The following is a 72,089-nucleotide window of genomic DNA, read 5'->3' on the forward strand; positions in this document are numbered from 1 at the left end:
CCTGGCATATAGATCGATCCCAAACCCGTTGCCGAAAGTTGCGTTTAATTGTGATAATTGGTGTTGTCTTTGCGTATTCCACAGCACAAAAGCATTCTGATGTAGCGTGGGCGTCATCTTGAAAAGATTGTGGTCTTGGGTATGGCGGGTATTTCAACCAAAATTTGCAGTATCTAATACGAGGGTGAACTTAAAAGTAATGCTTCTGCATTTTTTAATGTGAAAACTCTTAAAATTTTTAAGTAACATAAAAGTTGTTAACATTCTACACTCATGCTCATAAATTAAGGGTAATTGCAGAATGTGGTGCCACACAAAGTGGAACTACACAAAACTGGTGCTAATAGCATAGGCACATAGGGAACACACACGACACAGATCTGTAAGTTCACGGTATTGGTGATAAGTTGAGGAAACCGTCCCGAAACACGTGTGCTACAAAACTCAACTGTTTTCTGCCCCTGTGCCCCGACATCGATATGGGATATGATCACCATGCACACGTGCACAGGCCGCACAACGGGTTGGCATACTCTGGATCAGGTGGTCGAGCAGCTGCTGGGGTATAGCCTCCCATTCTTGCACCAGTGCCTGTCGGAGCTCCTAATGTGACCTACGGGTTTGAAGACGTGCAGCTATACGTCGACCGAAAGCATCCCAGACGTGCTCGATGCGGTTTAGGTCTGGAGAACAGGCGGGCTACTCCATTCACCTGATATCTTCTGTGTCAAGGTACTCAAGGTACTCCTCCACGATGGCAGCTCAGTGGGGCCGTGTGTTATCATCCATCAGGAGGAAGGTGGGACCCACCACACCCCTGAAAAGGCGGACATATTGGTGCAAAATGTCGCGATACACCTGAATTGTTACAGTTCCTCTGTCAAAGATATGCAGGAACGTACGTACACCAATCATAATCCCACCACACACCATCAAACCACGACTTCCAGGATATTGAGGGGTTGATATTGGTTCCTGGTTAACGCCAGATGAAAACCCGGAGAGAATCACTGTTCAGACTATACCTGGACTCGTCTGTGAACATAACCTGGGACCACTGTTCCAATGACCATGTACTGTGTTCTTTACATCAGTCTTTACGGGCTCTCCTGTGACCAGGGGTCAGTAGAATGCACCTTGCAGGTCTCCGGACGAATGAACCATCTGTTCAGTCGTCTGTAGACTGTGCGTTTGGAGACAACTGTTCCAGTGGCTGCGGTAAGGTCCCGAGCAAGGCTACCTGCAGTACTCCGTAGCCGTTTGTGGGTACTGATGGTGAGATATCGGTCTTCTTGTGGTGTTGTTCACTGTGGACGTCCCGTACCGTAGCGCCTGGACACGTTTCCTGTCTGCTGGAATCATTGCCACAATCTTGAGATCACACTTTGTAGCACACAAAGGGCCCGTGCTACGACCTGCTATGTTTGACCAGCCTCCAGTCGCCCTAGTATTCTACCCCTCATAACGTCATCAATATGTGTTATTTGATCCATTTTCAACACACAGTCACCATTAGCACGTCTGAAAACGTCTGCAAACTTACTCGCTGCACCGTACTCTGACATGCACCAACACACCTCTGCGTATGTGGACTGCTGCCAGCGCCACCGTGCGACGACAGCTGGTCAAATGCACCGCAGGGTCATACCCCGAGGTGATTTAAGCCCGCAAACCGCCCACCAGAGCGTTGTTTTACCATAAATCAGCATCCTTAATTTATGAGCATGAGTGTACATATTTATTCTTAATGTTTACCTATTTATTCCTCAACATAGTCATCCTGGTGGCGAACACATTTCTCCCAACAAGGGAACAGTTTGCTGACACCGCTGTGTAAAATGTTTGACTTTGTTGACGGAGCCACAGCTTCACCTCTCCTCACTGCCGTAGTGAAGTTGTCGAAGATGTTCTTTCAGTTTGTAAACAGATGAAACTTGGATGTGTCGAGTTGGGAGTATGCGGAGGACGATCGATGACAGTCATCCCAAGGCGTCGGATTGTGCCAGATGTCACAGTGATCGTACTTGGTCTGGCACCGTCATGCTGAAGGAGACGGTGCTTCATGTGTGGACAAACTCTAAGAATTCGGAACTCGATTACAGCTCGCTGTTTCTCACGCAACGACGTAGTCACGTTCCAAACCACCATGTTACCCGTTACAATTCGGAGCCCTCTAGCGGCAGGGGGCTGTAAATGTGTAGACATAAAGACCAAAGATGTTGATGTTAATAACATTTGTTTTGTTTAAAAAGCTTTAAGAGTTTTCAGATAAATAAATCGCAGGCATTTCTTTTCAGCACGCGCTCATAGCAACTCTTGTCGTTGACACTTTTCTCCATACACTGGGCACCTAGAAATAAATAAATAAATAACAGGGTACAATCTCTTTTGGACAAACTGTAGAAGTTTAGCGTAGATACTGTGACGAGTGTCCGTGGAATTTAGAGTATAATGTACAGTGTCGGATTCTCGTTCTCTGCAGTGGTGGGAGGTGGGAAGGGATGAAACATAATCACACGCTGATTTCTGTTCTTCTCGAATAAAACTAAGTGCCCGCAGAGCTTAATGTGTCTACATAATGCGCAAAACATGAAATGGGACGAACACTCAAAATAAGTTGTAGGAAAGGCGAATGGAAGGCTTCGAATTGTAGCACAGGACCTGACAAAGTGCAATGGTTCTGTCAAGGAAATCGAATTCATGATTTCAGTGCGACGAACTCTAGATTTTGGAGCCCTTATCAAGAAGGCAATACAGCCGATCTCAAGAGAAATCAAATACGCGTTCCTAGGATCGTAACAGGTCAATATACCTCATACGAAATTGTGACTGGAAATACCCGGTATGGTAAAATATGAGTATTTGGAAAAAAGGTGACATTCTTCTCGTGAAACTCCATTAGCTTACTTTAGAAAATCTGTATTCGTAGGGATAAGAGAGATTAGGGCGCATATAAAAGCATATAGTTTATTGTTCCTCGCTCAATGCGCAAAATGGAATAGTACATAAGATCGCTAACTTTAGCATGAACTACCCTCTGCTATTCACTGTACAGTGACTTCCAGGATATATGTGTAGATTTGGACATTATTGAACAGTAAGATATTTGCTATATTTGTACCATGTTATGCAGACAGAAACATGCATGACTTTAAAGAGAACGTGGAATCAAATTATGCAACTGACAGATAGTTTACAAATATAAGAAGGGAAAGCACTGAATGACGGTCACCGCGGCTGGCTACGCAAGTTCAGAACCGCAAGAGACAAGCTTAAGAGAAAGCGTATACTTGCTGGCAAGGGCAGTAATTTAGGTAATTACAGTTTTGGAATCAGAAAATGTGAAATTGCGAACGGAGGAAAGAATGCTGAAAGAAGATTGTGTTCTGAAGTACACAGGCATCACTTCATTTTAAAAACCGGACATAGAGCTTTACTCATAGTGGCATATCGCAGAATTAATTTTAACCATTACGAAAGTCTTCCGTGACTTAGTTCCCGTTCGCCCAACGCAGAAAACACTACCACAGATAATAAGACATTTCCGGTTCCCCTTTTTCTTTCTCTCTCTCTCTCTCTCTCTCTCTCTCTCTCTCTCCTAGTGACTCTCCCGCCTCAAGATACCCGCTGTTTTAATGGTCTGGCAAATTGATTTTTATTTAATTTTGTGGCGGAATGCCTTTTCTGACGTGACTGTCATCAAACCTACGGACGAAAGTCGTGTTCACCATCTGTCTGTGAACGGCATCAACTTTCTACTGTGTTTCACAGTGTTCTAATTGTGTATCCTATTTTCTGAGGAGGAGACTGAGCACCAACCCATCATTTCTCTATACGCACAGAAATGCAATGACCGGGAAAATATCAGTTCGTAAGAATGTACGACAATAAGTGAAAAGTAGCGGTGTTGCATAAGGACTAACATGGAGAGGAAAAACTCGACAACAAGGCTTGGTCGCTATAAACGATCTTCAAAACTATTCATCATCACTGTGAGCAACCGTTCGGCATCTGGTGCTAGATACAAGCCTCCATTAGATTTTCCTTGCAGTACAAATGGTTCAAATGGCTCTGAGCACAATGGCATTAAATTCTGAGGTCATCAGTCCCCTGGAACTTAGAACTACTTAAACCTAACTAACCTAATGACATCACACACATCCATGCCCGAGGCAGGATTCGAACCTGCGACCGTAGCGGTCGCGCGGTTCCGGACTGTAGATCCTAGAACAGCTCGGCCACCTCGGCCGGCCTAGCAGTACAGTCTTCAGCTTTACGTGTCCTCACCGCTGCTCTTGCGTCTTCTCTTACGTTACCTAGTTACCTTTTATTACGTCGCAGTTTCGGCCTTACCTATCTCTAGAAATATAGCAGAGATTTTACTTAATCCTTCTACCACCCATTCATCCAGCTCTATGCCCACTCACCTCCATTTCATCTTCACTGTGGTCATAATTACATCTTTCACTCCACTCTGTTTCTTTGTCCGTTTCACTGGAAGTATGAGCTAAAAAACGCCTTCAGTCACAAATTTTCGTGTTTTATTAAATAAATAAATTTAATAATCTAATTTAATAATTAGATCTAGGTCTCAGCACTATGAATAAATTCATCTTTGATCACACCACGTACAAAAACGTCCGTGAAGTGTTTGTAAGCATGCGCATGCAAATATGCCTCTTGAGTGAAGTGATATGTACGAATAGGCCAGAGAAAAGAATTTATATACGATGGTGCTAAAAAGTTAAAAACGCTTTTCTTGGATTATGTGGTAAGTTTACACTGTTCATTTTTTCCACTGTTTCACACATATTTTGAGAGTTTGACTTACGAAATTCATAACCTAATATCAGACCTTTTCATAACAGGAAAATACGTTTCACCTCATTCAAGAGAAAAAAAAAATACATCATAAGACAAATACACCTGATGATGGATCCACAGGGTCTGAAATGCATCATGTACTTAATCATCATCATTTTCTGTGGGCTTTCATCCCACTTCAACTTGGGGTCGGCCTTGTTACTAGGGATTTGGCGATGTTAGTGCCAGAGGGTGGCCAGATGCCACTCCTGTCGCCACCCTGTACCCCCCTCCCCCCCCCCCCCCCCCCCCCCGGGACGGAATTAGTGTACCCCAGCTGTCTGCATCTAATGTAGGCCATGAATTAGTGCGAACGTTTTTCAAAGCTTTGCGAGTCCTGTAACTGAGGCGGAACTTGGGAACCAGCCCGGTATTCACCTGGTGAGATGTGGGATACCGCCTGAAAACCACATCCAGGCTGGCCGGCACACCGACCCTCGGTCGTTGATGCGCCGGGAGGATTCGATCCGGTGCCAGCGCGTGTACCCGAGTCGAGGAAGCAGCGCGTTAGCGCCCTCGGCTAACCTGGCAGGTCTCATCGTGTACTTAATAGAACACGAAAGTTTGTGATTGAAGGCGTTTCTTAATTCATACGAGTGTATTGAATAAAGTCGCGTTTGAAGCTGCAAAATATGTATAAAATTACTTTGTCCATTTGGTTTTCTTCTTGTCCATCCCACCAATTCTCAAAGCGCATCTCACCATTGGTCCTCTAGATTTCGCTTTGATATTTCGTGTCCGTCTGCCCTAAGTCAAAACTTGTAGCATTAATTGACTGTGAATTTTCTTTCCAGGAAAATTGTGATTTCCCTTTTGAAAAAATTGCATACTTTACAAACCATTCCTGGTCATTTGACTCTTTCATTCACTTGTTTTACTCTTTCATTTACTTGTTTCGTGCTCCGTACAGTCCCTTTCAATGGCCTAAATACAAAAACTCTTGATCTTCTTCTATGTCTTTTTTATTAATTTGTATTATTTCACTTTCCATGTACTGATTATATTTTATTTGAATTACTGTAATTGACTTCTAATCGTCTTACAAACTTGCTGTGTTGATTTTAACAAAAGCCATCATTACGAAATACTCAAACAACGCAAAACAGTTTAGCTGCCCGGAAGAAAACCCCTGCAAAGATGATAGAAACGTCAATGTTATAACTGTTTCAGTTGTTTCACAAAAAGAGCATTTGCAAATCGACACTGTGATACTAAAACAGAAACCAACGCCCTCTTGATTAAATAATCATAGAGACTGATACGCAAATTGCATCAGATCAAAAAAGACCTGTTACTTGTTCATCCTAAGAAGAGTTGTATCACGGTGGCCGACGGGTGTAGCCCTTTCGATAGAAGGCGAATGACTCGGCCCGCAATCACTTGTTTCCGGTTAGCATCAACCTTAGCTTTCAATAATGTGTGTGAAGGTTAGCTTCATGGAACATATCAGCAAATTTAAACAAATCATATTCGATTACATATAATATAATCGCCGATGACATTGTAATTCTGTCAGAGACAGCAAAGGACTTGGAAGAGCTGTTGAACGGAATGGACAGTGTCTTGAAAGGAGGATATAAGATGAACATCAACAAAAGCAAAACGAGGGTAATGGAATATAGTCAAAATAAATCGGGTGATGCTGAGGGGATTAGATTAGGATATGAGACACTTAAAGTAGTAAAGGAGTTTTGCTATTTAGGGAGCAAAATAACTGATTATGGTCGAAGTAGAGAGGATATAAAATGTAGACTGGCAGTGGCAAGGAAATCGTTTCTGAAGAACAGAAATTCGTTAACATCGAGTATAGATTTAAGTGTCAGGAAGTCGTTTCTGAAAGTATTTGTATGGAGTGTAGCCATGTATGGAAGTGAAACATGGACGATAACCAGTTTGGACAAGAAGAGAATAGAAACTTTCGAAATGTGGTGCTACAGAAGAATGCTGAAGATAAGGTGGGTAGATCACGTAACTAATGAGGAGGTATTGAATAGGATTGGGGAGAAGAGAAGTTTGTGGCACAACTTGACTAGAAGAAGGGATCGGTTGGTTGGACATGTTCTGAGGCATCAAGGGATCACCAATTTAGCACTGGAGGGCAGCGTGGAGGGTAAAAATCGTAGAGGGAGACCAAGAGATCAATACACTAAGCAGATTCAGAAGGATGTAGGTTGCAGTAGGTACTGGGAGATGAAGAAGCTTGCACAGGATAGAATAGCATGGAGAGCTGCATCAAACCAGTCTCAGGACTGAAGGCCACAACAACAACAACAACATAATATTTCTGTCATCTCTAACTCCGTGTGTTATGTTAACTTTTGTTTGTTAGTACTTAAACGCGCTGAACACAATGCCATGTGATAACTGGAACTGACTAGCTGACTAGGCTGGCAGCGCCGAAAATGCCTTCATCACCGACCGAGACCGTTCGCAACAACTACTTTCGTCAGCCACTGGCGGCACCGCTTGTTACGATTTAACAGTTTGTACCCTAGACTAGAAGCGAAACAATTTTGAGCTACCAAGGCAGTGAGTGGAGGTTTGTTTACTGTGGACGAGATCCCCGTAGAAAAGGCATAGCCACTGTCATTCTGAGCTGAGAATAATTCTCATAACCGCCAACACTGGTGATGAGTTTCGCTTCACCCCTCCAGTCCAGCATCGGCGGTATCTTATGACTATCGACGATACCTTAGTCCTTCTCTAGGTAGCTTACTGCACATATACTCAGATTTTAACCTGTAGAATTACGAATAATTGGCTGGTTACAAAGTAACGCCGCTACACCTCTACCTCTGAGCGAAAATCTTGAAAGTGCTAATTTCAGCAATTCTCAGAATGCGAATATGGTATCTCGAAGTGGAACCATACTGCACCTTACGCACTGCGATTTCTTTGCCCAGCTCATAACTGATCAGCCAAGTAGTTATGCATGACATGGTAGACGCCACATATTGAGTTGGCGTACGAAACGTAGCAAAGAGCGAATTGAGCGCTGTTTCTCCTGTATGATTTTTGCTGACTGTGGAAAGTGTCAATGCCAAAGTGATATTGGGGGGGAGGGGGGCGGGGGGGGCGGGAGGGGGGTGACACTGCAGTGAACTTCATATTTCTTCGAAAAATTAAAAGTTATTGTCCATGCGAGAACCAAAGAGACAGTGACAAAGAAAAGAAATTTTCTGAGGACAGTTTACCACAAGGAATACTCAAAAGTAAACGAATCACTTGGATGTAAAGCAGCATCACACGAGGAAGCGTTATAGCAGACAGTGTCTTGAAAGTCTAGAATGTGTACCGCGTCTCAAACGATCAGTTTGTATGTTTTATTTTCTATAAGGTAAATACCAAATACAGTCCAAAGTAGCACACCGTCCGTTATGAAGTAAGGTTATGAGTGGATGCACAGGTTAGCTTAGTGTTAGATTAAATGCCAAAAGGTGGTAGCAGACTAGAAGACTGAATCGTTTGGACACACGAAAACTACGGCGATTTGTGTCTGCGCATATAATATTTGCACAAACGTAGCGTAACGTGTGGGTCCGCCTTTAGAAGGCACTAATACGACACACCAACCGTTAGTTAAGATAACACAGCGATCGCCCCCTCGGCTGCAAGCTGACCGGCTGTTGCAGTAAGTGAGTCATTCTCCAAAGAACACCGGTCGCATAGCAGAAAACTGGAACTCGTTTCTTCGCCGGCGTGAACTTTCTGAGCACGCTGTGAGGCAGGAAGGCGATAGCTGCACGTGACCGACACACCTGCAAGAGCCGTGGTTGTATGCGTCATCTTGTCAGCTTACAGCAGACACGTCGCGGCAGGAGTGAGAGAGAAAAAGAGAGGGAGAGAAAGAGAGAGAGAGAGAGAGAGAGACCGAGGGAAGGGGGGGGGCGTCTGGGGGAAGGGGAGTATTGGCTGTGGAACAGCGAAGAAAGCGGCAATGTGCGCCGCTGAAAAAGAAAGTGAAGACGGCTGAGCTGTCGCCAGCTGACCAGTCGTGGCTATCCGAGTAGAAAAGCCACGTGACACCACATCAGGCCATCCAGGTTCACCTTTCTAATGACCAGGACTTGGCTGTTAAAAACAACAATCAGGAAGTCTTTCTGTTACGAGTCTAGGGGAGATGGAGAGTGGTAGGGAGCGTAGTGGAGGGAGAAAGGGAGAGTTCTTGTAACCTTTTCCTATTGGCGCTACGAACCTCTTTGGCTGACTTCAGTGTGTGGACGGACTAGTGTTGCCCTGTGGCAAAATTGCGGTTCGGTAGTTTTGGTACAGTACAAAGATGAAGTACACTACTGGCCATTAAAATTGCTACACCAAGAAGAAATGCAGATGAAAAACAGGTATTCATTGGACAAATATATTATACTAGAACTGACATGTGATTACGTTTTCACGCAATTTGGGTGCATACATCCTGAGAAATCAATGCCCAAATCCACCACCGCTGGCCGTAATAACGGCCTTGATACGCCTGGGCATTGAGTCAAACAGAGCTCGCATGGCGTGTACAGGTACAGCTGCCCATGCAGCTTCAACACGATACCACAGTTCATCAAGAGTAGTGACTGACGTATTGTGACGAGCCAGTTGCTCGGCCACCATTGACCAGACGCTTTCAATTGGTGAGAGATCTGGAGAATGTGCTGGACAGGGCAGCAGTCGAACATTTTCGGTATCCAGAAAGGCCTGTACAGGACCAGTAACATGCGGTCGTGCATTATCCTGCTGAAATGTAGGGTTTCACAGGGATTGAATGAAGGGTAGAGCCACGGGTCACAGGTTCGTCGTTGAGTACACCATCGCAGGCCCTCCCGTCTGTGATGCAGCGTCAAGGGTAACTGCACCCATGGTCTCTGAGCTGACAGTCCATGCTGCTGCAGACGTCGTCGAACTGTTCGTGCAGATGGTTGTTGTCTTGCAAACGTCCCCATCTGTTGACTCATGGATCGAGACGTGGCTGCACGATCCGTTACAGCCATGCGGATAAGATGCCTGTCATCTCGACTGCTTGTGATAAGAGGCCATTGGGATCCAGCACGGCGTTCCGTATTACCCTCCTGAACCACCGATTCCATATTCTTCTAACAGTCATTGGATCTCGACCAACGCGAGCAGCAATGTCGCGATACGATAAACCGCAATCACGATAGGTTACAATCCGACCTTTATCAAAGTCGGAAACGTGATGGTACGCATTTCTCCTCCTTAAATGAGGCATCACAACAACGTTTCACCAGGCAACACCGGTCAACTTCTGTTTGTCTATGAGAAATCAATTAGAAACTTTCCTCCTGTCAGCACGTTGTAGGTGTCGCCACCGGCGCCAACCTTGTGTGAATAGTCTGAAAAGCTAATCATTTGCATATGACAGCATCTTCTTCCTGTCGGTTAAATTTCGCGTCTGTAGCACGTCATCTTCGTTGTGTAGCAATTTTAATGACCAGTAGTGTAGTAAATGGTAGAATTACCGGTAGTACCGGAAGCATTGGCAGGGAAACAAACATAAGTGAATGTGTGAGAGAAGAACTAACATCCGACAACTTCTCTTTGTTCTTTGTGTTTATTTTGCATATGATTAGAACCGCACATCCTTCAATATTATTCCAGAGTGTATTTTATATCCTTACAAAATATAATTGCAATTTTTAAGTAATAAAAATTAGCTGCTCGCTTAACTCCTGCACTTTTATGTGACTAAAGCAATTACTTTTGATGCAAGTTTAGTTTACATGCACAAACATAAAAAATGCTGTATAATTATTGTTGTTATTTTGTATTCAGTAGTATGTTCTTCATCTTGACCAAATGCAAGAGTTTCCTGTTATTATTGATAAGTGTAGAAGTTATTCAGGAATAGTAGAAAAATGTTCTACATAAGCTCGACAAAATATTGAATCAATGTTTGATAGTTCTTGTTTTGCATTCTTCTACTTTTTTTAAGTTTACCTTTTTCAAGGACATAGGGTTTTCCACCGATACATGATTGTCCTTCTTTAAGGACATAGGGTTTTCCACCGATACATAATCGTACTTTTTTCATTTTTACAACGATTTCCCTCTGATTCACATTAAAAATCAACAATTTTTGAATAAAACCGGAATTAAATATTGAGAGTTTCAGTTTTGCTATAAATACAGTTTAATTTTAAGTAACAGATAGGAGAATATGTAGGACGAAAGTGTTCCGTAGGTTACATATCCTCACTCCGTTTTTAGATGGTTCAGCGCTTCCTGTTCCTAGAGGAATCTTGCATGTAGCTGATAGCATTCACCAACGAAGCCTGATAAGTATGTAACATGCCCAACATACAGGTAATGCGGTTATTATCTTAAATGACCAAAGCTAACAGAAAAACTACTGCAGTGTAACTTATTTACGATTGTCGATGGTAGCCTGTAGTAGTTTTACAATGCTTGGAAGGAGAAACTGGAGCACTTGTTGAACATTCCCATAAGGACAGACTGGCTGTGCTTATAACTGGCACTTTAAACTTGCATATTAATGGCCATTAAAACTGCTACGCCATGAAGGCGATATAAAACTGACATAAAGCTTTAATTACATTCTAAATGATTGGATATGCAAATTATTAGAATTTTAACGTAGGAATTATGCCATCTACATTCCCGACATGTTGTTGTTCTGGTCTTCAGCCCCGAGACTGGTTTGATGCAGCTCTCCATGCTACTCTATCCTGTGCAAGCTTTTTCATCTCCCAGTAGTACTGCAACATACATCCTTCTGAATCTGCTTAGTGTATTCATCTCTTCGTCTACCTCTACGATTTTTACCCTCCACGCTGCCCTCCAATACTAAATTGGTGATCCCTTGATGCTTCAGAACATGTCCTATGAACCGATCCCTTCTTCTAGTCAAGTTGTGCCACAAACTCCTCTTCTCCCCAATCCTATTCAATACCTCCTCATTAGTTATGTGATCTACCCATCTAATCTTCAGCATTATTCTGTAGCACCACATTTCGTAAGCTTCTAGTCTCTTCTTGTCCAAGCTATTTATCGTCCACGTTTCACTTCCATACATGGCTACACTCCATACAAATACTTTCAGAAACGACTTCCTTAGTGTCCGTATATAAACACACTCTAAGGAGTAAATGTTCATATGTGAGTGAATTCCCAGGGGACCAAACTGCTGAGGTCATCGGTCCCTAGATTTACACACTACCTAAACCAAATTAAAGTAACTTAACGCTAAGGACAACACTCACATCCATGCCTGAGGGAGGACTCGAACCTCCAGCGGGAGGGTCTAAGGAGAAAAGTGAAAAACGACGCACACCAAAGAAATTATCCAAATGGGACGGAAGTTACATGTGCAGACAAAAAATGATCACAGTTTCAGAAAAAATGGATCACTGAAAGAGAAAAAGCTTCACAAATTGAGCTTTGGTGCATCTCTGGCCCTTATTCAAGCAGTTATTTGGCCCTGCACTGATTGACAGAGTTTTCGGATGTCCTCCTGAGGGATGCCGTTCGAAATACTGTCCGATAGGCGCGGTGGATCCTAAAAATCCCGAATTAGATCAAAGATCCTGCCCATAATTCTCCAAACGTTCTCAGTGACGGAGAGATCCGGTGACCTGGCTGGCCAAAGTAGGTTTTGGCAAGCACAAAGACAATCAGTACAAACTCTCGACGTACATCGTCGGCCTGGAATCTCATTGACTAGAGTAGAACTGTCTTCATTGACGAGTTCTACTTTCAACTGAGCTCTGATGACTGGCGGAGACGTGTCTCGAGACGCCTCGGACAGTGGTGGGATAGCAAACTGCCTCTCGCCCTCCATACGACCCGATAAAAAATGTCGTGTGACGAGGGCCTCCCGACGGGTAGACCGCTCGCCTGGTGCAAGTCTTTCGATTTGACACCACTTCGGCGACCTGCGCGTCGATGGGGATGAAATGATGATGATTAGGGCAACACAACACCCAGTCCCTGAGCGGAGAAAATCTCCGACCCAGCCAGGAATCGAACCCGGGCCTTTAGGATTGATAGTCTGTCGCGCTGACCACTCAGCTACCGGGGGCGGACATACGACCCCATAACCAGGAGTGTTGACCAGGGGAGCAACTTGTTTTCACAGCAGGACGCCTTTGGTTGTCATCAGCGGCAACATTGCAGTACAGCGGTTAGTCGACGATACTCTACGCCCCGTCTTGTTGTTTTTCATGGCAACCCATCCTGGACTTACATTTCAGCACGATAATGCCCGCTCGCACACTGCGAGAGTTTCTTCACCTTATTTTCGAACTTGCAAACCACTACCTTGGCCAGCAAGATCGCTGGATGGCTCCCAAACTGAGAATGTTTGGAGCACTATGGACAAAGTCCTCCGTGCAGCTCGGGATTTTGACGATCCAACGCACCAGTGGACAGAATTTGGCAGAATATCCCTCTGGAGGACATCCGACAACTCTTCAATCAATGTCAAGCCAAATAACTACTTGCATAAGGGCTACAGCTGGACTGACACGTTACTGACTTTCTCAATTTGTGAAGCTCTTTCTTTTGAATAAACCATCCAGGTTTTCAAAAATGGCTCTGAGCACTATGGGACTCAACTGCTGAGGTCATTAGTCCCCTAGAACTTAGAACTAGTTAAACCTAACTAACCTAAGGACATCACAAACATCCATGCCCGAGGCAGGATTCGAACCTGCGACCGTAGCGGTCTCGCGGTTCCAGACTGCAGCGCCTTTAACCGCACGGCCACTTCGGCCGGCCCATCCAGGTTTTCTGAAATTGTTTGCCTGTACATGTACATCGCATCTAGCGATTTCCATCCCATTCCGATAATTCTTTCGTCGTGAGTCAGTTTTTTTTTCTTTAGACTGTGTTTATCAAACCTGCACGTGATTGGGGATAAGCCCGTTATCGACAGTCAAACGCGTAAAACTGTAGAATTAACAGTGTTTACCTATAGATGTCTCGGTACAATTTTCCACATGTTAAACGGTGCATATGCGTCCAGTAAATTGCATTGTGGGAGAAGTAAAGTACAAATAAACGAAGTTATCCTCCACGGAAGACCACGTGCCGATCAACACACTTCAGAACGAACTGACGTCATAAAATACTGGCCCAGCTGTAAGTTGTTTGTGAAGATGGTGCCACTCAAGAAACAACTTCAAGACGTAGGGAAAATATCGGGACTAATTAAAGCTGGTTCCTTCAGCGGAGAAAAGACCTGACGTTCACATTCTGCTGTGACAAACAGTTCTAACCTTTCGAAAAGATTTACTTCATTACACACTCCGCTGCAGACTGACAGTTTAATCCTAAAACTGACAGTTTGAAATATGCTTCCTCTCCTACTATTCCTTCTAGCGCGCAAAGTGACTTCCCCCGCTGGCAATAATTTCTGAACATGTGTCCCCTAGGGGACTCAGAATTAATGTTAAATTGTGAAATTCACGACTAGCGAACTCGACTAGCTTTTTCATTCTTTCTCTAAAAAGCGTTAAAGGAATGTCAGAAATTTAAAAAAAGATTAATAACAGTAAATTCGTTCTCCAACTGGCCTATTATTCATTTCTTAATGTCCTCGAAGAGGTCACGATGTCAAACTTTCTTCCTTCCAGTAGTGTCACGACCAGCAACGGACAATGATTGTCAAACTAGTCTACAGTTAATAATGTTGGCTACTTAAAGGGTCCACAGACGCTTCTTTCGTGCCTCTTTGATAGTTGCGCTAATGCCCTGTGTTCAAGGACCTTTACATCGACGGAACTTTCTGTCTATCCCCAGCAGTTGCCACAAACTGCTTGTACGGACAACAGTAGCTTCTGCTTCAGCGAAATTATGAATGTCCAAATCAATCCCTTGTCACTATAATCCTCTGCTACATTGCAACAGTGCTGTATTGAACCCATGGTATTGATAATATTAACGTCTTTTTCAAAGAGAATTAGCAAAAGTGTTTTTTCTTAACCTGCCCACTGACTAGACGAGTCACCAGCTGAACAGGTAGACTATGGCTTTCAGGTGCATCGTGAGCTGTTTTTCAGTTCTCCTTAAAGGCAAGGGGCTGCAGAAACGAATCGAAGCAAGCTTCCACACAGTACCTTAGGGTTCCGCAAAACCCTCTCTAATTCAGTGTTGTCACTTGTAGAAACCCTTACTTCAGTTCATAGATACTTCAAAGACTGTCAGCGATGTTTCAATAATTTGTTCAGAAATTGGAACTGTTTTCTGCAAAACGTCTCTGTAATTTGGAAGTAAGAAAAAGTCAGTGAAACTCGCTGGCTTGTGGAGATGTGCAGCGTTGGCGAATCAAAAAGACGCTGCTTTCGGATTCATCATCGACATCTAAACATCAGTGGCCGATAATAATCAACCACAAAACATCAATGTTAAAATAACGTAAAAAACAACAACTCACAAATATTAATCAATAAATACAGGAAAAGTTAAAGTTATATGAACAACAACTTTTTTCATACAGAACGTAAAAATAACATTTTTGAGAGACTTTTCCTGTCACTTGATTGTGTTGCTGACAAAGAATGTATCCTGCTTTCGAGAACAATCTTTTAGAAACCGACGATGTGGCTATAGAGCTAAAATACTTCACTTCAGTGATTGTAGCTTTGGAAAGAAAGTAACGATGATGTGGTTCCATACTTATAATGGATCTTACTTAACATCTAAAAGGCGATATTTTAGCTAATGACTGAACTGAGATGGTAGGTCCGTGTCTGCTCCAGTTAGCAAATTGTTGTTTTTTCCTTGTGCTACTTCATAATATTCACTTCATAAATTAAATGTTGTTTCTCTGTTTTCCTGTAATGTACCAACGTGTGGGCCATCCCTACTGACAGATGTTTCAACGAGTACATCTTTGATAGTTTTGTTAGCTTTCAAACATGGTATAACATCTTGAATGTGTATGTTCTTGAATCTAGGATCGAGCAACGTTGATATGGTTAATATATTCATATGTTCAGTTGGTAGTAACCACTTTCTGATTTATGTTATGATACTCTCTCCAGTAGTTTGTGTTTGTTGTATGCCAGATATTTTGATATTCACATACTGACTATTATTTGCAACGTACTTTTTTCCACAAATTTCACTAGTACCCACTTGTATAGGCTGAAGAATGTCACAACCAACTGCCACGTATACAATATCTGCGGATATTGGCACGAGTGGTGCAGTAGCATGAAAAAAAACGATGTTCTTAATTAGTAGACGCAACTGCAAAATTCTTTTGCTCATACAGAACGCTGAATTCCATCAAGTGGATACTTATTGAACTAGTTTGAGATCTAATTCTTTTCTTAGCTTATCACTTTCCACCAGAATTTGTTTGAATCTCTTTACTATCCTTTTCACAGCAGTAATTAGCTGAGGCAATTTGTCGCTCTTTTCAATAGATTGTTTTGCTACCAAATGGAGCATGTGGGCAAAATACGACATACGATATCCTTTTTCTTTCATGCACTATTGCCACTTCTTTAATCACTGTACGGATATCCTTAGTAGAAGGTTCTTTTAAATGATGAAAATTATAGACAGTGGAACAAGTAGCCAAGTTTTTCTGCCAGCATCGAAAGTCGATTTTTTTGTCTTCTATATTCATGGATTTCCAGCATGCTGGGATGATAACAGGACAGCAACTTGTGTTAAGCGGTTTGATGTAGAACACAGTCAAAATTGCGAAATTCAGTTCTTTTTATTTAATCGATGACCGGTTTCTGTTATCAGAACCTAATCTCAAAGCATCCAAACAGAAAAAAATTGTCCGTTCCGTGACAGCATGCAAACCACGTTAATACTGCACATATTTCCGTCTAAGTCAAGTTTTCAGTGACCATTAGCAGTAAAAAAAAAAACTCCTGCCATTAATCACTGAAAAACGTGTCAATATGAACATTGTTTACGAGCTATCACGGAATATACCTATTTTGAGTTTAGATGATTTGAGACTGCATTCTGATATCCGAAAACGGTAAACAGTTAAATAAAAAGAACTGAATTTCTCAACTTTGGCTGTTTTATACATCAAACTGTTCAACATCCAAGTTACGATGTTCCAAATGGTTCAGTATCGATATCTAAACATCGCTGTTTAAACTCCTAAAATCGATGTTATGTAAATATCGATAATCATAGGTAATACCTATTGGCATTATATGTACATGCCTGGCTTACAAATGTCATATACAATCCACTGTGGATTTCACCATGTCGATAGGAAAATCGACCTTCACTCTCGGTTATCTACTGTACACAAAATTTGTCCTACTTTCGAAATGCATTCAGGATTGTATACGGTCCGTAAGTAAAAAGTAGCTTTTATAAATAGTCATTAAGATGAAGGTGGTAAACTGAAGCAAATCTAACGCCTAAAAATGTCAGTGTCGTCCTTTAAAATGGAGCTGCAGCTCCGAAAAGCGTTGGACTAAAATTAGAATCTAAAATTTTCGGACTGATGACGCGCATTACTAACAAAAATATTTCTAATTTCTGAATTAAGTCAGAGACAGCTTTGGCGAAGTGTCTGTTAGTGGCGACTTGGGACATTACTGTTGTATAGTGTCCAGGTGCACGTAGGGAGGGTGATGAATGCCGTCCTGTTTGCACACAGTTTTTGGTTTTCGCCAGCGTCTGTCCCACATGAGAATCTAGCTCGGTTCAGTGACTGTGTTCAAATACAAGAGGAAGATCCGCTCACATATTGCAGAACGTTTATAGAGTTTCTCCCGCTGCCATCCTGTACTGAGATGGTAACTTACTGCATAGCTAACTGTGATTTACTTCGAGCAGTTTCCAAAGAGCATCGTCGACATCACGATTAGTGGTGGCCGACATGGTACACGGTGAGGCTTACAGACTCCCAGCGTCGATTCGCTTTACGTGGTACGGAGTAGAGCGTGATCGGCCGTCTAAATGCGTCTGCGGTACGCTCCCATGTTCGTCGCCCAACGTTCCGCCCATGAATATTCTCGCCGCTCCTATAGTTTGTTACAACGGACAGACAGCTACAAAATCGCAGCCGATAAGCCCCGCATGCGCAATGAAACGCGTAAAGATGGAAGGGCGATGCGTCTCGCATGCGTGCTAAGACGAGGCGCCGGCAGAGAACTTCAGCGAAGCCTGAAGACATTTCACCCACGAAGGCCTTGCGTACCAATATTCGTGTGCATCAACAGCACGGGACAACTCAGCAGATACTGTAGAGATAAGGGGGGGGGGGGGGGGGGGCTAAACGGGAGACCCACTTGAAAAAAGGCGAAGAAATTAGAACCTAAAACCTTCTGAATGCTCAGGCGATATATTTCAATGACAAAACTCGTAAAGCGTGCTACTTTAAGCCTGGATTAAAACGAATGTTAGGATTACTGATTATGAAAAGGTTATATAATATTAACATTTAAATTTATCGACAGTGTGTGTATGATTTTTATGTTGTAAACAAGGGTAACTCCAGCACTGGTAGTATGAATTTGAAAAAGTTTTTTATTATTACATATCGATTTTAGTGGCAGAGTGATCATCTTCGGTGCAAGACTAAGTCCTGTGAACTCATGCAATCATGCACAAAATACAACTTGAAATATGGGCGTTTATCGTGAAGAGCACGTTTTACTGGAAATATAAATAAATGACTTACTACTACACGATTTTATTTAGGCTATTTATAAAACATTAAAAGACATTTAAAAACACCAACGGAAAACTGTGAGAGCTAGGAATAAAATCATAAGTAGTTAAAAAGTCAGAAATGATAATTAAATGCAGATTCAAGAGCATAACTTAAAATAATCTTACAACGTTCATTCTATGCGATCCAAATACGTTTCTTCTGTTGTCAAAATTGGCTATAAACATTCTAGCAAAACCAAGTAGATTTATGCTTATCTACCCTGCTCCTTCATCACTCATAGGCGTAGCAATATAGTTTATTAAGACTTGAAATATCGTCTTTTTAGTAAATAATATAAATATCCTGGATTTGATTTGCGGTACGTTACTAAACCCTGCCAAAGAACTTTTAGTGTGTGTAATTGGTTTAGCTAGGATATATTAATCCAACAATCATTCTTTGTCAACTAAGACTAAAAAAAATTAGAATTACTTTTCAAAAAATTTGGGAGGAAGGGGGCAAGTCCCTGTTTCCCCTCCCCTCAGCGGCGACGCACATGCCGGTATTGATTATCCGTTTTGTAGCAATGACTACGAACACCATTCTGTTATTCTTAAAGAGTTAAATACTTGCTGAAAAACTGAACACCAGCAATTGTATATTGAAATACACGTTTGTCGTAAGGTTCAAAAATGGTTCAAATGGCTCTGAGCACTATAGGACTCAACCGCTGTGGTCATAAGTCCCCTAGAACGTAGAACTACTTAAACCTAACTAACCTAAGGACAGCACACACATCCATGCCCGAGGCAGGATTCGAACCTGCGACCGTAGCAGTCGCACGGTTCCAGACCGCGCGCCTAGAACCACGAGATTGTCGTAAGGGCTGGCGAAGTGTTGAGAGCATTTCTTTACGATGTCAAGACGATGGGAAGACTTGTCTTTAGGAGGTTAAGATAAATTTAAATGGAGAGATGTCTGCAAAACCAATTAGAATGTTATGAAACTTTCATTTTTAACTTACCTGTATACTGGTTTTTCGTGTATGTTACGGCACCGTTGTTTCTTCCACGAAAACAAAGATGGTACGACAACTCCAAAGAATATCGCGTTCTAAATTAACTTTCTGGTTACTCCTAAGATTAAAACGCATATTCTCTATCACAGATTTCACAAATGTATGTCTGCAAATCTAAATTTGCAGCCATTTTTACTTAACGGCAATATGACTGATGTGAAAGGAGATCTAGACTTCACTACAGTAAGTTGATTGAAATGGATATAGGTTTTAGTAGTTGTGCAGACATGAAGAGCCTTGTACAGGATAGACTAGCATGAAAGGCTATCAGTTTTGTATCTGAAGACCACAACAGCAACATGCGGCATAAACGCGGAAACATTAAAATGTCTTTTACAGAAAACTAAACTAAATATTCGTAAGTTTAATTTCCTGTAAGAGATTAATTTGAAATTTAATTTCGTTCATACCGCAAGACCGTTAAGTGTAAACAGCTGGAAACTTCATTTACAAAAAGTATTTGTGTAGTGTACAGTACAATATAGTATGCAATACACTGCGTTGAGATCATTAAGAAAAAAAGAAAATATCATGTACGATAAGTTGAATTTCATTTAGGGTTAAATTACAAGTTGAAGTAATCCTATACGCTTTCACACAATTCTGAAGAAAATTCAATTTCGTCTCCGACAGACAAGAATTTTCATCACTTTTACATCGCAGTGAAATTCACTCCATTGTAAGCTGAAGCCCTGACAGTGAAGATTTGTTTGGCTGTCAATAAAAATATGATTTGAAGACAGTTGACAGAATTAAACTTTTCCTTTTACTTCTATTACTTGGGTTGCGAATTATCCGGAAAATTCCTTCTTGTGACATCGGATGATCTTGATTGGTCCCAAGGATTCAGAAAACTTGCTCCCTATTTATAACAAAGGCGTCGCAACAAAGTGAATGCTGTGCAAGAATAATGACAAGACAAACATACTGTATTGTTGAACAAACGTCTCAGTGTTTCCAGCGTTATTCTGCAGTAAAATCTTATTTTGAGGATAGTGTGACACAATCTCCCCAAGTTAAAACAGCCTATTAGAGCGCTGACTGAATATGAAGTGTGTGGTAACTGGCCGATTCAAGTTTGGCGATAATAGATTTAATATTAAACTGAACTTTCCTGTTCCTTAAGATTTATTCACTAAGTTCGTCTTTCTTTCTGTTCCAGGTGAGTGTTATCAGAGCTGCCTTTCTCTTGGTGATGGTAAGTCTCTTAACTACTAAAAATGGCTCTGAGCACTATGGGACTTAACATCTGTGGTCATCAGTCCCCTAGAACTTAGAACTACTTAAACCTAACTAACCTAAGGACATCACACACATTCATGCCCGAGGCAGGATTGGAACCTGAGACCGTAGCGGTCACGCGGTTCCAGACTGATGCGCCTAGAACCGCACGGCCACACCGGCCGGCTTCTTAACTACTAAGGCTATAGCTGTTTCATCATCAAACAGTAGGCCATAACGCTACTCTGAAGCACTATTTGTCACAAACAGTTCCACAATGTACTCTTAACATCTGTCTCAAGTGAAATATAGTTCAGTTGCAACATGAATGCACCACAAAACACCAAATATGTGAAAAGGTTGTTCCACCTGGCGTAACCATAAAAATAGCATGAGCTGAAAACGGAATTTATTGGTGAAGAATCTCCAACGATAACGATCGCTTGAAGCACAGATTTTACTCTAAATTAGAAAGAATTTTTGATGCCACTTTCAAAATATATTTCATTTGTCTGCTTCCACTTGTAAGTCGTGTATTGGCAAAAACAATGTTATCCCGATACGACTATAGCATTGTTATTCACTTGTTGCTATTAATATATTTGTTATGTTTCAACGTTCATAGCGATAATATTGAACGCTCGTTCAGGGTTGTCTATTGAAATTTTTGAACGCACTGCTCGATAAGAACACAAATTAAAATAATTAATTTGTCGGTCAGTTTCTTCCTATATTGTATCTTCTGGACGACTATAAACGAGTTGTATGCTAGGTGTTCTTTTCGTTATTAAAGGGAGACAGAGAAAACAAGGATTGCAAATCTTCCTCATACATTATGGTAAATATTTAATGTATAGAGGTGATGAGATATGAGAGGACTGGAGGAAGGAAAACAAGTGAGCGCCATTTTTATTCTCCTTTTTTTTAAAAAAAAAGTGTGTGAATTTGGAACATTAAAACAACTGTTTTGCACTGCGCTATAGTTGCTCTTCAATTTATCCGATTGAGGATACCTACAATGATAGAACTTCTCATTTAAATAAATTCTGATTTACGTTTTGCGCTTTTTTAAACTCACCGAGGATTTTTAAATGTCTTTGTAACCATTTTCATATTGTAACTAGCTCAAGATAAGAAGACAGAAAATTACAGAAAATGTAAGAAAGTTGTTAATAGTGGAATAGATAGTTATGTTTCCATTTTTTTTTAGCCCCAGCTAATTACTACATGAATAGCTACACTGTAACAAAAGTTTCTTGTTATGTCAAGAAAACACATCCCAACATTAAACTTTCCAGTGCCAATATGTCCTTACAGAAGTGGATCGAAAAGGTACATGACGATACTCTTAATCATTTTCAGTGCCATCCTTAAGAAAAAGCTGACCTGCACAAAATCCAAACTTAGCACCAGTAGGTTAGGTCATACATTTGCTTCATTCTGAACAGATCGGAAAATAGACGGCTCAGAAGACTTCATTGTCTTTGTCCAAAGCGACAGATAAAACCTGCCAAACATACTGTGTGCTAGACAGTGTTTCTATCTGCTGACACAAGCACGAATGCACTGTTAAGCGTTGTGTTGTTGTTCCATTGCTAATTAAGAGGTATATACAGTAGTTTGAGTGTATTCTTCAAATTGCCTTGCAAATTTACGATGAAATTACTGCCTCTTCTCGCTTGGATGCTAGTTGACACAGAAATTACAAGATCTTGAGGGAGTACTACTTACTTATATCATGGTTTGTCGAAAATAAAGACCTTATGAGCTGTTACAACACTGCATTACTTTGACGGAGTTGGAGAGAGAAGATCCAAGACAGCTACACTGAGAGCGACTGCTTCCAGCATCTACCTCAACCTATCATGTAACTCATTTTGTAGGCTATACATGTCTATGGCAATAGAGATCAGAAACGGAGCGAGTGGGAGTGTAATGTTGAGGTTTGCACACGCTAGAAGTGAAGGCGTCGCTGATACACCATGGCTATACTGGCTTCCTTTCTTCCCGCTGTACTTCCGCGAATAGCCCTATGGTGAGTCTGAAAACGGTGGCGCTGAGGTCGCGTTCTAGTTGTTGACTCGTATTGGACCGTGCTGGAATAAGGCGTGTCGTAAAGTAATACGGAAGTTGAGCGAACTATGTTCAAATGTGTGTGAATTCCTAAGGGACCAAACTGCTGAGGTCGTCGGTCCCTAGACTTACACACTACTTAAACTCACTTATGCTAAGAACAACACACACACCCATGCCCGAAGGAGGACTCGAAACTCCGGCGGTAGGGGCCGCACGATTAGTGACATGCGGCTCTAACCGCGCGACCACTCCGCACGGGGAGCGAACTATCATCCTATTGTAAAATAACACTGACAGGACGAAATGACATTGTCAGGATCAGATGGCTGATAACAAATCTGTGTTTAGTAAGACAGGGGGGGGGGGGGGGGGAGGGGGGGATGAGACGCAAATTAAATGACGCAGTGTGAGCAGCTGCAAATGTGCTCCACTAGAGGAAGAACTTCGATGATACAGTCCACGCATCAGACATAAAACAAACTAATTTCGTCCATGCAAACGATGTGGTTGTAATTTTTTGTTTATTCCACCTCCACCGTGATAACACATATGTGCTCTGAAGAACGAAAACTGGGCGCAAAGCAGCGTCATTGTATATGTCCCTGCGACCAAAAAGAGCGCTATTTGTGTGTTGTTTTGGCCGTAGAAGTTTACTTTATGAGCTAAAAGCGTGTTGTTTAGCGTACCGTTCATTTCTGTAACTTATTCAAATACTTCTGAAAATTTATTTTAATAATCTGTCTTTGCTACATCCTAGTGTCATGTTTTCGTGTACTGTCGTCAGACTCGGTAGCCTGTCGAAAATGTGTATATGTCAACATAATTTTTAGACATTGTCTGAAAAGACGTTAAATATTAAAATAAATTTACAGCAAGCTTCGAGAAAGTTTTATACATACACATCCATACGAACACATATACATATACATACAAATATATCCTTTATACATATTTTCATATATACATGCAAGATACTCATACACACATAGATACAAATACATATTTATAAACAGAACAATATTCCCTGCCACCCAATAAGTCATGTATTGGTGTATGATAATTACAATGTGCAACAGTGAGCTAATCATCGCTTATGCATGCGAAATCGTGAACCCGCTCTCCTTTCTACACTAGTAAAATCGACTTGTAACCATAAACACACTCAAGTGATGAGTTTTCAGCTAAAATGGCAGCGGCGTAGATTCATGAGTCGAGTTCCCAAGCGTATGGGGACGACGAGTGCTTCGGTAACGTCATAGGACCTGCTGCCGAGTTTAAAGCGAGCAAACAGAGCTCATTTCTGACCTCTGTATGGTAACGCGTCAGTGTTGTCGCATATCTATATAATGCGGTTAAAAAAAACTTTGTGATTGACGTTTCGACGAGTCGAAAGGTAGGGACCAGCCGCCAACGAGTCCCAATTTCTTCTCGAGTGCCATGTGCTCTCTGCGTCGCCTGTTTTGTACACGTATAGCCTTATGGAACGCAGCTGGCTCACTCCGGCAACACTGGCCCCCGCCACAGCAAGCTGTCAATCACGCCGTCATTTCAATCATAGAATACACGTCTATTGTTTTTGGTTGCAACCGTTTGCCCTTCTCATTTGAAAGCCGCCAGCTGTCAGGGGTCACCTCCCGCCGACTGCGCTAGGATAGACAAGAAAACAAACTAATACATAATGAAAGACCGTGGTGGAGGTTGCAATTACTAGCGTCATAAGAATGATACGGGGGTATACGGGAGGGTGATACATGTAAGCCGGCTAATGAATGATGTAGGTGGACCGGGGAAATTCTTCACTTGGTTCCAAAACGGGAGGAAAGACCAAGACACTGAGTCAGTAGGATATGAGTAGATGATGTTACAAAATATACAGGACCAGCACGATTCTGTACAGCAAAACACAGTAACGTACGGAGAAATCTGGAGGAGATCGATTTGTTAAAAAAAATAGCGTAGTTCCGTGAGTAAACCACAATCGAACCGCGTTACAATTTAGCTGCTCAGAAAATTTCTTTTCATCCATCAGATGGTAATTATCGTCGATGGGAAGCACTGCTGCAAGCAGTAGCATCTCTACGTGTAGCTGCAGACAGCAGCATGGCGGTTCATGTTCCGAGCACATAAATTGCGAAGTTGATCTGCAGCGCGTGAACGATATTAGCCATAATAGAGGCTCTTGCGGGCCCTTACAAGGGGACCACGTCTGCTGGTCATCGCTGATTTCGTACATATTTACCATACATGCAGGGCTTGGCCAGAAACGAAAGTGACAGAATTGGAAGCTCCAGATGGCAAAGCGTTTACAAAAAAATAGCATTTTTGGCGCGGATCGGAGGAAGCATGAGCAATTTACGAGAGTGTATTTTCCAGGCGGTAGTTGGCGCAGCGAAAGCAGTACAGAACACTAATGCGACGGACGTGGGCTCGAAGTCCTATATGGAAAGATTTTTATCTCTGTAATTGCATCCGATTTTTAGGTTACTGAAACTGTAAAGAAACTATAATATTGCTCATTTTATTGTACTTATTAATATTTTTATAAAAGTTGTGGAAGAGAAAAGGCAAAGGAAAATTTGAGAAAGCGAATAAATTTGCAGCAAAGGAAAGTATTTGCAGCGTCCACGAGGACTCTGCAAATGACTTTCCCAGAAGGGATTGTAATTAAAGCGTACAGGGCTTCGTATTCCGTTATTTCATTTTGACCTTCGAGCAGCTGTTGGCAGCTGCATGCGAACAATAGGTTCCCGGCGTAGGTAAAATCAAACCATCGGCTATTGGGGAGAAAGCTCGAACGTGTAAATCATTAACTGTAAAATAACACAAGTACCTACAGGGTGTTTCAAAAATGACCAGTATATTTGAAACGGCAATAAAAACTAAACGAGCAGCGATAGAAATACACCGTTTGTTGCAATATGCTTGGGACAACAGTACATTTTCAGGCAGACAAACTTTCGAAATTACAGTAGTTACAATTTTCAACAACAGATGGCGCTGCGGTCTGGGAAACTCTATAGTATGATATTTTCCACACATCCACCATGCGTAGCAATAATATGGCGTAGTCTCTGAATGAAATTACCCGAAACCTTTGACAACGTGTCTGGCGGAATGGCTTCACATGCAGATGAGATGTACTGCTTCAGCTGTTCAATTGTTTCTGGATTCTGGCGGTACACCTGGTCTTTCAAGTGTCCCCACAGAAAGAAGTCACAGGGGTTCATGTCTGGCGAATAGGGAGGCCAATCCACGCCGCCTCCTGTATGTTTCGGATAGCCCAAAGCAATCACACGATCATCGAAATATTCACTCAGGAAATTAAAGACGACGGCCGTGCGATGTGGCCGGGTACCATCTTGCATAAACCACGACGTGTTCGCAGTGTCGTCTAAGGCAGTTTGTACCGCCACAAATTCACGAAGAATGTCCAGATAGCGTGATGCAGTAATCGTTTCGGATCTGAAAAATGGGCCAATGATTCCTTTGGAAGAAATGGCGGCCCAGACCAGTACTTTTTGAGGATGCAGGGACGATGGGACTGCAACATGGGGCTTTTCTGTTCCCCATATGCGCCAGTTCTGTTTATTGACGAAGCCGTCCAGGTAAAAATAAGCTTCGTCAGTAAACCAAATGCTGCCCACATGTATATCGCCGTCATCAATCCTGTGCAACCGGCCGAAGTGGCCGTGCGGTTAAAGGCGCTGCAGTCTGGAACCGCAAGACCGCTACGGTCGCAGGTTCGAATCTTGCCTCGGGCATGGATATTTGTGATGTCCTTAGGTTAGTTAGGTTTAACTAGTTCTAAGTTCTAGGGGACTAATGACCTCAGCAGTTGAGTCCCATAGTGCTCAGAGCCATTTGAACCATTTGAATCCTGTGCACTATATCGTTAGCGAATGTCTCTCGTGCAGCAATGGTAGCGGCGCTGAGGGGTTGCCGCGTTTGAATTTTGTATGGATAGAGGTGTAAACTCTGGCGCATGAGACGATACGTGGACGTTGGCGTCATTTGGACCGCAGCTGCAACACGGCGAACGGAAACCCGAGGCCGCTGTTGGATCACCTGCTGCACTAGCTGCGCATTGCCCTCTGTGGTTGCCGTACGCGGTCGCCCTACCTTTCCAGCACGTTCATCCGTCACGTTCCCAGTCCGTTGAAATTTTTCAAACAGATCCTTTATTGTATCGCTTTTCGGTCCTTTGGTTACATTAAACCTCCGTTGAAAACTTCATCTTGTTGCAACAACACTGTGTTCTAGGCGGTGGAATTCCAACACCAGAAAAATCCTCTGTTCTAAGGAATAAACCATGTTGTCTACAGCACACTTGCACGTTGTGAACAGCACACGCTTACAGCAGAAAGACGACGTACAGAATGGCGCACCCACAGACTGCGTTGTCTTCTATATGTTTCACATCACTTGCAGCGCCATCTGTTGTTGAAAATTGTAACTACTGTAATTTCGAAAGTTTGTCCGCCTGAAAATGTACTGTTGTCTCAAGCATATTGCAACAAACGGTGTATTTCTATCGCTGCTCGTTTAGTTTTTATTGCCGTTTCAAATATACCGGTCATTTTTGAAACACCCTGTAATTTTATACATGAAGTTCTAGTGTATGCCTCACCATCTTTTCCTCGATATTTGTTTGTACTCCCAAATTTTCCTTTTCGTGCAGTATTTTGAGCATTATTTTGGTTTATTTGCAAAGTAAGTAATGTAAAAACTGAAAATAAAGAAGTTTCCTCATAGCGCTTCGAGCCCACGACCTTGGATTACCATTCTCTACTCGTACCGCTCGGCCAAATGCTGCCTGGAAACTATCATAAGAAGGGGAAACCGCCATAGGTCCCTCTTTGACGCAGTATAAACTTCGCTGGGCGAAAGAAGGCTGAAAATAAAGGGACGCCTGTTACAGCTTATGTGCTAACACTCAATAGTTTTTGCGAAAATGACGGTCAAAGTTGCGACCCGACTTCATCAATCCAGTCGCGCATCCTAAAACCAAATAAGGTTATAGAAAAGTGGCCATCGTTCAAATATAATGTTATGTTTCGTTTTTCTTTTGGTGCCACGGAACTACGTCACATCAATATTTTTTCATACGTCTTAACATACAGTGGAATTATTGACAAAGAAATAAGCATTTCAAATGTTCTTGAAAAGAGGTAGTGTCATTACAAATCTTGTATGGTGTTATATATCTGTTTTTGCTTTGATTTTTTACTTTTATGCTTCAAGAGAAGAAATGCATTCATAAAAACACTCATGGCATAAATATTCCGAGCACCTCGAGCAACGTGCAGAGGCACATGTACCACAGTCACATTTTCTTGTGTGAATGTCATCAGGAAAACAAACCCGCCGTCAGACAATAATTTCGCGATAAGCCACGCATATCGAAACATTTTCTGGAAAGTTGTATACGTTTCTTTGGTGAGCTTTCCAGATTTTGTGACCGTTACGTGCACTTTCTGATGTCGTTGTATTAATTGGTTTCCGGTTTGATGGTTTCGAAGACGAAATTTGTCACTGACCTCTCGGACGCAAATGAAAACTGTTGGTAGGAATTTTCTGGAAGGGGTTAACATGTGTTAAATGTGTTGATAAAATCTATTTTTAATAAGATTTGAGCCGCGTGGGATTAGCCGAGCGGTCTCGGGCGCTGCAGTCATGGACTGTGCGGCTGGTACCGGCGGAGGTTCGAGTCCTCCCTCGGGTATGTGTGTGTGTGTTTGTCCTTAGGCTAATTTAGCTTAAGTAGTGTGTAAGCTTAGCAGTTAAGTCCCATAAGATTTCACACACATTTGAACAATAAGATTTGAAATATTTATTTCTTTTCCCATTAATTCGATTGTATTTCACGTGTCATAAAAATACAGATGTCACAAACTTCGGCGAAAAAACAATAAATAAATAAAAATAAAGAATAAAATTTGAAAAATCACGGGAAACCTAAATTTTTTTTATCGTAATAAATTTTTATTTACAAGTTAACAAATACATAGGTGCAGATGTGGATACGTTTAAGTTTCAAGGGTGCAATTTCAATATTCTTTGTCAAAAGGCTTTTTTCTTTAGACTGTGGTTTGCTTTGTTTTCAGAAAATTGGTTTTTCAAATATCCTCGTTATTTGCTGCCCTCCGTCGGCTTGCGAATGAATTTATAATGGTATTGTAAGATTTTTTAGTCTTTTAGGTGATTGTAGCAAAGGACTATTTTTTTGCAGCAATTTGTGTTTTTGAGATTGAAATATTTATTTGTATGAATCAAGTAATATTGCCATTTCGGGGTTGCTAAGTTGTGGAAAAGAAAGTCATTTTAATTTGATGCCATTTGAAAATTGTTTGTAACTTTTTCATACTGATTATGATACACATGTTACAAAAAAAATAACAAATATATAAAAAGTACCATATTGGATTTAACTAAAGGAGATTTGAAAGTTTGGTTGAGAGCGAGAGAGAGCGAACGAGCGAGCGAGAGTGAGTGTGTGTATGTGTATGTGTGAGTGTGTGTGTGTGTGTGTGTGTGTGTGTGTGTGTGTGTGTGTGTGTGACTGAGTGAGTGAGAGAGAGAGAGAGAGAGAGATTGGGGGAGTAAATACATTTTACGTGAATCAGGGTGGCTGGCCGGCCGGTGTGGCCGAGCGGTTCTAGGCGCTACAGTCTGGAACCGCGCAACCTCTACGGTCGCAAGTTCGAATCCTGCCTCGGGCATGGATGTGTATGATGTCCTTAGGTTAGTTAGGTTTAAGTAGTTCTAAGTGCTAGGGGACTGATGACCTCAGAAATTAAGTCCCATAGTGCTCAGAGCCATTTGAACCATTTTCAGGATGGCTGGGTGTGGGTTTGAACCGTTGCTCTTCCGGATGTGAGTCCAGGGTGACAACCACTGCGCTACCCCGCTCGGTGAAACTGTACTGTAATAGCCACTGTGCTATCAACGCACCGTTTTACCCCGCGGGAGTAACCTGATGAAGCCACGTCGAAACTGTGGCTATTGCGTGTTGGCACCTAAGCCAAAGTAAGTGTTCCTTTATTTTCTGCGACCCTGCAAAATTTCAGCTGTATCAGAGAACGACCTATGATGGGTTCCCGTTGTAAGTCAGATGGCTCATGCCTCAAATCACTTAAGAAAGGCAAGTCTAAGAACCTTCAACATCGCAGCGCGTCAGCAATCGTTGGGTAATATATTAAAAAACTAGAAACCCGCCACGATTGCGAATCGCAATCGAGGCGGGTTTCTAGTTTTTTAAAGGCAAGTCTTCCGGTCGAGATGGTATACCAATCAGGTTCCTTTCAGACACAATAGCTCCTTTCTTAGCAGTCATATACTACCGCTCACTTGACGAAAGGACTGTTCCTAAAGATTGGAAATTAGCACAGGTCACACCAATATTCAAGAAAGGAAATAGGAGTAACCCATTGAATTAAAGACCCATATCAATGACCTCAATTTGCAGTAGGATTTTGGAGCATATACTGTACTCGAACATTATGAATCATCTTGAAGAAAATGACTTATTGATACATAACCAACACGGATTCAGAAAATATTGCTCTTGTGCAACACAGCTAGTTCTTTATTCTCATGAAGTAATGAGTGCTGTCGACAAGGGATCTCAGATGGATTCCATATTCCTAGATTTCCAGAAGGCTATTGATACCGTTCCTCAGAAGTGACTATTAATCAAATTGCGTGCATATGGCATATCCTCTCAGTTGTGTGACTGGATTCGTGATTTCCTCTCAGAGAGGTCGCAGTTACAAGTGATAGACTGTAAATCATTGAATAGGACAGAAGTGATATCTGGCGTTCCGCAAGGTAGTGTCATAGGCCCTCTGCCGTTCCTGATTTACATAAATGATCTTGTTGATAATCGGAACAGCCCCCTTAGATTGTTTGCAGATGACGCTGTAATTTACCGTCTAGTAAAATCATCAGACGATCAGTTCCAATTAAAAAATGATCTAGCGAGAATTTCTGTATGGTGCGAGAAGTAGCAATTGGCACTAAACAAAGAAAAGTGCGAGGTCATCCACATGAGTACTAAAAGAAATTCGATAAATTTTGGGTATACGATCAATCGCACAAGTCTAAGGGCTGTCAATTCGATTAAACACCTAGGAATTACAATTACGAGCAATTTAAATTGGAAAGACCACATAGATAATGTTGTGGGGAAGGCGAAACAAAGACTGCGCTCTTTGGCAGAACACTTAGAAAATGCGACAAACCCACTAAAGAGACAGCCTACATTACACTTGTCGGTCCTCTGCTGACTTGTCCGTCCTCTGCTGGAATATTGATGCGCAGTGTGGGATCCTTACCAGATAGGATTGACGGAGGACATCGAAAGAGTGCAAAGAACGACAGCTCGTTTTGTGTTATCGCGCAATATGGACGAGAGTGTCACTGATATGATACGCGTGTTGGGGTGGTAGTCACTGAAACAAAGGTGGTTTTCTTTGCAGCGAGATGTATTTAAGAAATTTCAATCACCAGCTTCCTCTTCCGAATGCGAAAATATTTTGTTGACACCCACCTACGTAGGGAGGAATCATCATCATAATAAAATAAGAGAAATCAGAGCTCGTACGGAAATATTTAGGTGTTCCTTTTTCCCACACGCCACTGGAGAGCGGAATGGTAGAGAAGTAGTATGAAAATGGCTCGATGAATCCACTGCCACGCACTTAAGTGTGAATTGCAGAGTAACCATGTAGATGTACACCCGCGCCGAAAACGCTATTTTTTCTAAAGTTTAGCCATCTGGAGCTCAAACTTCTGTCACTTTCATTTCTGGCTAAGACTTGGATATATCATAAATTTGACCCTAATCTGTGGTAATGAGTAGGCACGCGTCACTTGTTAGTGCAAGATTCTCACCATTATGGTTCAACGGCCAGGTACGGGTCTTTTGATTGGACGCCACTTCGGCGACTTGTGTGTCCCTAACACACCCCAGTTATCCTAACACGGACAGAGGACCTACAGACTAACGTGGATTCCAGAACACGTGTCGTCCCTGGCAGGTCCTCTGATCATTGTGAGCTGAAGGCTTGTTTAAGGGCAGATCTCCAACTGGGATACGATCGCGCCCCCTTTCGGTTTCCATGTACGCACTTCCCCACTAGATCACCAGGCCTGACTGGATAGCTGTTTTTATTTTGTATTGCGCATCCTGCAGACGTAATTCTCAGCCGTATAAGTTGGTCCCTGTAGGATAACATCGGCACTGGCGTGCCACTACAGAGTCGTTCTCTCAGCGGTCACCTACGTGACTGGAGTCGCTTACGAAGGAGTTGCCACGGGTGCCCGCTGTCTCTGGAGGAGAAGAGACGCGTTGCACAGCGGCGGCGCCGATGTAGGACTGTTAATATTTTTAAAAATATCTGTAGTCCGATATATCGGAAATTTAAAAGAATATCATATCGCTCCGTCATACCGAAGAAAATAATCGATATACGGGCGGAAAATATATCGACGTAACTGCCTATAACAATATCGGCTGCACATTGACATATACTACCGGTTTTAGAGCTGTAGCCGGCCGGTGTGGCCGTGCGGTTCTAGGTGCTTCAGTCTGGAACCGCGTGACCGCTACGGTCGCAGGTTCGAATCCTGCCTCGGGCATCGATGTCTGTGATGTCTTTAGGTTAGTTAGGTTTAAGTAGTTCTAAGTTCTAGGAGACTGATGACCACAGATGTTAAGTCCCATAGTGCTCAGACCCATTTTTTTAGAGCTGTACATTTAGGTATTGATTTATTATTAAATATTCTGTACATCAACAAGCTAGCACCTTGCGTATCCCCCTTAGAGCAATAACTGAAAAGAAAACGATGTACGTTCACTCTTGGCGTTGACCACTTTGCTAACAATGGTAACTGTATATTAGTGGCACAATAAGAAGTGTCCAATGGGTCCGTCTTCGGTTTCATAACATATCGGATTTGTACGGAACACTTCATGCCGACTTCCCCGGTTTTTTTTTTTTTTCATTTCTGCCAACGTCAGCGACCTAGCAGTTGTAGATCGAAATTGCTAAACGTTGCAGTTTCTGTTGGTAGCGCCGAGCGCCGACTATGCCAGCATTTCCTCTCACACGTCTCCACCCACCGCATAGACCAATCTTGTCATTTACGTTTTTGTTCATAATTTTCAGAAATAGTTTTTGAAAAATGCCGATGTGGATACATAGCACACTAGATGCGTTAAAAATTGTTTTTTGACGCAGTTGGTGTGCTGTTTCTTCACATCGGTAATCTTTTTATTCCATTCGCACCGGCACACACCAGTGCAGTGGCAGTTCTTCTTTTGTGCCACATATACTTGCTTCACACCGTCAAAGAGAAACACTGGACGTGATGAAATCTCAAATAGTACTAAGACTCCTTCACACAGTGATTGAAGAGGAGACGGGACACTGCCACAGCAAACCGCCTGCGATACACGCTAGAGTTTACACCGCAGCTGAGACGACTGGGTCTACTTCTGCATACTGCCGTTCCTTACACTCGTATTTTCGGCTCCTCATCAAATTTCTGTAACGATTAGCGAATCTGTTCGCTAGTCTGGTTACATTTATTTACTTTATGGATACGTCTCATTAATCTCCCTTTAATTACGACAAAATTTAGTGAAGGTAAATAATGTGTAAATTGTCTGTTCAACGAGTAATGGAATATAGCACCTTCAGTAAACACTGCCAAGTTATAAAAGCACCAAGATGCTATTTACCTCGATTTTCGCAGTCTGCCGCACCAGTGGGTCTTTCATTGCGCTACCCACTCTAAGCAACGCCGTTTATTGATCACCAGTGCGTTGACCATTCACTATTAATCAAAGATTTTATTATTTCCACAACGCAGAGAAATTATTCTCAACTGTTTTAAAAGAACATCCGTGTGAAAGACGTCGTAATCTTACATCCATCCGACACGTGGCAATTACATATTGTCTGCGTTTTTATTATGGTCTCCCGTTCGAAGACTCGTCTGATGTAGCACCCCATGCTACTCTATTCTGTGTAAGCCTCCTCATCCCTAAATAATGACTGCAAACTTCATCCTTTTTAGCCTTCTTTCTGTGTTTTTCCTTGATCTCCTCCTCCAGCTTTTATCCCTCACATCTTCCTCCATTAGTAAACTGGCGATTTCTTCATACCTCAGGACGTACCCTATCAACTGATCCATTCCTTTAGTCAAGCTATGCCATAAACTTCTTTTCTCTCCAGTTCGCTTCGGTACCTTCTCATCAGTTGCTCGATGTACTCATCCGATCCTTAGCATTCGTCTGTAGCACCACTTTTTAAAAGTTTCTATACTCTTCTTGTCAGACTGTTTATCGCGCACTTTAACTTCCGCGCAAGGTTACACTCCAGATAAATACCTTCAGAAACCGATTCCTGACACTTAAATTTGTATCAGATATAAAAAAATCCTGTTTTTTCCAGAAATGCTTCTCATACTATAGCGATTCTGCATTTCATATCTTCTCTACTTCGGACTTCATCAATTATTTTGCTACCCAAATAGCAAAACTCGTCCACTAATTTTAGCGTTTCATTTCCTAATCTGATTCATTCAGCGTCATCCGATTTTATTCATTTACACTTGTTTTACTATTGTTGATGCATTTCTAAACACTGAGGTGACAAAAGTCATGGGATACCTACTAATATCGAGTCGGACCTCCTTTTGCCAGGAGTAGTGCAGCAACTCGACGCGGCATGGACTCAACAAGTCGCTGGCTGTCCCCTGCACGAATATTGAGCCATGCTGCCTGTGCAGTCGTCCGTAATTGCGAATGTGTTGCCGGCGCAGGGTCTTGTGCACGAACTGCCCTCTCGACTACGTCCGTTAAGTATTGGATGGCATTCATGTCGGGCGATCTGGGTAGCCAAATAATTCGCTCGAATTTCCAGAATTCTCTTCAAACCAATCGCGAACAACTGTGACCCAGTTACGTGGCGCGATATTCATTCGTAAAAATTCGATCGTTGTTTGGGAACACGAAGTCCATGAACGGCTACAAATGGTCGCCCAGTGGCTGAACATAACCATTTCCATTACTGATGGGTTCAGCTGGACCAAAGGACCCAGTCCATTCAACGTGAACACAGCCCATACCACTAAGGAGCCACCACCAGCTTGCACAGTTCCTTGGTGATAACTTGGGTGCATGGATTCGTGGGGTCCGCGCCAGACTCGAACGCTACTATCAGCTCTTTACAACTGAAATCGGGGCAGGCCATGGTTTCTGCAGTCGTCTAGGGTCCAACCGATGTGGTCACAAGGCCACGAGAGGCGCTGCAGGCGAGATCGTGCTGTTACCAAGGGCAATCGCATACGCCGTTTGCTGCCGTAGCCTGTTGTTGTTGTTGTGGTCTTCAGTCCTGAGACTGGTTTGATGCAGCTCTCCATGCTACTCTATCCTGTGCAAGCTTCTTCATCTCCCAGTACCTACTGCAACCCACATCTTTCCGAATCTGCTTAGTGTATTCATCTCTTGGTCTCTACGAGTATTAACCCTCCACGCTGCCCTCCAATACTAAATTGGTAATCCCTTGATGCCTCAGAACATGTCCTACCAACCGATCCCTTCTTCTAGTCAAGTTGTGCCACAAACTCCTCTTCTCCCCAATTCTATTCAATACCTCCTCATTAGTTATGTGATCTACCCATCTAATCTTCAGCATTCTTCTGTAGCACCACATTTCGAAAGTTTCTATTCTCTTCTTGTCTAAACTATTTATCGTCCACGTTTCACTTCCATACATGGCTGCACTCCATACAAATACTTTCAGAAACAACTTCCTGACACTTAAATCTATACTCGATGTTCACAAATTTCCCTTCTTCAGAAACGCTTCCCTTGCCATTGCCAGTCTACATTTTGTATCGTCTCTATTTCGACCATCATCAGTTATTTTGCTCCCCAAAATAGCATAACTCATTTACTACTTTAAGTGTCTCATTTGCTAATCTAATTCCCTCAGCATCACCCGATTTCAGTCGACTACATTCCATTATCCTCGATTTGCTTTTGTTGATGTTATATCCTCCTTTCAAGACACTGTCCATTCCGTTCAGCTGCCCTTCCAGGTCCTCTGCTGTCTCTGACAGAATTACAATGTCATCGGCGAACCTCAAAGTTTTTATTTCTTCTCCATGGATTTTTATTCCTACTCCGAATTTTTCTTTTGTCTCCTTTACTGCTTGCTCAATATACAGATTGAATTACATCGTGGATAGGCTACAAACCTGTCTCACTCCATTCCCAACCACTGCTTCTCTTTCATGCCCCTCGACTCTTATAACTGCCATCTGGTTTCTGTACAAATTGTAAATAGCCTTTCACTCCCTTTTTTATACCCTCGCCACCTTCAGAATTTGAAAGAGAGTATACCAGTCAACATTGTCAAAAGCTTTCTCTAAGTCTACAAATGCTAGAAACGTAGGTTTGCCTTTCCTTAATCTATTTTTTAAGATAAGTCGTAGGGTCAGTATTGCCTCACGTGTTCCAGCGTACTGACGCCATATTTCGCTGCACTCTCCTAACAAGGGAACCTCCCCATCGCACCCCCCTCAGATTTAAATCTAAGTTGGCACCGTGGATAGACCTTGAAAAACTGAACACAGATCAATCGAGAAAACAGGAAGAAGTTGTGTGTAACTATGAAAAAATAAGCAAACTATACAAACTGAGTAGTCCATGTGGAACATAAGCAACATCAAAGGCAATGTGAGCTTAGGAGCATCGTGGTCCTGCGGTTAGCGTGAGCAACTACTGAACGATAGGTCCTTGGTTCAACTCTTCCCTCGGGTGGAAATTTTAATTTTTTTTTCAGTTTATGTCACAAACTCTTATGTTTTCATCACTTTTTGGGAGTGATTATCACATCCACAAGAAAACCCATTCACCAAGTGTACAAGTTAGGTGGGTCAACAACATATTCCTGTCATGTGACGCACATGCCGTCACCAGTTCCGTATAGAATATATCAGACGTGTTTTCCTGTGGAGGAATCGGTTGACCTATGACTTTGCGATCAGATGTTTTCGGTTCCCATTGAAGAGGCACGTCGTTTCGTCGACGAATCGCACCGTTTGGCGGTGCGGTCGCAAAACACAGACACTAAACTTATTACAGTGAACAGAGACGTCAATGAACGAACGGACAGATCATAACTTTACGAAAATAAAGAAAATAAAATTATCACTCGAGGGAAGACTTGAACCAAGGATCTTTCGTTCCGCAGCTGCTCACGCTAACCACGAGACCACGACGCACCTGCGCTTACATTATCCTTGATGTTGCCTATCTTGCGCATGGACTACTCAGTTTGTATATTTTGCTTATTTTTTCATCTACACAACTTCTTCCTGTTTTCTCGATTGATCTGTGTTCAGTTTTTCAAGGCCTATCCACTGTGCCAACTTATAACTAAATCTGAGGGGGGTGCGATGGGGAGGTTCCCTTGTAAGAAATACATTCGCCGTACGTCCCACATTGATTTGTGTGTTTATTTCGCACAGTTTTGCTTGTCTGATGGCACTGACAACTCTGCGCAAACGCAGTTGCTCTTGGCCGTTGAGTGGAGAACGACGGGCACTTTGTCATCCGGGACCAATGGCAATGCCTGAAATTTGGTATTCTCGACACTCTTGACACTATGTACCTCGGAATATTTAATTCAATAACGATTTCCAAAATGGTATGTCCGATGCGTCTAGCTCCAACCACCATTCCGCGTTGAGAGTCTGTTAATTCCCATCTGAGGCCATAATCGCATCCGAAACCTTTTCGCATGAATCACCTGAGTACAAATGACAATTTCGCCAACGCACTGCCTTTTTATAGACTGTGTATGCGATACTAACGCAACATATATATATATATATATATATATATATATATATATATATATATATGTTGCGTTAGTATCGCATACACAGTCTATAAAAAGGCAGTGCGTTGGCGAAATTGTCATTGCATATATATATATATGCACATAGCTGTTCCATCACTTTTGTCACCTTAGTGTACATCCACTTGGGCATTCTTATTATATTCATTCCTTCGTCTCTTTCTACAGTTTTTATCCCTCACACAATTACCAAATTGGAGATTTCTTTGCACCTCACGTCGTATCCTATCAACCAATCCATTCCTTAAGTCAATGTATGCCGTATATTTATTTTCCGTCCAGTTCGCTTCAGTATCTCATCATTAGGTGCTCGATCTACCCATCTAATTTTCTGCATTCTTCTGTAGCATCTCTTTCTAAAGTTTCTATTGTCTCCTTTACTGGAATGGTTGTCATCCATGTTTAACTTCTGTAAAATTTACGCTCCAGACAAACACCTTCAGTAAAGAATTCCAAACACTTAAATTTGTATTAGATGTTAGTAAATTCCTTTTTTTTCAAATATGAACTATCCGATATAGCACTATAGCATCTGCATTTCAATCCTCTCTACTTCGACTGTCAACAGTTATTTTGCTCCCCAAATAGCTCTCGCATTTACTAATCTAACTGCTCCAACGTCGAGTGATTTAATTCGACTGTACTCGATTACAGTTGTTTTACTTTTGTCGATATTTATCTTGTAATCTCTTTTAAAGACAGTACGCATTACAATCAACCACTCTTCCGAGCCTTTTGCTGTCTCTGACGGAACTGCAATGTCATTGGTAAACTTTAAAATTTTTATTTCTTCTCCATGAAACTCTTCACCCTCTACATCATTATTTTTTGCGAGTACTTTGCAGAAGATCGTCGTAAGTTTTGAAACATATACCGAGCTCCACGCAGCGGCCTATGGCGTGGCTATAATAAGACACAGCAGGTGAATGGACAAGCAGCCAGCCATTGTAGTGACTGTTTCCTCGTTGATCTGCTCCCGGGCGTTTAAGGCGCGGCCAGTTGCTAAGCTCCTACGGTGATTTATCGCCTCCCGCAGTCTGTCGGCGAGCTGCGGCGCTCCACACTTCGCCATGGCCGACAAATTGCCCTCCGACAATAATCGCCACATTTATCGCCCGGCAACATCCGCGCCGTGTAATTGACGCACCTCGGCCACTGCGCTGATGAATCGCCGCCCTGCAAAGTGGCCGACAGCTCGGCAGATTTGCTTAAGTAATTGCCCACTGCGACGCTGCCCCTGTCACTGATTATGCCGGAATCTGGAAAAACATAAAACTCTTAATAGCCTTAATATATTGAATCGTTCGCGTTTACTTCCCGGAACGAAGAAGACTTATGTGAACTGCAGTGCTGCTCGAGGCACAGACTGCTTCCAGACTACATTTCCTCTCGCCTTCTTCCACTTTCTCATTTTATTTATTTATTTATTTATTGACTTCACTTCCCGTCACGACACAAATACATTGCATTACATGTCGAGCACGTCGGTAATTGTATGTCTGAAATTACAATGAAATGAACACCCTTAGCTGCTTACAGGTGTTGACATACGTCAACGGGGACAGATGAAAATTTGTGCCCCGACCGGGACTCGAACCCGGGATCTCCTGCTTACATGGCAGACGATCTGGCCATCTTTTTTTTTTTTTAATCTCATTTTGTCCGTTGCATCTCCTCGGGACGGACGTCGTAAGACATCCGTTTAAGTTCGTTGTTGATCGATTAACTCAGTTTTTTACTGAGGGAGCTAACCCTCTGACCGAACACGCTTAGCTACCGTGCCGGCGTCCATCTGAGCCACCGAGGACACAGAGGATAGCGCGACTGCAGGGATTTATCTCTGGCACGCCTCCCGCGAAACCCACATTCTGCGACGTAGTGTCCCGCACTACATTCGTAGAGCCCCCGTCCATTATACTCATTACTCGCGGCGCGTTGCCGATTCCCGTAATGGTTCGGGCACTGTTTGTGCATTCGCACAGAAGAAGAAGATGGTCAAGTGGCCGGTGAGCCTTAACTATATATTTACTAAGATGGTATCTGTTCTTTCGGACATGTCCGAGAGAACGGATACCATCTTAGTAAATAAATTGTATGTCTCTCACACCGTCGATTTTGATCCAAAGACTGCATATGTAAGCTGGGGGATAGTAGATGTATCGATAATGGTTTCGACGTCGTCCGCCAACAGACAGCGTAGTGGCATAGCTACCAGAGTGCCGTGTGTGTCTGCCCTTTAACGGGGAATGCTCACAGCCAGAAAGCTCACTGTGGTGCAAACGTGTGAAGCAAGCAGGCAACCACCATGGAGACGAACTCGTGCTTCCTACAGCCACCTGAGCGAGTTTGAAAGGAGTCAAAATGTGACCTCCCGATTGGTGAGATGGTGATTTAGGAGAATGGCCACACAAGACGCCGTGCTGCGTCAATTGTGTAACAATGCTGGCATGAGTGGTCACGTGAACATTCTCAACCTATAGAAGAGGTTCTGGACGTCCACGCAGCACCGACGCCCGCCAGAAGCGTCGTATTGTAAGGGCGGCAGTGGCAGATAGTACAGTTATCAGAGCGCACACAAGAGGGCTTTTGAACCCAGAAGTGTCAACACGAAACACGCAAGTCTCTAGCCTGTCTTCCACTCACGCCACAACATCGATGTGCACGGCTCGACTGGTGACGTCAGAAAATCACCTGGAAGGCAGAATGGCGCGCAGTGGCCTTCACCAATGAAACCAGATTCTGCCTGCACGCAAGTGATGGTCGTTTGTGCATACGAAAATGGTTCAAATGGCTCTAAGCACTACGGGACTTAACATCTGAGGTCACCAGTCCCCCAGAACTTAGAACTACTTGAACCTAACTAACCTAAGCACATCACACACATCCATGCCCGAGGCAGGATTCGAACCTGCGACCGTAGCAGTCGCGCGGTTCCAAACTGAAGCGCCTAGAACCGCTCGGCCACCGCGGCCGGCTGTGCATACGACGTAGACATGGTGCAGACCGTCTCGTAGAGTGCATTGGTCCAAGACACACTAGTCCAATCCCAGGCCTTAATACACTACTGGCCATTAAAATTGCTACACCACGAACATGATGTGCTACAGACGCGAAATTCAACCGACAGGAAGAAGATGCTGTGATATGCAAATGATTAGCTTTTTAGAGCATTCACACAAGGTTGGCGCCGGTGGTGACACCTACAACGTGCTGACATGAGGAAAGTTTCCAACCGATTTCTCATACACAAACAGCAGCTGACCGGCGTTGCCTGGTGAAACGTTGTTGTGATGCCTCGTGTAAGGAGGAGAAATGCGTACCATCACATTTCCCACTTTGATAAAGGTCGGATTGTAGCCTATCGCCATTGCGGTTTACCGCATCGCGACATTGCTGCTAGCGTTGGTCGAGATCCAATGACTGTTAGCAGAATATGCAATCGGTGGGTTCAGGAGGGTAATACGGAACGCCGTGCTGGATCCCAACGGCCTCGTATCACTAGCAGTCGAGATGACAGGCATCTCATCCGCATGGCTGTAACGGATCGTGCAACCACGTCTCGATCCCTGAGTCAGCAGATGGGAACCTTTGCAAGACGACAACCAACTGCACAAACAGTTCGACGATGTTTGCAGCAGCATGGACTATCAGCTCGGAGACCATGGCTGCGGTTATCCTTGACGCTGCATCACAGACAGGTGCGCCAGCGATGGTGTACTCAACGACGAACCTGGGTGCACGAATGGCAAAACGTCATTTTTTCGGATGAATCCAGGTTCTGTTTACAGCATCACGATGGTCGCACCCGTGTTTGGCGACATCGCGGTGAACGCACATTGGAAGCGTGTATTCCTCATCGCCATACTGGCGTATCAACCGGCGTGTTGGTATGGGGTGCCATTGGTTACACGTCTCGGTTACCTCTTGTTCGCTTTGACGGCACTTTGAACAGTGGACGTTACATTTCAGATGTGTTACGACCCGTGGCTCTACCCGTCATTAGAAACCCTACATTTCAGCAGGATAATGCACGACCACATGCTGCAGGTCCTGTACGGGCCTTTCTGGATACAGAAAATGTTCGACTGCTGCCCTGGCCAGCACATTCTCCAGATCTCTCACCAACTGAAAACGTCTGGTCGATGGTGGCCGAGCAACTGCCTCGTCACAATACGCCTGTCACTACTCTTGATGAACTGTGGTATCGTGTTGAAGCTGCATGGGCAGCTGTACATGTATACGCCATCCAAGCTCTGTTTGACTCAATGCTCAGGCGTATCAAGGCCGTTATTACGGCCAGAGGTGGTTGTTCTGGGTACTGATTTCTCAGGATCTATGCACCCAAATTGCGTGAAAATGTAATCACATGTCAGTTCTAGTATGATATATCTGTCCAACGAATACCCGTTTATCGTCTGCATTTCTTCTTGGTGTAGCAATTTTAATGGCCAGTAGTGTATTTCGGGTGCGATAAGCTACGATTCTGGTTCACCTTCGGTATTTCTGGAGGTTACGGTAACCAGCGGTCAGTATGTGCTTGATGTTGTCAGACCCATGCTTTTGCCATTGTTGCAAACGGAAAGGTAATGTGTTGTTCCAGCAGGATAATGCTCGCCCTCACAATGCCCGTGAACCTCAACGTGCTCTGTAAGACATGGAGTAATTTCTCAAGCCAGCACGATCACCTGACTTATGACCAATCGAGCTCTTGTGGGATATGATTGGACGAGAAGTGATTCGTGGGACTCATCAACCAACCCCTTACTGAACTACATGAACAGGCGTGGTGTAACGTATCCCAAAAATGGTTCAAATGGCTCTGAGCACTATGGGACTTTACATCTTAGGTCATCAGTCCCCTAGAACTTAGAACTAGTTAAACCTAACTAACCTAAGGACATCACACACATCCACGCCCGAGGCAGGATTCGAACCTGCGACAGTAGCAGTCGCGCGGTTCCGGACTGACGCACCCAGAACCGCATGGCCACCGCGGCCGGCTAACGTATCCCAGGGCAGTATTCGCGGTCTGTATGGATGACTGGATGCCAGAGTCAGCACCTGGTTCAAATGGCTCTAAGGAGTATGGGACTTAACATCTGTGGTCATCTGTCCCCTAGACTTAGGACATCACACACATCCATTCCAGAGGCAGGATTCGAACCTGCGACCGTAGCATCCGCGTGGTTCTGGACTGAAGCGCCTATAACCGCTCGGACACAGAGGCCGGCACTCAGCACCTGCATGCCACCTGTGGAGGCTACACTATGTACTAAAGTGGCTGTTTCAGCATGGATCGATACCTGGTACCTCAGAACCGCTTGTGCTATTGATTTGTAAATGTTATCATTTCATGTACTCCACATGCACTGTTGCAACATAAGTCATGAGTGAACTGGAAACTTCTGAAAGGGTGTACTAATTTTTTACAGCCAATATATATATATATATATATATATATATATATATATATATATATATATATATATATATCGGGGTGGAAAACGTATGACAGAAGGAAAATAAATAGTTACATAAAGTAGCAGTAGAGGTCGCTGTAAGCATCATAATTTAATAGTGGTCTACTACAAATGACAAATGAATCATGTGTACGTTTGACATTAAACATACTGTACCATGTGTGTGGGTGTGTGTGAATTCCTAAGGGACCAAACTGCTGAGGTCATCGGTCCCTAGACTTACACACTACTTAAACTAACCTAAACTAACCTATGGCCGAGAGAGGACTCGAACCTCCGGCGGGAGGGGCCGCACAATCCGTGACATGGCGCCCTAAACCACGCGGTCACCCTGCGTGGCAAGCTATACTACTGAGTGTGCATGAGTGTACAGGTACGATACTGGTAGTTAGGTAAGCCCATCCACAACGGCAAGGTCATATCACGTCCGATTGGAAAAGTCGGTTTTTAATTGTCGTGAGGCCAAAAACCGCATAAAAAGCTTCAGTCAAAATCACATCGGATTATTAATTTCCGTGTGACTGGCGCAAGACATGTTCAATATGCTGTCCACCGTTTTCTGCAACAAGTTGAAATCGAGATACATCATCTTTCACAACTGATCGAAGTGTTTCCGGGGTCACGTTCAGATTGTGCTGCGCAATGCGTGCCTTCAATGCAGCTACGTTTGCAATCGGAACACTGAACACATCTTTCAAATAGCCCCACAGACAGAAGTCACACGGATTAATATCAGGTGATAGGGACGGTCAGATGTCGGGAAATGGAGGCTGATAAATCTAGAGTTTACGAAATGGCGTTTCAGCAGCTGCTTAACTTGATTTGCAATGTGCGGAGGTGCGCCATCTTGCATAAAAATGATGCCATACACAAATACACGCTGTTGGAGAGCTGGAATTACGTGGTTGCGCAAAAGACACTCATAGCACTTACCAGTGACGGTACAGGTAACAAACCGGAAGCACCTGGCTCTTCGAAAAAATATGGCCCTATGATAAATGATGCCGTAAACCCGCACCACACAGTGACTTTTTGAGGATAAAGTGGTACTTGATTGATTTGCTTGTGGATTTTCCGTTGCCCATATTCGACAGTTCTGTGTATCGACATATCCCGTCAGATGGAAATGGGCTTCGTCCATCCACAAAATCTTCCCGGCCAATCATTGTCCACTACCATGCCAGCAAGAAATTCTAAAGCAAAGGTCTCTCTTGCTAGCATGTCAACAGGAAGCAACTGGTGCACATGGGTAAATTTGAACGGATAGCAGAAATTATGTTTCGTAAGATTTTGCGCACAGTGCTCACGGGTATGTCCTACGTTCGGGCAATCCTTCGTGCACTACACGTTTGCACACCACCACCCGTCTCTTCCTGCATTGCTGTGGCCACTGCTTCCACTAACGTGGCATCAATTCGTTTCCTCCCTCTAGCAGGTTGCACACCAAAAGAATCCGTCTTTTCTAATTTCCGAATCATTTTCTCCAGACCTACGGCAGTCATCGGAGCAACGCCTTTTTTCAAACACTTCAGTGTCCGGAACTTCTGCACAGCGACGTGTGCACAGTCATCATTCTTGTAATACGGCTTTACAAGCAGAGTGCGACCCTGTATTGAGACAGTCATGGTGAACGTCACAGACGTGAAAGGAGGAAAAGCTGTGTACCGGGCGTGCTATAACTAACTTCAATGGGTCGTGCGCATGACAGGTGTTTTCATTTACGTATTCTGACACATACAGCGCCATCTATTGATCAGTTTCCACACTACTTTTTTTCTTATATATATATATATATATATATATATATATATATATATATATATATATATATATATGTGTGTGTGTGTGTGTGTGTGTGTGTGTGAGAGAGAGAAAGAGAGAGAGAGAGACACGCCAGAGAGCTGTTTGTTGCATACTAACAGTACAAAAATGTCTGCAATAGAACTTCGTCCTGTGCAAATTTCGATAGAAAATAGCGATCAAAGAATGCAAGCGGGTAACTTTCGACAGATGAACGTCCGATCATTTTCAAGCCACAAATGAAACGAGTGATCACTCTGTATGGCAACTAAAAGCCTCGGAGCGCGGGATTACGAAAACCAGGAGCCAAAAGATGGCGTATGCAGAGAGACAACACACACCCTAAACAACCAACACCACCTCACAATCAAACACAAACAGTATCAGACATTATCGATAGTAAATATCTACGTCGATGCAAAGTGACCCTAATTTCGAAAGATTTTGTTCATGCAAGACGGAGCTCGATCCCATCGAAGCAGGAGAGTGTTTGATGTCCTGGAGGAGAACTTTGGGAACCACATTTTGGCTCTGGGGTACCCAGAGGCCACAGGCATTGGCCTCGATTTGCCGTCATATTCTCCGGATCTGAACACATGTGACTCCTTTTTGTTGGGCTGTATTAAAGAAAAGAAGTACAGCAATAGCCCCAAAACCATTGCTGAGCTGAAAACAGCCATTCAGGAGGTCATCGATGTTCGGACACTCCAGCGGGTCATACAACATTTCGCTATTCGTCTGCGCCACATCATCGGCAATGATGGCAGGCATATCGAACACGTCATAACCTAAATCCGAATATCTGACGTTTACATGTTGAATAAAGTGTGTGCACACCGTAGTTTGTAACTAATTTACATTTTTTTTTTCATATACACTCCTGGAAATTGAAATAAGAACACCGTGAATTCATTGTCCCAGGAAGGGGAAACTTTATTGACACATTCCTGGGGTCAGATACATCACATGATCACACTGACAGAACCACAGGCACATAGACACAGGCAACAGAGCATGCACAATGTCGGCACTAGTACAGTGTATATCCACCTTTCGCAGCAATGCAGGATGCTATTCTCCCATGGAGACGATCGTAGAGATGCTGGATGTAGTCCTGTGGAACGGCTTGCCATGCCATTTCCACCTGGCGCCTCAGTTGGACCAGCGTTCGTGCTGGACGTGCAGACCGCGTGAGACGACGCTTCATCCAGTCCCAAACATGCTCAATGGGGGACAGATCCGGAGATCTTGCTGGCCAGGGTAGTTGACTTACACCTTCTAGAGCACGCTGGGTGGCACGCGATACATGCGGACGTGCATTGTCCTGTTGGAACAGCAAGTTCCCTTGCCGGTCTAGGAATGGTAGAACGATGGGTTCGATGACGGTTTGGATGTACCGTGCACTATTCAGTGTCCCCGCGACGATCACCAGTGGTGTACGGCCAGTGTAGGAGATCGCTCCCCACACCATGATGCCGGGTGTTGGCCCTGTGTGCCTCGGTCGTATGCAGTCCTGATTGTGGCGCTCACCTGCACGGCGCCAAACACGCATACGACCATCATTGGCACCAAGGCAGAAGCGACTCTCATCGCTGAAGACGACACGTCTCCATTCGTCCCTCCATTCACGCCTGTCGCGACACCACTGGAGGCGGGCTGCACGATGTTGGGGCGTGAGCGGAAGACGGCCTAACGGTGTGCGGGACCGTAGCCCAGCTTCATGGAGACGGTTGCGAATGGTCCTCGTCGATACCCCAGGAGCAACAGTGTCCCTAATTTGCTGGGAAGTGGCGGTGCGGTCCCCTACGGCACTGCGTAGGATCCTACGGTCTTGGCGTGCATCCGTGCGTCGCTGCTGTCCGGTCCCAGGTCGACGGGCACGTGCACCTTCCGCCGACCACTGGCGACAACATCGATGTAATGTGGAGACCTCACGCCCCACGTGTTGAGCAATTTGGCGGTACGTCCACCCGGCCTCCCGCATGCCCACTATACGCCCTCGCTCAAAGTCCGTCAACTGCACATACGGTTCACGTCCACGCTGTCGCGGCATGCTACCAGTGTTAAAGACTGCGATGGAGCTCCGTATGCCACGGCAAACTGGCTGACACTGACGGCGGCGGTGCACAAATGCTGCTCAGCTAGCGCCATTCGACGGCCAACACCGCGGTTCCTGGTGTGTCCGCTGTGCCGTGCGTGTGATCATCGCTTGTACAGCCCTCTCGCAGTGTCCGGAGCAAGTATGGTGGGTCTGACACACCGGTGTCAATGTGTTCTTTTTTCCATTTCCGGGAGTGTAGTTCAAGAATAGTCACCCTGTATTAGCCAGTCTTTCAAGTTTAGATAACAGATGTTCAATATGTCGTATACCAGCGACACAAACAAAATCACATCGATCCTCAAGTTCCTCCCATACTCCGGTAAGGACGTCCATCGTCACTGATGTGGTGGCAGTACGGATCCGGTTCTTCAACTCTTCCAGGTTCTGTCGGAGTGGTGGTACATACACGTTGTCCGTAATTAAAAACACACGAAATCTGCTGATGTGGAGGCTAGCTGAGAAGTTCCAAGCTGCCGGCTGTTAGAAGTCCAATCCGAGGGCTCGGTAGAGTTTTATTCAGATATTCACGCACTTGGCAACTCCATTAAGGGGGTCCTCCGTCTTGTTGAAAAATGAAGTTGTCCTCGTTGAACCTCGGAAAGTACCAATTTAGTAACGTAGCAAGATACCGCTGACCGTTAACCGTGTTTCCATCAAATAAGAGGTCTTTACAGACGAATGGAAAAACTAGTAGAAGCCGGCCTCGGGGAAGATCAGTTTGGATTCCGTAGAAATACTGGAACACGTGAGGCAATACTGACCTTACGACTTATCTTAGAAGAAAGATTAAGGAAAGGCAAACCTACATTTCTAGCATTTGTGGACTTAGAGAAAGCTTTTGACAATGTTGACTGGAATACTCTCTTTCAAATTCTAAAGGTGGCAGGGGTAAAATACAGGGAGCGAAAGGCTATTTACAATTTGTACAGAAACCAGATGGCAGTTATAAGAGTCGAGGGACATGAAAGGGAAGCAGTGGTTGGGAAGGGAATAAGACAGGGTTGTAGCCTCTCCCCGATGTTATTCAATCTGTATATTGAGCAAGCAGTAAAGGAAACAAAAGAAAAATTCGGAGTAGGTATTAAAATCCATGGAGAAGAAATAAAAACTTTGAGGTTCGCCGATGACATTGTAATTCTGTCAGAGACAGCAAAGGACTTGGAAGAGCAGTTGAACGGAATGGATGGTGTCTTGAAGGGAGGATATAAGATGAACATCAACAAAAGCAAAACGAGGATAATGGAATGTAGTCGAATTAAGTCGGGTGATGTTGAGGGTATTAGATTAGGAAATGAGACACTTAAAGTAGTAAAGGAGATTTGCTATTTGGGGAGCAGAATAACTGATGATGGTCGAAGTAGAGAGGATATAAAATGTAGACTGGCAATGGTAAGGAAAGCGTTTCTGAAGAAGAGAAATTTGTTAACATCGAGTATAGATTTAAGTGTCAGGAAGTCGTTTCTGAAAGTATTTGTATGGAGTGTAGCCATGTATGGAAGTGAAACATGGACGGTAAATAGTTTGGACAAGAAGAGAATAGAAGCTTTCGAAATATGGTGCTACAGAAGAATGCTGAAGATTAGATGGGTAGATCACATAACTAATGAGGAAGTATTCAATAGGATTGGGGAGAAGAGAAGTTTGTGGCACAACTTGACCAGAAGAAGGGATCGGTTGGTAGGACATGTTCTGAGGCATCAAGGGATCACCAATTTAGTATTGGAGGGCATTGTGGAGGGTAAAAATCGTAGGGGGAGACCAAGAGATGAATACACTAAGCAGATTCAGAAGGATGTAGGCTGCAGTAGGTACTGGGAGATGAAGAAGCTTGCACAGGATAGAGTAGCATGGAGAGCTGCATCAAACCAGTCTCAGGACTGAAGACCACAACAACAACAACAAGAGTGGGCAACAATCAGATGAGTGGGATATCACACAAAACACATTGACTTTTGGTGAATCTCGTGAATGTACAGTGTGTGCATGTGGATTCTGTAGGCCCCAAATTAGAAAATTGTGTTTTTTTCCTTTCCGAGTTCCGGCCGTTGTGGCCGAGCGGTTCTAGGCGCTTCAGTCTGGAACCGCGCGACCGCTACGGTTGCAGGTTCGACTCCTGCCTCGAGCATGGATGTGCTTTATGTCCTTAGGTTAGTTAGGTTTAAGAAGTTCTAAGTTCTAGGGGACTGATGGCCTCAGATGTTAAGTCCCGTAGTGCTCAGAGCCATTTGAACCATCCTTTTCGAGTAAGGTGGGAAGTAGCATCATGAGTAAACGCGATGCGTTGTGCAGAAGGGTTATCATTGTGCGACGGGACATTAAACACTAATCTCCTCCTCCTACTCGTGTTATCATTGTCAATAGCATTCTGACGCTCGGTAGAAAATGCCACACGTTTGCGTCTGCCACCATGACGTAGAGCCTACAACAGCTGTTACTTGTTTTGGTTCGTTACCAACCGGGTGCTGTCAGCTGTTGTAACTCCCGACTGGAACGACGAGTTGTTTTTGTAGGACTGTTTTGGAAAGCGGTTTGAATTCGTGCTACATCTTCGTCGGAAACACGAGGGCGTCCAGGGTTCTTCCCTTTACAGAGAAGACGGCCGGGGAAAGTGGCCAGGCTAAGGTATTCCTATTTTTTAAATTGGTCAGTAACAGTCGCAAATGTACAGAAAAGAGTTATTATCATCCGCTACTATTGATGTATAACGTCGAATAGCTTAATTATCTTAGCAACAAATTAAGTGCTTTAAACAATCCAATTTTCTCAAAGTGGCAAAATGTCCAATTTTCTCAACTTGAGCGGGCGATGCAGCCATTTAGTTTGAAACTAAAAAATAAGGGCTAAAAAACTGTTTAAGACAGAACTAAACGTACTTCATTGCAAAACGTGATTTGAATTAAATTAGTTACACTTTTCACAAATAAAAGTCAAGCTGAGTTCCTCAACCACCGTATAGAGCTCGTGAGCCCAGAGGGAGCTCAGTTCGCACTTAATCCACTGCTATTCTGGCCTTGGATCTGAAAATTTTTCTTCGTAGTTCGTGCACTAATCGGTCTTCATCGTTGTCAAACACAGCTCATCTCGGATTGGGTTTTCTGCTCTTCGCACTCTTCTTTGCTGCCTTTCTTCTCTTCGGCTGCTTTCCGTTTTTCTCTCCTTTCTTTTTCTCTTCTTTCTTTATTTGCCGGTTCTAGGTCACTGTTATAAGGACTTGCTGTAAGCATCGCCCTTCTTTCGGCCGCTGGTTTTATGTTTTCCCCCTATACGTAGTGGTCAGAGGCCACCGCCGAGATAGCCGCTTTGCCCACATTGGTGCAATTACACCAAAGCTGTACACCCTCCAATAGCATGACCGAAATTTAAATAACTAAATTATGATTACGGGTTCAAGATATAACGCTTTCAACAGTTTCATTGGAAATGGAAATGAGCGTATGGCATCATTGGCCGGGAGGCCCCTTACGGGGCAGGTCCGACCGCCGTGGTGCAGGCCTTATTGGGCGACCTGCGGGCCGGATGGGGATGAAATTATGATGAAGACAACACAACACCCAGTCCATGAGAGCAGAAAATTCCCGACCCAGTCGGGAATCGAACCCGGGCCCTTTAGGACGGTAGTCCGTCACGCTGACCATTCAGCTTCCTTAAAAAGACGTAAGTAACTTGCTCTCTCGCAATAAACACGCAAACTGACGACTTCCGTTATATCAGCGTAACTAATATCCATAAAAAATATTATAATCTGAGGAGCGGCACAGCAAACAGGTTAGCCTCCGTGGTCTGTCTGAGCCCTCCAGGGAGAATAAGTTTAATGCCGGAGCCCTGTGACCCGTAGGACCTCACTCTACCTGCCCGCCTGCCTTGGCGTTTGCTCGGCTCTGCCCTACACATTCTGTGTCTACAAACTGTCGATACCATCTGCGAATGTTCCATCTACAACGAGGATTAGTTTGGTGCGTCAACCTGTAACGTCTTTGCACTCTAATCATGGAGTTACACTTCGCAAACACAACAACTCAAAATTATTTCTGATAAGGAGTAACCATTTTGCTACATGTGACGGTAAACAGGAAAACAGAAAACAACCGACACTAATTGCAATCAATAAAAACTGGACAATGTATTCGTTCCCCCTATAACCGAGCAGTGGCCAGCAATTGGCAGTTTTGACAACATAACACTTTGTAAAACGTACATTCTTTTTAAACAATCTGTTCTAATTAGCAACGGGCGAGTAAGTTGTGCTACTCTGTACCTCTGTTGTTTGACCAGGGAAAGACCACGAAAAAATAAATCAAAAATCCCCGTCTCTATTTATAAAGTCATTAGGTAATATAATCGCAACAGATTCGTTAATTACACTCTTCCACTAACTGGAAGCGCACATCGCAGTCTCTTTGTTGTTATATTCTGTCGGATGACCGGTACCAAGGCAAATTTCTGCAGTCGCAGATTCGCACATGTGTTGTAAGCGTGCATGACTCTCATAATACTATATGTGATCAAAAGTATCCGGACACCTGGCTGAAAAGACTTACAAGTTCGTGACACCCTCCATCGGTAATGCTGGAATTCAATATGGTGTTGGTCTACCCTTAGCCTTGATGACAGCTTCCACTCTCGCAGGTACACGTGCAATCAGGTGCTGGAAGGCTTCTTGGAGAACGGCAGCCCATTCTTCACTCAGTGCTGCACTGAGGAGAGGTATCCATGTCGGTCGGTGAGGCCTAGCACGAAGTCGGCGTTCCAAAACATCCCAGAGGCGTTCTATACGATTCAGGTCACGACTCTGTGCGCTCCAGTCCCTTACTGGGATTTTATTGTCGTGTAACCGCTTCGCCACGGGCCGTGCATTATGAACAGATGCTCAATCGTGTTGAAAGATGCAATCGCCATCCCCGAATTGGTCTTCAACAGTGGAAAGCAAGAAGGTGCTTAAAACATTAATGTAGTCCTGTGCGGTGATAGTTGATAGTGCCACGCAAGACAAGGAGCGCAAGCCCCCTCCATGAGAAACACGACCACACCATAACACCACCACCTCCGAATTTTACTGTCGACACTACATACGCTGGCTGATGACGTTCACCGGGCATTCGCCATAGGATCGTCACATTGTGTACCGTGATTCGTCACTCCACACAACGTTTTTCGACTATTCAATCGTCCAATGTTTACGCTCCTTACACCAAGCGAGGCGTCGTTTGGCATTTACTGGCGTGATGTGTGTCTTATGAGCAGCCGCTCGATCATGAAATCCTAGTTTTCTCACCTCCCGACTAACTGTCATAGTACTTGCAGTGGATCCTGAGGCAGTTTGGAATTCCTGTGTGAGAGTGTGGATAGATATCTGCCTATTACACATTACGACCCTGTTCAACTGTCGGCTGTCTCTGTCAGTCAACAGACGAGGTCGGCCTGTACGGTTTTGTGATGTACGTGTCCCTTCACGGTTCCACTCCACTATCACATCGGGAACAGTGGACCTAGGGATGTTCAGCATTGTGGAAATCTCGCGTACAGACGTATGACACAAGTGACACCCAATCACCTGACCACGTGTGTTCCGCGGAGCTCCCTATTCTGCTCTCTCACGATGTATAATGACTACTGAGGTTGCTGATATGGAGTACCTGGCAGCACAATGCACCTAATATGAGAAACGCATGTTTTTTGGGGCGTCCGGATACTTTTGATCACATAGTGTATACACACCGGTCTCCCACGGTCCAAATAGTTTGGTCGATGTACTATATGCCCCAAGTGCATGGAAAACGGTAAACATCCGCCTTACGAAAACCAAGACTACCTTTCGCAACTCCTGAAATGGCCCTAATCGTGGATGGTTGTCGAAAACCACACTTCACAGCGAAATAACTTAAGGAAATGCAGTCGGGTGACCTCATCGACGACCGCAGGTATTTCGTGTTCTAGGCAGAAATGCAACGAGAGAGCGGTGTGCATGGAAATTTAAAATCTGGGTATGCGGGGTATATGGTAAAAAACACACACATACATTCACGTTCATACACACACACACACACACACACACACACACACACACTATACACACTAGCCCCACCATACAACCAAAAATTACCAATACGATATTGCAGTGTCTGTGCTATTTCAAATTCAGGATACAATGTATCTTCGAACATGCATGCATGTCGGGACGAACATTGCATCGTACAGTTGGAATAACACAGAAATTGCAATATCGTACTTGTATTTATCCACCGGCACTGGATCAAGCGACTTCCTAGTAAAATTATATTCGTGTACGGGGATATACATAATGGGTGTACGAGTACAGGCTGTAAATACCTGATTGAGGAGCTATGGCAGTTTGGGTCTGGTCCTGAGGCATGCTAGGAGAGCCACATAGTAAGCTGAGCGCTCGCGATAAGCGTTAAGTCCCGGTGCGGTACAAATTTTCATTATCGTCAGTCGATTATACGGCTGATAGTTGTCCATAATCGCAACTGCGAATACATTAAATATAAAGATCACCAACGTCAGAAATTATGGACACTGAGTATTAATTACCAACGGGTGAGGCAGCATTAATTCTGTCCATCTATTCTTTGACCGAGAAGAGACCAGGATCCCAAGCAGAATTTAAGCAAAACCTTCTGTCCCTATTTATACGGTCACCCGCTAATTTAATGTCAAATACTTCCTTAAAAACACTACGCCAATAGCTAGAAGTGCATCTCAGAATCTCCATGTTGTTGCATTCCATAGGATGACAGGTCCAAGCCAATGTTCCGTATCAGCAGATTTGCTCGTATGTTCTAATCGTGTGTGGCGCTTATGCTCCGTACACCGGTCTTGCAGGGTCCTGATGGACTGTCCAATGTACGGGTATGAAGGGATACGGCAGACACCAGTCTTATGCAAATCAAATCATCCTTTACAAACTGTAGCGTATCGCACAAAATTAAATGAACAGAAAATGACGTGACTGTTCAAAGTTGAATGTTTGAGCGGTAGGACACATGACATGAATGACGAGAAAGAAAAATCATTTTTCTGCCAACCTCCGTTATATGACGTTGTCTTTAATATCATGTAAGCGATTTCTAGTAGTAACATTATAATACTCAAAGCCCATGGGTCCTAGCTGGAGAATAGTGAGTTTGGTGACACTTGATCGTGTAACTGTTAACGGATGAAGTAAAAAATCAGCTTTGAATCAAGATAATGGTTGTAGTTGGACTTCGTTAATTTTACAGACTGCAGGCTCGAATGATGTACGTAGGAAATTGGAAACGATAGCACACTAATGGCGTGCGATCTTAAAACGTCGCCAAACCGACCACTTCCAGCTGGCTTAATATGCTCAAATCACGTAAAATGTTTGTAATAAGTAGAGCAAGATATTAGTTATTCTTCCTCTAAATAAAATAGAATTCATTTTTCAATATATTTTAAGTAATTCATCATCAGATTGGTAATAAATAGTGACATCATCCGGCGGCCGACAAGGAAGGGAGAGATAACAAGCATACAAGACAACAAGCGTTAAGACAAGAGTTGCAATAAGAGTGAATTGTACCTCTGTTTACGAAGATCATACTGCAGTTAGTACATCTGTAGATCATGTAATGCTTCGTTTTGACTTTAAATTACATTATAATGATTTTCTACAAGACCCTAAAAGGGCTCTAATCTTAGATGGTAGTCCAAAAGCACATTTCACATCACGTTTCCGCAGAATACGACCAGTCCTGTTGGAAATGCTACCTGCGTAATGATAGAAGTCCATAGACTTTGGTGCCACCTCGTTTTTTTCTTGAGCCTCTCGATTCACGGTTGGCCGTGCAGCGTGCATCTGAACTGTCTGTCACTGCGAAAGGCAACTTCAAAGTGAGCTAATTCAGCTGTCAAACGTTCAGGCTCTCAGAAGTGTGAGATGGTTTCCTGTAAACCGCATGTCCCGGCGAACCATCATTTTTCCTCCTGACGAACACGTCAAGGAAGAGAAATTTTTATCGCCATCTTTGGCTTTGTGGTGGCGCCAGATGCTGACGGTGTGTGTTGTTTTCCTACGCAGGCCGCCTTTTGGTTCGCGCAGCTTCAACCACCGATGGCTGAAGTTGCCGTGCGCGGCAGTCTTCCTTTCCATTAGCGCTCTTAAAACGTTGCTTCGTAGAAATATCACCAGTTCTCGAGGACTGAATTGTTGTAAGGTGTTCGAATTTCCTAGAGGTCGGGAGTTCTTGTTTCACAATCAGTCAATTGTTTGTGATTCTTTGTACTCATTGTACAACTCGACTTGAAAAATACGGCACCTCGCCGTTGCGTCACGACAGTTTCTTGATCAATAGCAGCCTTCATCTCGTCAGGTGTATATGGCGCGCCGACAAGCACTTTCGCTTGATGAACGCCCCGAGGAGACAAAAGCCGTTACAAAAAGGTCATGCAGGCATGGAGGCGACGACAAGCTCCATACTTCCGGATGACGCGAACAAGAATCATGGCTCCTGTAGACGCTTCTTGTTTTACGACTAGTGCCTCTTGGTTGCTAGCAACACACTTCGGAACCCATACCGCTACTGCTAAATACATATATACACCAGAAAAAGAAACATTCTCCTTTTTCTTCTTTCCTCTCTAGTGTTCACCCCTGAGACTGATTTGTAGCAGTAAGCCATTCCAATCTTCTCTTTGCCTACATCTTCGGTTCCATATATGTAATACACCATTGATCACGCATAATGTGCTGCATGAATGAAATTCTTGTTAGTCCCTGGCTATTCCTTCCCTCAATAGCTCCTGCGGCTTTTGTTACAGTGACGATATTGTGTCTTAAAATGTGTCCTACGAGTTTACATCTTCTGGTTTGGATGCGCATGTGGGAACATCTAGTTTTCTGTATTATTATCAGCACATCTTCACTGGTAACTCCATCTTTCCATATGATCTTCAACAATTTTATATAGCATCAAGGCTTATAACGGCCTTAAATAATAATATATAGTCAGTTGTTATTTTGTGATCTTTCAAGGGGTTTGATTGTGTAGATTCTTTTAAAAAAATTCAAGTTTTATGGAGTTGATGGCTTTGCGCACCACTTGCTTGAATCATATTTAACAAATAGAAAGCGAAAGGTTGTGCTAAATCACTCAAACAATGCCGGTAAGGTAGAAAATTTTAGAAACTGGGGATAAATCACAAATGGAATCCCACAGGGTTCAATTTTGGGTTCACTCCTATTCCTTGTATATGTGACTGAACTTACACTGAACATTCAACAAGTAGGTCTGATTCTTTTTGCAGACAATACCAGCGTTATAATAAATACCATTACAGAGGAAGCAACAGAATAGATGATAAATTATATTTTCCAAAGAATTTTAAAGCGATATAATTACGTAGGCTTCAGCGAGCAGAGTCAGTTGACATAAAAGTTCTGTTTCTCCAGTATAGTGTTTTACATTGTGACGGGGTAAGATATTCAGAAAATATTTATGTCAATTATAAAGTGGTTCTTAGAGAACGGACTCTCTTTAAATTTGGAAAAAACACGCTATATTCAATTCCGTACAACAAATACAGTCATAGTATCATTTGATGCAATACATGAACAGGAGCCAGTGAATGGAGAAGAATGCTCTAAATCTTGAGAGTACGTGATGATGAAAAATTGAACTGAAGCCTCTAAAGCAAATAAATTCCGTTAATTTTGATAATCTTGGAAGCGAAACTAATCAACATCTTAACATATTTTGTCAATTTCCACTCAATAATGTCTTATGGAATAATTTTCTGGGGCAACTCATCACTTACAAAGAGAGCATTGACTGCATAAAAATGCGAGCAATAAAAATAATGTGTTGTTCACCCACAGACGTCTTATAGATACCTCTTCAAAGATCTACACATTTCAACTAAGCCGTCACAATGCAGATAATTGCTAATGAAATTCGTCGTAAAATGATCCATCACGATTTGAGAAGAACAGTGACGTCTAGGCCTACAAAACTAGAGGGAAAAATACTTAATTACCCATTCTTATAGCTGTCAGTGGCTCAGGAAGGGGTTCCATATGCATCAACAAAAGTTTTTGATCATTTCCCCAGTAATATAAAATGTGCGACAGGTAGCAAAGGAAGTTTTAAATCTAACACAAAATCATTTCTCCTGGACAATTCCTTCTATTCGACTGACGAATTTCTACTTCAAAAATGGTAGCCAGTTTAGTTGCAAGAGTAGGACTAAAATTATAACGTGTTAATTAATGTTAACACTAATCATGTACACACATGAAATAAATCGACTCGTTCCACATCATTTCGATAAAAGAATCAGTCTAATGATCTATCCACAACTTGTAGCCGGCCAGAGTGGCCGTGCGGTTCTAGGCGCTACAGCCTGGAGCCGAGCGACCGCTACGGTCGCAGGTTCGAATCCTGCCTCGGGCATGGATGTGCGTGATGTCCTTAGGTTAGTTAGGTTTAATTGGTTCTAAGTTCTAGGCGACTGATAACCACAGAAGTTAAGTCGCATACTGCTCAGAGCCATTTGAACCACAACTTGTAACTAACTAACTCTCTTCTTTTCCTACTGTCCAACTTTCACACCCGTATAGGGCAACGCTCTAAACAAATGCTTTCATGATGTTCTTGTTAATGTGTTCTTCCTCAAATTAAGTGCAGTTTTGTCCTGTTGTATTTGGTCACAAATTCTTTCCGGCTTCTACCATCTCTTGTGACCCTGCTTCCCCTGACAGGTAAATTTCTTTAAGACTTCTAACTCCCCTCTTCCAAGTCTCATGGAGGTCCATATTGTAATTCATTACTGCACACCATCGGTTCAGTGTTTGTATGTCATGGTCGTACAGTTAGAGTCACTGCGTCTAACTACCGGCGTCCCGAGTTCGATGCTGGCTGTGCTGGAGATTTTCTTCTCCCGGGAACTGGGTGTTTGTGTTGTTATAAGCATCTCAACTGATCTTCATCACGAAGTCGAAGTCGCTTCAAATAGAAAGGTTTGCAACGACGGACCGAACAACCCCAGAGGGAGTTTCCAGGCCAAGAATGCCACACGATCATTTCGTTTCATCACGCTAGTCGTTCTCTTGTTTATTGTCATACCATACTGCTTACTGAAAGCCTTTTCCACCGTGCTGAGGACCTCCTGTACTCCTTCTTCCGTCTCCGTGACACAGCAATATTATATGAATATCGAAGGATGCCCGTCTTCTGACCATTAATATTGATCCCTACCTCAGCAGCTCCCTGTACATAAGCACTGATAATAAGACTAGAGAGATAGCACATTATTTTCCAACGCCTTTTCCAGTTTTTGCTTCGTGTTCCTTGTGAAAACTCCTAAGCGCAGTGACTTTGTTCTTAAACGAGGGTGCTACAAAATTAAGTTGCACATGACTTGTAACGCTAAGAAAATTGCGCAACGACAGTGGTGCTTTGTGAGAAGAAATTACATGTTCCGAGTTTCCTGCAGATATAGTTCTGCTACACAGGGCTGGCTGCAGGGATTTTAACGCCGCGTGCAAAAGTTTCAAGCGCCCCCCACCTTCCTCCCCATCATTTTCAGCACACTGGCCAGTTGACCATTGACCCCGCGCTGATAAGGCTCCCTGACGCCATCTTGGCAGCGCGCCAGCGGGGGACTTAGCGCACAGCGGACGGGAGCACCTAATACGGCTAGTGTTCCCGTCCGGGATAACGCTCCGCTGGCTGATTCAAATATTGTAAGTCCGAATAAAGGTCACACCGCTCGGACTTGGATATAAGCGAGCGAGCTTGCACTCGCGCTGCTGCTGCTGCACAGGCAACCGCACTGAACGCTGCCAAGATGCCCAGAAGGAGACTTCGTCGTAGTACAAGAAACACTGTATATAAAACAATTGAGAATATTGAATTCACAACATCCGCTGCTGACAAGAAGAAGAATACTGTGAAGACTGTTGCTGCTACTGCACTTGTCGACGGACCTTGTGTTTTCTGTGGATGTAGACTTAATTTTTGCATTGATATTAATGATTCTTTTACACATGGTAATGGTTGGCTAACTGTAGCTATTGTACGTGGAGGTACAGGTGTGCCTAGTGTTGGTGGACTGGAAAGTTTTGTAGATAGAGACATTATAGCTTACCGTACCTGAAAATGACGTCTTAATTTCACATATACTGATACTTCTTTTTGACCTGAATATTTATTTAAGACCAGAGCCAGGTTTGTGGCTCCTTTCAGTGAAACGGAAATGAAACGTTTATACGAGGGTAATCGCAAAAGTAAGGTCTCCTATGTTTTTATAAGAACATAGACCTGTTTATTTCTACACTCCTGGAAATTGAAATAAGAACACCGTGAATTCATTGTCCCAGGAAGGGGAAACTTTATTGACACATTCCTGGGGTCAGATACATCACATGATCACACTGACAGAACCACAGGCACATAGACACAGGCAACAGAGCATGCACAATGTCGGCACTAGTACAGTGTATATCCACCTTTCGCAGCAATGCAGGCTGCTGTTCTCCCATGGAGACGATCGTAGAGATGCTGGGTGTAGTCCTGTGGAACGGCTTGCCATGCCATTTCCACCTGGCGCCTCAGTTGGACCAGCGTTCGTGCTGGACGTGCAGACCGCGTGAGACGACGCTTCACCCAGTCCCAAACATGCTCAATGGGGGACAGATCCGGAGATCTTGCTGGCCAGGGTAGTTGACTTACACCTTCTAGAGCACGTTGGGTGGCACGGGATACATGCGGACGTGCATTGTCCTGTTGGAACAGCAAGTTCCCTTTCCGGTCTAGGAATGGTAGAACGATGGGTTCGATGACGGTCTGGATGTACCGTGCACTATTCAGTGTCCCCTCGACGATCACCAGTGGTGTACGGCCAGTGTAGGAGATCGCTCCCCACACCATGATGCCGGGTGTTGGCCCTGTGTGCCTCGGTCGTATGCAGTCCTGATTGTGGCGCTCACCTGCACGGCGCCAAACACGCATACGACCATCATTGGCACCAAGGCAGAAGCGACTCTCATCGCTGAAGACGACACGTCTCCATTCGTCCCTCCATTCACGCCTGTCACGACACCACTGGAGGCGGGCTGCACGATGTTGGGGCGTGAGCGGAAGACGGCCTAACGGTGTGCGGGACCGTAGCCCAGCTTCATGGAGACGGTTGCGAATGGTCCTCGCCGATACCCCAGGAGCAACAGTGTCCCTAATTTGCTGGGAAGTGGCGGTGCGGTCCCCTACGGCACTGCGTAGGATCCTACGGTCTTGGCGTGCATCCGTGCGTCGCTGCGGTCCGGTCCCAGGTCGACGGGCACGTGCACCTTCCGCCGACCACTGGCGACAACATCGATGTACTGTGGAGACCTCACGCCCCACGTGTTGAGCAATTCGGCGGTACGTCCACCCGGCCTCCCGCATGCCCACTATACGCCCTCGCTCAAAGTCCGTCAACTGCACATACGGTTCACGTCCACGCTGTCGCGGCATGCTACCAGTGTTAAAGACTGCGATGGAGCTCCGTATGCCACGGCAAACTGGCTGACACTGACGGCGGCGGTGCACAAATGCTGCGCAGCTAGCGCCATTCGACGGCCAACACCGTGGTTCCTGGTGTGTCCGCTGTGCCGTGCGTGTGATCATTGCTTGTACAGCCCTCTCGCAGTGTCCGGAGCAAGTTTGGTGGGTCTGACACACCGGTGTCAATGTGTTCTTTTTTCCATTTCCAGGAGTGTATAATGGTTTGCATCAGTTTACAGCTTGAACATTTAGCTATTTTTCGACATAATCACAATTTCTGTCGATGCATTTTGCAGATGTTGTGCCAGTTTTTTCATGCCCATGTCATACCAGCTCGCCGCCATGCTGTTCAGAACGTTATGAACCTCTTCCTTCACCTAGTCGTCGGAGCTAAATTGCTGGGACCACAGTTAACGCTGACAGGTACTGTGAGACTCTGAAAGAAAGTCAAACGGGAAATTCAGAACCGGGGAAGAGGAATGTTGAACAAGGGGTACACATTTTCCATGCTCGCCCACACATCGCTCGGCAAACCGTTGCTCTCCTGCAACAGTTTCAGTGGAACATAATCACCCACCCACCCTATAGTCCTGACTTGGCTCCCAGTGAGTATCACATGTTCCCTAGGTTAAAAGAACATTTGGCCGGAAAGGGATTCAGCTCAAAACGATGAGGTGAAAGAAGAGGTTCATAACTTTCTGAACAGCATGGCGGCGAGCTGGTATGACGTGGGCATACAAAAACTGCCACAGCGTCTACAAAAATGCATCGACAGAAATGGTGATTATGTCGAAAAATACTTAATGTTTAAACTGTAAACTGATGTAAACCATTGTAGAAATAAACGGGTCTACGTACTTATAAAAATATAGGAGACCTTACCTTTGCGATTACCCTCGTAGTTTACATTGCCTTTGTGTTTTACATTTTGAGTTGTCTGCTTATATACTTTCCTTATCGCGTCACATGCCCGTAACAATATCAAGCAGCTATCAGTCTGGTGGTACGAAACGGCCATAAAACGAAGGCATGCGGAAAAGTAATGCCTCCGAATTTTTTTATGTGAAAACTCTTCAAGAGTTTAAAACAAAACAAATGTTATGAATGCTCGTGGAGGTATATACCGTCTATGCAACTAATTGAAGGCAGTTTGTTTATTAATGTTCTTCATTCTTCATTTCTACATATTTATTTCTAAACAGACTCACCCTGGCGACGATAAAATTTCGAAGGTGTTCCTTGAGGTTTGGAAACAGATGAAAATCGGATGGGGCCAAGTCGAGACCTTATGGAGGATGACCGATGACAGTTAACGCATGGCGTCGGATTGTTGCAGATGTCTCAGCGCTCGTGTGAGATCTCGCGTTGTTATGCTGAAGGAAAGTGTTCTCCATGTGTGAACGAATTCTTTAAAATCGAAACTCATTACACCACGATGTTTCGCACCCACCAACATGGTTGTGTTACACAATGCCATGTTACACGCGGCTGCTACGGTCACAGGTTCGAATCCTGCCTCGGGCAGGGATGTGTGTGATGTCCTTAGGTTAGTTAGGTTTAAGTAGTTCTATGGGACTGATGACCTCCGATGTTGAGTCCCATAGTGCTCAGAGCCATTTGAACCATTTTTTGGTCATTGTCGCTTAGTTATTTTCCCAAACATTTCGAAGTTGATGCAGGAGTACTCTTTCATAGATGATCCGATAGCGGCGATGACGTGACAGGTATACGCACAACATTTTATGACGAAATTATTTAAATTTCATTTATTTTGACTGTTTTATTCTCATAAAGCAGTAAAAAACGAATTCTCTAAAGAATCTAACTCTCGTGTTTAAAACAGTTTTGAATGTCCGATTAAACTGCAGTATAGTTAATGAATTGTCTTTAAGAACGTACGCGAGAAAAACCTTGGGGTGTTTGTAATTATACCCGCAGATTGATGGAAATCGCAAAGTGCTCTCATTATAAAAACTGAATGACTATAGTCTTGGTACTTTGCGCTCCATTTTGAGCAACAGCTAGCTGTTCATGGGTCTCCTGAGCTATGTGTGGTACAATGATATGATATTGCAGGTATATTGAATGATGTATGCAGATAATGCCTACAAAGTGTGTTGCGAACAGAGTTAAATCAAATGGCTCTGAGCACTAAACATCTGAGGTCATCAGTCCCCTAGAACGTAGAACTATTTAAATCTAACTAATCTAAGGACATCACACACATCCATGCCCGAGACAAGATTCGAACCTGCGACTGTAGCAGTCGCGCGGTTCCGGACTGAAGCGCCTAGAACCGCTTGGCCACCGCGGCCGGCAGTGAAGGATTAAAGAAGTTAAAATGTCGTGTCTGGTGCTGAAGTTTCACATGTACAGCGAAAATGTAGTAAACGATTAACTTTCTTTCTCCTTTCATAGTTTTGTGACGGGAGTCAGCGAGAAAAAGTTTCGTAAAGATTTCAAATTATGTCTAAAGTTTGTTAGAAGGCCCAGCCGGTTAGCCGAGCGGTTTAACGCACGGCTTTGCGGAGCGGTAAGGAGCGCCTGGCCCCCGGCACGAATACGTCCGGCGGACTTGTGTCGAGGTCCGGTGAACCGGCCAGTCTGTGGATGGTTTTTAGGCGGTTTTCCATCTGCCTCGGCGAATGCGGGCTGTTTCCCCTTATTCCGCCTCAGCTACACTATATCGGCGACTGCTGCGCAAACAAGTTCTCCACGTACTCGTACACCACCATTACTCTACCACGCAAACATAGGGGTTACACTCGTCTGGTGTGAGACGTTCCCTGGGGGTCCACCGGGTGCCGAACTGCACAATATCCCTGGGTTCGGTGTGGGGCGGCGGAGGGGTGAAGTGGACTGCGGTAGTCGTCGTGGGGTTGTGGACCAATGCGGCTGCGGCGGGGCTGGAGCCTCTCCGTCGTTTCTAGGTCACCGGTTAACATAAAACATACAAAGTTTGTTAGAAGGCGCTAGGTCCTCTCATTCTCAAATACCGGATGAGTAAAGTCCGCGTACTTGAGCGCCGTCAGTTACGCCGTCTCAAGACAAACACACAGTTTCTAACTTTAATGCTTGTTACGCTAAGCTGTTAACATAAGATTATACATCTTAAGAAGTAGAGTAGACAGTTTTAAATTTGGAGTCCACACAGTAATTACGGGAAGCCTTTTAAAATTTAAAATTTTGTAGCCCCTGGAAGTCGTTGGGTAGGCAAACTGTGTGTGTGTGTGTGTGTGTGTGTGTGTGTGTGTGTGTGTGTGTTTAAGCGTTGCCGGGCGTGGTCGGCACTTGGATGGGTGACCATCCAGGCCGCCATGCTCTGTGGCGTGAAGACGGAGTTCTGGAGTGCTTATATATATATATTAGCGAGTGTGATTTCCCTAAATCGCTCCAGGCAAATGCCGGGATGGTTCCTTTGAAAGGGCACGGCCGACTTCCTTTCCTAATCCGATGGGAGCGTTTATCTCGCTGTTTGGTTCAAAAAAATGGTTCAAATGGCTCTGAGCACTATGGGACTTAACATCTGTCGTCATCAGTTCCCTAGAACTTAGAACTACTTAAACCTAACTAACCTAAGGACATCACACACATCCAAGCCCGAGGCAGGATTCGAACCTGCGACCGTAGCGGTCATGCGGTTCCAGACTGAAGCGCCTAGAACCGCACGGCCACACCGGCCGGCTCGCTGTTTGGCGCCGCCCCCAACATCACATCATCAGTCAATCAATCACCTAAACAACGCGTAGGAGATTATCGAACGAGGGTTGCTGCACTGCAGCGTGCGATAAGTTGAGGATTTGAGTCGGATGCAAAGTGTGTGCGGATGCCCGCGGTGGTTCTTCTGCATAAGTGGAACGTCCGTGTTCGAGTCCCGGTCCAGCATAAACTGTCAATTTTCGCCGTTGCATTACCACAATGCCCTGTGCGTCTGGAAGTCTTCAGTTTCACACCCATCCTCCACTCCATGTTAATGTAAATGTCCCCGTGAAATTTCTCATTCCCTCGTCGTGAACGTACCAAGAAGAACGTGTATTTTTTTCCGGATAAAGATACTTGTGCAACAAATGTAACGAATACGATATCAAAATTAATAATCAAGAAACCAGGGTGTAATGGAACTGTTACAAGTGAAGGTATAACAACAGTTAACGCGCGGATAAGGAGTAAAGACAGTGGTAGCAGATACCAGAAGGATACAGACCTCTACGCTATCATTTTTTTTAATCTCATTTTGTTCGTTTTCGTTCATTGTATGTGCTCGGGGCGGACGTCGCAAGACACCCGTTTCAGTTCGTCGTTGATCCATTAACTCAGTTTTTTTATTACAGAGGGTGCTAACCCTCTGACCGAACACGCTGAGCTACCGTACCGGCAACGCTATCGGGACGTGGGGAGAAGGAAATCGCGAGGATTCCGCGGCGGCCTCGAGCAGAGGGCTCTGCCGCCGCCCCGATATGCATCTCGGCCAGCGCAGCGGTCGCGGTCGCAGGCCGCATCCTGCTTTCCTGCCACCATCGGGGTCAATGACGAGGCGCCGCACGACGGCCCAGCGGTGACGCAACGGGCTGCGGCTGGCTGGTGGCAGCGCACCACTGTGCGGGGCGCCCTCCACCCGCCGACAAGGACGTCGGCCGCGACCTCGCCACGCCGACTCCGCTCCGCCGCCAACATTGTCGCATTCCACAGCCCCCAGCTCGTTCGCTCTCCTCTGGCTTTCGTCACATTGCTACGACTACATCTGCATGCATTGACGAGCCAAAACATTACGACCACCTGCGTGTTGGCCCAGCCGGCCGAGGTGGCCGAGCGGTTCTAGGCGCTACAAACCGCGCGACCGCTACGGTCGCAGGTTCGAATCCTGCCTCGGGCATGGATGTGTGTGATGTCCTTAGGTTAGTTAGGTTTAAGTAGTTTTAAGTTCTAGGGGACTGATGACCTCAGATGTTGAGTCCCATAGGGCTCAGAGCTATTTGAACCATTTGTTGGCAATACAGCAGTGTTTCTGCCTAGCATGGATTGATACCTTTCGGGAGCTACTAGAGCAGGCTACGCATTTCCGTAAATTAGGTTCAAAATGGTTCCAATGGCTTTGAGCACTATGGGACTTAACATCAGAGGTCATCAGTCCCCTGGACTTAGAACTACTTAAACCTAACTAACCTTAGGACATCACACAAAATGGTTCAAATGGCCCTGAGCACTGTGGGACTTAACATCAGAGGTCATCAGTCCCCTAGACTTAGAACTACTTAAACCTAACTAACCTGAGGACATCACACACATCCATTCCCGAGGCAGGATTCGAACCTGCGACCGTAGTGGCCGCACGTTTCCAGACTGTAGCGTCTAGAACCGCTCGGCCACCCCGGCCCGCGACATCACACACATCCATACCCGAGGCAGGATTCGAGCCTGCGAACGTAGCAGCAGCGCGGTTCCGGACTGAAGCGCCATAAAATAGGGGTTTGGCTTGTGGGCGTGATGCTGACGTGTTCCATTGGGTTCACATCGGCCGAATCTGCTGTCCAAAACATCGACGTAATATTACCCTAAAACCACTGCAGCACGGTTTTGGCCGTGCGACATGGACAGTCGTCCTGCTAGAAGATGCCACTGCCATCGTGGAAGACATGAAGCACGAAGGGATAAAGCTGCTTTGAAATAGTGTTCACACTAGAATGAATTTTTCACTCTACAGCGGACTGTGCGCTGATATGAAACTTCCTGGCAGAATAAAACTGTGTGCCGGACCGAGACTCGAACTCGGGACATTTGCTTTTCGCGGGCAAGTGCTCTACCAACTGAGCTACCCAAGCACGACTCACGCCCCGCCCTCACAGCTCTAATTCCGCCAGTACCTCGTCTCCTACTGTAACATCCCCTTTGAAAAATTAATGAATTACTGTGCTGATAAACCTCTTACGTTTTCTGATTTTCAAACAGCTGAGCAAAACTGAACGTACTCAGACATTTCTCTCTTTACTTATTCTGATCATCACTAAACTGACACACGATATTTTTAGCGCAATGCAATCTGACTTTCAATAATCCCTACAAAAGAATGGCCCTGACTAGCAATAACCTATACCTCTCATGAATCACCTCACAAAAATCTTCGTTACACAAACTACTGCAATACAGCGAGCGCCAATATTGCCAGCTAAATAAAAGATCCTAACTGCTGAAGGCACTAACTACTGATAGCCATACTTAGCAAATGAAAGATTTTGATAGAGAACAAACTATGCATTTACCTTAATAATGTTCAAAAGTCATCATATGACATCCAGTATTACAAATTTACTCTTTCTGATGGACACACGTCCAGATCGTCCGCTCTCAAAATTCTGCCATCTCTCTCCCCACATCCACCACTGCTGGCGGCTCACCTCCAACTGCGCAACACTGCGCGCTGTTCACATCCAACTGCCCAGCACTACAATAGCAAATATTCCAACAATGCAAACCAGCCACAGACTTCACACAGCACAGTCAGTGATTTTCATATAGAGCGCTACGTGGCATTACCAACATAAAAACCTAAACAGCCTACTTACACTACCTTCCAAACTTCACAGAAGCTCTCCTGCGAAACTTGCAGAAGTAAAACTCCTGGAAGAAAGGATATTGCGGAGACATGGCTTAGCCACAGCCTGGGAGATGTTTCTAGAATGAAATTTTTACCCTACAGCGGAGTGTGCGCTGATATGAAACTTCCTGGCAGATTAAAACTGTGTGACGGACCAAGACTCGAACTCGGGAGAGCAGGAGAGCTTCTGTGAAGTTTGGAAGGTAGGAGACGAGGTACTGGCGGAATTAGAGCTGTGAGGACGGGGCGTGAGTCGTGCTTGGGCAGTTCAGTTGGTACAGCACTTGCCCGCGAAAGGCAAAGGTCCCGAGTTCGAGTCTCGGGCCGGCACACAGTATTAATCTGCCAGGAAGTTTCAGTGTTCACACTGTTCACAGCTGTCATAGTGCTCTCGATTATTACCTCAAGTCCAAGGGATGCAAAACCCTTGCGTATTTCAAATGGTTCCCCTGGCCCAGAAAACTAATTAAGAGCTGGACACACTTTAGAGGGATATCTGTGGGAAAAGCGCATTTTACGTACAAAATATTTGAAACGTAATAAGTAAATAACTAAAGTATCAATTGAAAATTAAGTACTACGGACGGTTGTATCTACTGCAGCATACAACCACTAAAACAAACGTTGAATTACGTCCGTCAGTTGTTTTTGTAAAGTGGACGGCACCTTTTTGATTTATAAGCGAGCCAAGACAGGACGCTTTTCTGCGATTACGTCAGATTTATGCGGCATACCGCTAATATCATTTATACAGGGTGTTTCAAAAAGAATATACGTATTTTGAATGCACATATTTATTAAACTTTAAGACATAAGAATATGAAACTTTACACATATATTTACCAATCTCTCAAGTTCAGATTACAGATGTTCAATATGTCTTCATCAGCGACACAAACAATATTATATCGATACTCAAATTCCTCCCATACTCGGGCAAGCATGTCCTTTATCACTGGTGTTGTGGCACTAAGCATCCGGTTGTTCAACTCTTCCAGGTTCTATGGGAGTGGTGGTACATAAACGTTGTCTTTAACGAAACTCCACAGGAAGAAGTCAGAGGGTGTCAAATCCAGTGACCGTGGAGCCCAGCTCAGACATGCTCAGTCACCAGCTCCTTGACGACCAGTCCAACGGTTAGCTAGAGTTTCATTCAGATATTCATGCACTTGGCGACTCCAATGAGGGGGTGCCCTGTCTTGTTGAAAAATGAAGCTGTCTTCGTGCAGCCTCGGAAACAACCAGTTTTTTCACATAGCGAGATACTGCTGACCGTTAACCTGTTTCCATCAAAGAAGAATGGGCCATAAACAGATGATCGGGATATCGCACAAAACACTGATTGTGGACGAATCTCGTACATGTTCAGTGGCTGCATGTGGGTTCTGTAGGCGCCAAATTCGAACATTGTGTTTGTTTACCTGACCACTAACATGGAAAGTCGCTTCAGCACTGAACACGATGCGTTGTGCGAAAGCGTTATCATTGTGAATAGCATCAAGAATCTCGTTATCGAATGCCGCACATTTGCGTGTGTCATCAGGACGCAGAACTTGTAACAGCTGTAACTTGTACTTCAGAACCAGCTGGCGTCCCAAAACACGCCAAATCTTTGTTGTAAGCAGTTGTAACTCCCGACTGGCACGACGAGTTGATTTTGAAGGACTGCGTTGGAAAGCAGTTTGAATTCGTGCAACATTTTCTTCAGGAACACGAGGGCGGCCAGGACTCTTTTTCCTTTACATACACATCCTGTATCTAGAAACTGTCGATACCATCTGCGGATGTTCTACCCATTCGGAGGATCAATTTGGTACCTCAACCTGAAACATTTTTGCACTTTAATCACGGAATTGCACTTCGCAAACTCGAGAACACAAAATGATTTCTGCTGCGGAGTAGCCATTTTAAACACATGACGGTTACCAAGCAAAACAGAAGGCAACTAACATCTATCGGCTATTAATATAAACTAGGCTATGTATTCGCTTCCCCAATAGCCGAGCCGAGGCGCAGCGATCGATAATTTGGACAAAATGATACTTTGTAATAAGTTTATTCTTTTTGAAACACCCTGTACTTTGTAGAGGCGCAGTAATACTAGGCGCATTCGCACACGGTTGCATACAACTGATTTAATGTAACTCTAATTGTAGATTTATTGTTTATGTGTGAGGATTGAATATAGTGATATTACTTAATATTTGTTTCATTTTATGTTAAAATCCATTCTCAGCTGTACTGCGTCTTGACATGGCGAAAGGTTCCGTGTTCATTAAAAGCACCTAAATAGTCCAATACGAAACATTTCTTCGGTGAGTAAATGATTTCGAAGTCCAATAAAAAAGCTTTTCATTTTCTACAGTCGAGTAAAAGAATCAGAACGGATCTTGCACACAAAGCCATTGTCAAGTGTGCCAAACAAGAGTAATGTATTAACAAACATTATTTAATTAAGAAATTACTTAATTATTTTAATATGTGTGTCTCACTCCCTAGCATCTATCCATGCAGGGACCCGTCAAAATTATTAATAAAAAAATTTAAAACACCTGTAAGACCCAAACTGAATTATTGTAGACAAACAGATTAACTAACATGAATAATTTATGGCCTTAGCTGTGAATCCTAAAGTCGAGAACTGCATAATACTAAAATGAGATTAACTGAAAGTGTTAACAAGTTTTAAATGGACACATTAATTTATTCAGTTAAAACACAAACATTAAATGCATCTGACTATCTAACAACCTCAGTTAACATTGCAAAGCTGCACTGCGTCGAGTACACTAAGTGAACCTGCTTGTTTTCAGAGTGACTTGAAGGTCTCGAGAACATGCCGTATAGGCACACCGGACGTTGGAAAACGAAATGAAAGCTTCTAATTGAACGACACAATGACTATTGGCCAGACAGTTAGACTGAGAAACACATGCAATTACCAGAGCACTTGAGACAGATAATTGCAATGTTCAGATTAAATTCTGACCAACGGCTGTCCTAAGGTGCCAATGTCGCTAATAACGCTCACCGTGAATTATCAGCGTGATATGTGCAATGTGTTTCCGTCGTGATTCTGATGGTATACAAGATCTGTTCAAAAAATTCCGAAAATGTGTACACAAAATTTTTCTCAAAAATGTTCAAATGTGTGTAAATTCGTAAGGGACCAAACTGCTGAGGTCATCGGTCCCTAGACTTACACACTACTTAAACTAACTTGTGCTAAGAACAACACACACCCACGCCCGAGGAAGGACTTGAACCTCCGGTGGGAAAATTTTTTTACTCTTTTTACTTACTATGCATGGTCTACTTCGAAGTAAATCTGCCAGGAAGTCTCATATCAGCGCACACTCCGCTGCAGAGTGAAAATCCCATTCTACTTCGAAGTAGTCTCCTCCACATTTCACACACCGCTCACAACGCCTTTTCCACATCCGGAAGCAGTCCTGATACGCCTCTTGCTGGATCGCGCAAAGCGCCGTCTGCGAATTTCCTTTTATCTCGTCTATCGTTGGAAATCTTCATCATTTCAACGGGGTTTTCAACTTCGGACATAAAAACAATTTCGCAGGGGCCAGGTCCGAAGAGTATGGAGAATGAACAGCACACAGATTTCGAGGCGAAGGTCTGTCTGGTCTTGACGTACGAGCCCTGGGACGAACTTGGCGGCAACACGATGCATTCCAAGATGCTGTGTCAGAATTTCATAACAGGACCCAACTGAAATGTTACATTCTTTTGCAATCTCTCGGACAGTTAGTCTTCGAATGGCACGCACAATTCCGTTGACGTTCCTTACATGAACTTCGACGCTAGACGTCGAAAGGCGTCCTGAACGAGGGTCATCTTGAACTTCCGTCCGGCCATTTTGAAATCCTGTGAACCATTCGTAACACCGAGTACTGCTTAAGCACTCATCGCCGTAGACTTCCTGCATCATTTTGTGTGTCTCTGTAAAGATTTTCGTGAGTTTCACGCAAACTTTAATGCAGGCGCCTTGCTCCTCTAACTCTGCCATCTCGAAATTCGCAAAGTGTGGGACATAACGTTCTACTCAATACAGCACTGAACAATAAGTAACTGACATACAACAATGAAACTTTCGGCAGCTATACGTTAAATACAGCCGTGTGCAGGGATGCCAATAGCATTTCGCTCCAAAACACCATCGATGTGAAATTACGAATGTTCCGAAATTTTTTGAACAGACCTCGTAAGGCGTCGGACATGGATCCACCGATACATACTCTGGACCTCCGACGAAATTCTAGATTCACTCTCGTCTCCATCTCCGGACAAAATTTTTCCCACACGCACAGCTCCATCCCTGAATGAACTCCAGATTTTTTTAACTGAATTGTAAGCTTGCTCTTTCATTCCCGTCAAACAAAATATGACCGCCAGTCGCCGTAAAAATGGCTCTGAGCAGTATGGGACTTAACTGCTGTGGTTATCAGTCCTCTAGAACTTAGAACTACTTAAACCTAACTAACCTAAGGACATCACAAACACCCATGCCCGAGGCAGGATTCGAACCTGCGACCGCAACGGTCGCGCGATTCCAGACTGTAGCGCCTAGAAGCGCTCGGCCACTACGGCCGGCCAGTCGCTGTACAAGAGCACTCAGTCCGCCAATGTCATGACTGCTTGTTCTGCAAAAATCCTGCAAAGAAAAACGCACTTCTTTAAACTCCAACGACTTTTCTTTTCCAAAAAAAAACTTCTCCCTATGATCCGTTTTCTTGACGTCACAAGCATTTCTACCAGCTGCGCATCCCGCCCCCAGCAGCTGGCCTTACCTCAG

The sequence above is a fragment of the Schistocerca nitens genome, chromosome 2, assembly GCF_023898315.1.
Source record: "Schistocerca nitens isolate TAMUIC-IGC-003100 chromosome 2, iqSchNite1.1, whole genome shotgun sequence".
Classification (NCBI taxonomy): Eukaryota; Metazoa; Arthropoda; class Insecta; order Orthoptera; family Acrididae; genus Schistocerca; species Schistocerca nitens.